General features: G+C 35.8%; 1 long non-coding RNA gene across 1 annotated transcript; it reads left to right on the top strand.

Annotated features, from left to right (window-relative positions):
• Window positions 1–32,477: 32,477 nt before the first annotated feature.
• On the top strand, window positions 32,478–58,188 carry LOC116594741. The gene is made up of 3 exons (XR_004287391.1): window positions 32,478–32,564; window positions 55,369–55,418; window positions 57,892–58,188. It is a non-coding gene; the product is annotated as an uncharacterized LOC116594741 (long non-coding RNA).
• The last annotated feature ends 13,901 nt before the right edge of the window (window positions 58,189–72,089 follow it).

Below are 72,089 nucleotides of genomic sequence, written 5' to 3'. Positions count from 1 at the left end.
CTCAGAAAATCACTCTGGAGCCGCTTAGAAAAGTGTTCACCTATTGGACTAACTATATATGGGCTTGAAGATGTTGTAATTATGATATGGTCTGAATGGGTCATAAAGGAACTCCACGACTAGATTACAGATCAATGTAGTAATTGGAAGCCATTACTGGAATCACATAGTTCAAAGGAACCATTTATCAAAGGATGGGGTTTATTTAAAAAAAAAAAATTGGAAGAGGTACTGAGAAGAAAAAAAGTTATGTGCTATTACAAGTGAAGGGACTATGGCCTTTTAATTCTGGGTTTCCGCTTTCCATAGGTCCTTAGCTTGTGTTTGTGGGCTACTAAAGGAGAGTAGAGGATGGATTACTTGGAAGAAAGAAATTAAAGGACTAAGAGTCAGTCAGGCACCAGCAAAATGGATTCAGAGTCAGTTTTCACATTGCAGTAAGGAGGTAAAAATGAGCCAGAAATCTGCTTATGTGTACTGATAAGACATGGGTATTCATATTGGAGTTTCAGGCTATGAGTTGTTAGAAGAATGGAGTTATAAACTCAGGATATTCTAGCTTTGTCCATGTTCTGTTCCATATTTAGGTGATTGACATTAGGATCCCACTACCTTGTGGATGGACCATGATAATAAACATTTTTTTCTGATTAGGATCAGTTCTCATAGATCCTTTTAGTAATTACATCTATAGGAGGCTGGGTAAACATAAAAGCCAACAGATGCCTTCTTATCCTTCTCCCTGAAATCTAGTTTAGCCATCTAAGTTTAAGAGAGATCTTATTAAAAAATAAAGAAATTTGTGGCTATTAAAATGATAGTGGTCCTTGGCTACTTGCATGTGGCAAAGATTTGGGAGAAGGACCTGCATTTAATATGGAACAAAGGATAGAAAAAAAGCAATGACTGGATGAAGGAAAAATAATAGGGACCACAGGATAATAGTCAGTAGGAGATATATTAAAAATACTTTTTTTTATGTGTGAATAAAGGTGTAGGTGAAAGAGAGTAGTAGATTAATTCTTTTAAGAGTGTCTTTATTCTAAAATCATCTCATATCTACAAATATTCAGGGACAGCTTACAATAATATTTAAACTCCTAAACTTTGTTTTCTTATCTAGACTGTAGACTTTGGTATTTATAGATTCCCAGATTGTTGGGGGGCTGTCCCAATAAAGAGTAGAAAAACTACTCAGGTAACTTTTGGGCCACATTTTTATAATCTTAATTTAAAAGAGCTATTTTTAGTACTTCCTAAAGAGCCAATAAAAAAGGATCTCAAAATTGAAAAAAATATTAGCTATTTTCCTGCTTTCACTTAAGGCTGATGTATTCCTCATGTATATTCTTACAGAGTTAACGAAATACATATTTGCAAGACACCCCATTAATAAGGAAGAGTGATTGGAAAAAGTGTCACCTGTATTTTGTTAATTTGCTGCAGGCTCACTCTTCCTGCAGCTGGCACATATTTTTAATCTTTTTATTTGGCAGGATAGAAGTATCTGTGATGGGGAAACCAATAGCAGTTCTTTCTCTTTGTAAAGGAAGGAATACTGAAAATCTGAGTAATTACAGCTCCATTTCAATTTTACTCACAGCAGTTAAATTATTTAAATGTCTCTTCTGCAGTCAAAATGAATATATTTTAGTTTACAAATATTTTATTACCATTAGAGCAATTTTGTTCCCATTATCTTAGCTTTCCAATTCTGTGTTATTAAAAATGAGAAATAACTCTCACAAAGTGATTCCAAATGAGAGTTCTGGGGCAGAATTATATACATTGATTTTCTTAGGTTCTTTGACTAGGGGGAGCTATACTATATATCAGTAGCTAAGCTACATTTATACACACACACACACGCGCGCGCGCGCGCACACACACACACACATATTTAATTTTAGTCAAGCAAGAAACATATTTCAGCCCAAAAATAAAATCTGTTCAGTGCATTATAGAGTTTCTGCAACAGGAGATTTAATACTACCCAGTATTATGTTAGAACTTGAGACATGACAATTTTATTGATTATATCAAGAGCTTGATGTCTTGGGGCTACTGATATTGGAAATAAACAATTAGATGTTTTTCTATTTTTATCCCATTATCTTTTGTGAGCTCATCTACATTTACTTTTTCTAATTTTTGAAAGTATAATTTTAATAACTTGAGAGCATTTACACAGAGGGTATGAAAGGAAACTTTTATGGGTTTGGGTTAGATTCTTAAGTTTTCAGTTCTTATTCTTTTGGTCATAAGATAGTTGATTTGTCTCTGTGGTTAAGAGGAGGCAGCGTTCTTATTATAATGCTTACTATCCATCAGAATGAGGTGTTGAAGTAGCTAGAAATTTTGCTTTATGTATACATTGTATAATTTAAATACTTTGTAAACATAAGCTGAAAAGGATCAACCATACAAAGACATTTTCAGAGTTTCACCATTTGGCATTTTATATTATTAATATTTCTTATCCAATAAGATATTTATGCTTCTAATTATGGTATAATTATGTTCTTATCAACATTTTGTGCTATTATCTCTAGGACTAAATCTTAAAGGCAGTTAAATATTTTATTGCTTACTGATTAAAAAATAGATATATGGTTACCTCTTTAGGATTAAGAATGCAACAGCCTTAGATTATTTATTCTCAGCCTTAAGTCTTCATCTGTAAAGCAGAAACACCAATAGATACCTCAAAACTCCATTGTGTTTACTAAATCTGAAAAATGTAAGTAAAACACTTAACACAAGTCTAGGAACCCAATACTCATTTCCTACTTCCCCTTATCTAAGCTAATAATAAGGAAAATGATCACTCAGCCAGTTTCTTATTCTCATTCTACTGAGTTTCAGTATTAGAGTCAACTTTGTGTAATAAGAATGAATTTCAATGTTTATAGCCTTATTGGGTTTAATTTGATTTGCTTTTGGATCTACATTCAATATCAGTTATTATCAATGTCCACTTTCTTAATTTTGCAATTGATGATGGAAAATTCATATGATGTCTGTGATTTAACTTATGCATTATAGGACCAACTGCAGTTCAGTCTAAGTTCATAGGGCCTCTTACAACCCAATGGCTTTCTACTTTCTGCTATTTATAGACCCGGAGCCGGTAGGTCTGACTCCTGGGCTCCAGACTCTGTTGGCACAATGTATGCGTAGTCCTTTCTGAGAATTGCCTACTTGCTGAGATTTGCCCTGTAGAGTTGCCCAGTACACTAGGGACTTCTCCGTCTCCATTCTAGGCAGCCTTGCCCTACATTGCCACTCTTTTTTTAAGAGAGAGACAGAGAGAACAGGTGGGGGGAGGGGCAAAAGGTGAGAGAGAGAGAGAATCTTCAGCAGGCTCCACACTTAGCACAGAGCCCTATGCTCCAGCTCATGACTCTGAGATCATGACCTGACCTGAAATCAAGAGTTGGACACTTAACTAACCAAGTCACCCAGGCACCCATATGTTGCTACTCTTAAAGACAATTTCCACTCTCTTCCTCTCTCTCTATAAAACCCAGCATCCACTCTTTAATAGGATAGGCTTTAACCAAATATATAAATCAATTCTATTAAATGTCTTCCGCTTTCAGCCCTTCCAAACATTATGAAGCAAGTAAATACAATACCATATGCTGGAATTTGAGGGAGTTTATGGAATGCAGGTAGAACATACACACACACTATTATATCAATAAACTGCCTTTCAAAAATTGAGAAGAAATATATACTATAAATAAATCTTCCGACTTCATAAGAATTTCAGTGAAAATTCTGGAATAAAACTGAGGAAGCCAATCCAGATAGACTCACTTTCTAGCAGCAATTACTTCTATATTCCCATTTTAGTTTCTTATTTATCTACAAAGTTATGTCTATTGGAATTTCACAGGAAATTCAGAATCTTTGGGAGTGACCATTAAATAGCTGCTGTAATCCAATGTTTTGTACTCAATATATGTTGAATATATTGTTTTGAGGTAATTCGATGATGAAATAAAAAGCCCATTTTTTCCTTTTTTTAAGCATTAACATATAATGTATTATTTGTTCCAGGGATACAGTTCTGTGATTCATCAGTCTTACACAATTCATAGCACTCACCATAGCACATACCCTCCCCAGTGTCCATCACCCAGCCACCCCATCTCTCTCATACACCTCCCCTTCAGCAACCCTTAGTTTGTTTCCTGAGATTAAGAGTTTCTTACAGTTTGTCTCCCTCTTGGTTTCATCTTGTTTCACTTTTCTCTCACTTCCCCTATGATCCTCTGTCTTGCTTCTGAAATTCCTCATATCAGTAAGAACATATGATAATTGTCTTTCTCTGATTGACTTATTTCACTTAGCATAATACCTTCTAGTTCCATCCACATTATTGCAAATGGCAAAATTTGGGGGTTTTGATGGCTGCATAGTATTCCATGGTATGTGTATGTGTGTGTGTGTGTGTGTGTGTGTGTGTGTGTGTATACCACATCTTATTCATCTGTTGATGGACATCTAGGCTCAGAAAGCCCATTTTTAAACTACTTACTTTTCAAATAGAGGACAAGATTAAAACAACAACAACAACAGGTTTACCTAATCAGATGTATAACTTCCAAGAGATCATTTGACATTTAATGTAATATAGTAAAAAAAGAGAGTTATAAACTAATGTTCATGATTCTTGGCTTCTAGGTAAGACTCTGTCACTAGATAGATGACCATAAGAAAATTATTACATTCTCTGTTTCTGTTTTCAAAATAATAATACAGTGACAATCCCCTATATTCCTACTTACTTTATATAATTGCTATGAAGATCAAATGAGTCAATGTGAATGTTGGGGTTTAAAGTACAAAGTTACAGAATAATGTTATGAAACATTCACCTATTCAAGTATGTAAAAAAAGAGACAATGCAAATATGTCTATTATATTAACACACTAGTACATTACAGATAACTTAGAAGGACAAAAAGGTTGATTTAGATTCATGATTTAAATGATTTAGATGGTTATTAGATTATTGGCAAACTAAAGAATAAACTTTTCTGTTGACTGATTTTGAAAATGTCCCTTGCTGGGGATATTATTTGTCCCGAGTGTTCTTTATTGATGGATTTTACTCAGTTCTGGAGTAAGGTGGTAATGTCAATCTGATATGAACTGATATTAAGGTGATAGAGTTGTTTGTGTACTATGGCATTGTCTATACTAACAGGTTGTTTCCTAGATTACCACAAGGAATGCCACTATTAGGAAATTATAGAGCACATCTGCAAATTGTCTTTATCATCTGAAATAACACTGAGAAAGACAATATCTGAGATATTGTATCTATCATAAGAAATAGTATTGCTGTGTAATGGGTAATTTTATGTGTCAAGTTGGAGAGTGTTTCTGGATGAAATAAACATTTAAATTGGTGAATGCTGTGTACACAAATTGCTCTCTATAATGTAGACTGCCCTCATCTAATCATTTCAAGGCTGAATAGAACAAAAAGACCATTCTATAGGAGCAAGAGGACATTCTCCTGCAGACTGCCTTCAAACTTCATTTACACCTCTGGCTCTTAAATCTCCAGTTTGCCAGCCCACACTGTAGATTTTGAACTCATCGGTCTATAATCATGTGAATCAATTTCTTATAACAAATCTCTTTACACACACACACACACACACACACACACACACACACACATACACATTCTCTTGGTTTTGTTTCTCTGGAGAACCCTGACTAATAAATACAGCATGTTGTCAACTTTTTGAGAAGTAATGAAGAGAAATATTCTGTTCATCAAAACTATGAAAGAAATATCCTACCTTACTCATTTTTAATGTTGATGCTGCTTGAGCAGAAGGACTTCAATATGCCAAAGTGAAATGAGAAAGATGCATATTACATTTAATATGTATATGAAAATTATAAATAATGTGGGAAGAATAGACCAAAAAAAATTCCAAGTGGATGTAAATGAAAAAATGCATTACTTAATAGCCAGTTTCTCCTTAGAATGTCAATACCGATATTGACACTATTCAGTTCATTATCTGAATTGATCTGATATTTTAGTGTGGAAAATTTTCAGAGATTATTGTACCACATTCTAAATAATTCAATAACAGAGATTTTAAACCTTCTAGTTATAATTTGAATTTTGTTTGGAGAGCTAGAGAGATAAGGTAATTTTATACTTGTTCAACATGGCATCATTGTCATCTTACCAAAGTAAGAAATGGAATGGATGACCTCTAAAACCTCTCACATCAGGATACTTTTATCACAATCAGGCAAGCTTTGTGCATAGAGCCTACAAAATATTAAAATTTAGAATATTAAATAATAAGATCACATACAACAGCATTTCAATACCATTAGCTTCCAATAAATCAAATTTGCAAGAATTAAAGTATAAAGCTATTATGTTTCAGTGAGAGATGAAATATTAAAATTCATGAGTATTTAAAGGACACCGTTACTAAAGCACAGAAGATTATGATTCTGCCCATAAAGGACTAGAAAGTTCCAATATGTTTTTACCATGAAATTATCAGAAATCAACAGGAAGATAAATATTGTCATTGATAAAAAACATGTAGGATTAACTTGAATGATGGTTATAGAAGATAAAAAAGTTAGAAAGGTAATTTAAAAAGAGCTGATATCCTTCATAGATACTAGGAAAGAGAAAGTACCAGCAGAGAGGTTAAAGAGTTTATGAAGGACATTTTTAAATAGGTTAAGGAGAACAAAATATGAAAACATTAAATAGACCCATTTAGAGAAAATTGATTATAGAAGCCACAGAAATTGATAAATAATAATTAAGCTTAGAAGCAGCATTAATTAATTGTAGAGAGAATATTGAAAAGTTATAAACTGTTGTCAAGTCTTCAGAAATTATAAAATTGAGAAGAATGTGAACTCAGAGAAAATAAATTTAAAGAAAAAAACTGTTAGAAGTGATACAGGATATTACTTAAATGCTCTGCACCCTCTGTTATGCTGAGCCAAATAAGTCAATCAGAGAAAGACACTTATCATATAATCTCCCTGATATGAAGAATTTGAGAGGCAATATGGGGGGTTTAGGGTGTAAGAAAAGAATAAATGAAAGAAGATGGGATTGGGAGGGAGACAAACCATCGGAGACTCTTAATCTCACAAAACAAACAGGGTTGCTGGGGGGAGGGGGGTAAGGAGAGGGTGGTTGGGTTATGGACATTGGGGAGGGTGTGAGCTATGATGAGTGTTGTGAAGTGTGTAACCCTGGTGATTCACAGACCTGTACCCCTGGGGATAAAAATATATGTTTATAAAAAATTAAAAATTAAAAATAGAAAAAAAAAATATATATATGTTTATAAAAAATAAAAAAATTTTAAAAATAAATAAATAAATAAATGCTCTCCACCCTTAAAAAAAAAATGTATCTCATTACAAATGTTTTCCTTTCTTTTTTTTTTTTTTTAAAGATTTTATTTATTTGACAGATAGAGATCAGAAGTACGCAGAGAGAGAGAGAGGAGGAAGCAGGCTCTCCACGGAGCGGACAGCCCGATGTGGGGCTCGATCCCAGGACCCTGAAATCATGACCCGAGCTGAAGGCAGAGGCTTTAACCCACTGAGCCACCCAGGCGCCCCCTGTTTTCCTTTCTTTACTGACAAAAATATGTGAATGTTAAAATAGAAATATTTATTATATTCAGGGACATCAGGAATATCTCTATCATAAACATTTTTGCTGTTAATACCATTAATACCATTATAATAAGTATTATGCCCAAGATGGGTCAAATTACCAAATAAATTACCAAATTAATTTATCTTTTAATCTTAAGCTTTCTTGACCACATACCTTACCCAGGAATTGTGGCTAGTGGTTGGATATAGGCTGGGAGATGCTCATAAAGGAATCATCTGGGATGGTTTAATTTATTGGGTTCTTTTTCTTTGGAATATAGGAATAGTGGCAGTTAACAAATACATTTAAACTTTTTCTCTTGCATTATAATTCTCTTTAATTGGCTCAATGTTTCATTAAAAGAGTAAACTTCCTTCTAGCATTTTGAGGCATGCTCTTCACTTATTCTTTGCAATTAACCATTAAGACTCTGTTTTCAGAAATTTAGAATGGTGACTAATTAGTACAGAGCAAGTGGTCTCAGTGCTGAGGTCAGTGGGGAGGATGCACAGTGTTTAAGAATCCTTCCAAGTTAACCAGCAGGGAGGCATACGAGACAATGCTTTTCCTTTGTAATGGATACTAGAGAAAGGCCGTCCTTGCAAAAGGAATATGTTGGTGTGTCTATTGCATGTATTTGTATTACTTGTTTTAATCATTCTCTCATTTTTAAACATGTAGGTTTCTTTAATTTCTCAATACTAAACAATGCAGGAACATGGATTTGGTTATCAGATTTTAGTTTGTTTGCTAGCTTTGTCACTTAATCTCTTTGAATTTTCTTCTATCCAAAAGAGAAAGTAATACCTATGTCAAATGGTTGATTTTTAAAAATTTATTATTTTTTTAAAATTCAAGTATAGTTGACACACAGTGTTACATTAGTTACAGGTGTACAACCTCATATACAGGTGTACTACATCATTAGTTATAGGTGTACAACATCATTATTTGACAATTCTGCATGTTATGTTATACTTACTCACCACAAGTGTAGTTATCATCTATAACCATATAACACTATTACAATACCTTACGCTGTATCCTTCATCCTGTGATGTATTCTTTCCCTAATTAGAAGCCTATACTTCCCACTCTCCTTTACCCATTTTTCCCTCCTTTCAGCAACCATCAATTGGTTTTCAGTATTTATGTGTCTGTGTTTGTTTCTTTTTTTTTTCTTTTTTTTAAGATTTTTTTTTTATAATTTTTTATTTTTAATAAACATATATTTTTATCCCCAGGGGTACAGGTCTGTGAATCACCAGGTTTACACACTTCACAGCACTCACCAAAGCACATACCCTCCCCAATGTCCATAATCCCACCCCCTTCTCCCAAACACCCTCCCCCCAGCAACCCTCCGTTTGTTTTGTGAGATTAAGAGTCACTTATGGTTTGTCTCCCTCCCAATCCCATCTTGTTTCATTTATTCTTCTCCTACCCACTTAAGCCCCCATGTTGCATCACCACTTCCTCATATCAGGGAGGTCATATGATAGTTGTCTTTCTCTGCTTGACTTATTTCGCCAAGCATGATACGCTCTAGTTCCATCCATGTTGTCGCAAATGGCAAGATTTCATTTCTTTTGATGGCTGCATAGTATTCCATTGTGTATATATACCACATCTTCTTGATCCATTCATCTGTTGATGGACATCTAGGTTCTTTCCATAGTTTGGCTATTGTGGACATTGCTGCTATAAACATTTGGGTGCACGTGCCCTTTTGGATCACTACGTTAGTATCTTTAGGGTAAATACCCAATAGTGCAATTGCTGGGTCATAGGGCAGTTCTATTTTCAACATTTTGAGGAACCTCCATGCTATTTTCCAGAGTGGCTGCACCAGCTTGCATTCCCCCCAACAGTGTAGGAGGGTTCCCCTTTCTCCGCATCCTCGCCAGCATCTGTCATTTCCTGACTTGTTGATTTTAGCCATTCTGACTGGTGTGAGGTGATATCTCATTGTGGTTTTGATTTGTATTTCCCTGATGCCGAGTGATATGGAGCACTTTTTCATGTGTCTGTTGGCCATCTGGATGTCTTCTTTGCAGAAATGTCTGTTCATGTCCTCTGCCCATTTCTTGATTGGATTATTTGTTCTTTGGGTGTTGAGTTTGCTAAGTTCTTTATAGATTCTGGACACTAGTCCTTTATCTGATATGTCGTTTGGATTTTCCACATATAGTATCATATCATCTGCGAAGAGTGATAATTTGACTTCTTCTTTGCCAATTTGGATGCCTTTAATTTCCTTTTGTTGTCTGATTGCTGAGGCTAGGACCTCTAGTACTATGTTGAATAGCAGTGGTGATAATGGACATCCCTGCCGTGTTCCTGACCTTAGCGGAAAAGCTTTCAGTTTTTCTCCATTGAGAATGATATTTGCGGTGGGTTTTTCATAGATGGCTTTGATGATATTGAGGTATGTGCCCTCTATCCCTACACTTTGAAGAGTTTTGATCAGGAAGGGATGCTGTACTTTGTCAAATGCTTTTTCAGCATCTATTGAGAGTATCATATGGTTCTTGTTCTTTCTTTTATTGATGTGTTGTATCACATTGACTGATTTGCGGATGTTGAACCAACCTTGCAGCCCTGGAATAAATCCCACTTGGTCGTGGTGAATAATCCTTTTAATGTACTGCTGAATCCTATTGGCTAGTATTTTGTTGAGTATTTTCGCACCTGTGTTCATCAAGGATATTGGTCTATAGCTCTCTTTTTTGATGGGATCCTTGTGTGGTTTTGGGATCAAGGTGATGCTGGCCTCATAAAATGAGTTTGAAAGTTTTCCTTCCATTTCTATTTTTTGGAACAGTTTCAGGAGAATAGGAATTAGTTCTTCTTTAAATGTTTGGTAGAATTCCCCGGGAAGCCGTCTGGCCCTGGGCTTTTGTTTGTTTGGAGATTTTTAATGACTGTTTCAATCTCCTTACTGGTTATGGGTCTGTTCAGGCTTTCTATTTCTTCCTGGTTCAGTTGTGGTAGTTTATATGTTTCTAGGAATGCATCCATTTCTTCCAGATTGTCAAATTTGTTGGCGTAGAGTTGCTCATAGTATGTTCCTATAATAGTTTGTATTTCTTTGGTGTTAGTTGTGATCTCTCCTCTTTCATTCATGATTTTATTTATTTGGGTCCTTTCTCTTTTCTTTTTGATAAGTTGGGCCAGGGGTTTATCAATTTTATTAATTCTTTCAAAGAACCAGCTCCTAGTTTCGTTGATTTGTTCTATTGTTTTTTTGGTTTCTATATCATTGATTTCTGCTCTGATCTTTATGATTTCTCTTCTCCTGCTGGGCTTAGGGCTTCTTTCTTGTTCTTTCTCCAGCTCCTTTAGGTGTAGGGTTAGGTTGTGTACCTGAGACCTTTCTTGTTTCTTGAGAAAGGCTTGTACCACTATATATTTTCGTCTCAGAACTGCCTTTGTTGTGTCCCACAGATTTTGAACCGTTGTATTTTCATTATCATTTGTTTCCATGATTTTTTTCAATTCTTCTTTAATTTCCCGGTTGACCCATTCATTCTTTAGAAGGATGCTGTTTAGTCTCTATGTATTTGGGTTCTTTCCAAACTTCCTTTTGTGGTTGAGTTCTAGCTTTAGAGCATTGTGGTCTGAAAATATGCAGGGAATGATCCCAATCTTTTGATACCGGTTGAGTCCTGATTTAGGACCGAGGATGTGATCTATTCTGGAGAATGTTCCATGTGCACTAGAGAAGAATGTGTATTCTGTTGCTTTGGGATGAAATGTTCTAAATATATATGTGATGTCCATCTGGTCCAGTGTGTCGTTTAAGGCCTTTATTTCCTTGCTGATCTTTTGCTTGGATGATCTGTCCATTTCAGTGAGGGGAGTGTTAAAGTCCCCTACTATTATTGTATTATTGTTGATGTGTTTCTTTGATTTTGTTATTAATTGGTTTATATACTTGGCTGCTCCCACGTTGGGGGCATAGATATTTAAAATTGTTAAATCTTCTTGTTGGACAGACCCTTTGAGTATGATATAGTGTCCTTCCTCCTCTCTTATTATAGTCTTTGGCTTAAAATCTAATTGATCTGATATAAAGATTGCCACTCCTGCTTTCTTCTGATGTCCATTAGCATGGTAAATTCTTTTCCACCCCCTCACTTTAAATCTGGAAGTGTCTTCGGGCTTAAAATGAGTTTCTTAGAGGCAACATATAGATGGGTTTTGTTTTTTTATCCATTCTGATACCCTGTGTCTTTTGACAGGGGCATTTAGCCCATTAACATTCAGGGTAACTATTGAGAGATATGAATTTAGTGCCATTGTATTGCCTGTAAGGTGACTGTTACTGTATATGGTCTCTGTTCCTTTCTGATCTACCACTTGTAGGCTCTCTCTTTGCTTAGAGGACCCCTCTCAATATTTCATGTAGAGCTGGTTTGGTGTTTGCAAATTCTTTCAGTTTTTGTTTGTCCTGGAAGCTTTTAATCTCTCCTTCTATTTTCAATGATAGCCTAGCTGGATATAGTATTCTTGGCTGCATGTTTTTCTCGTTTAGTGCTCTGAAAATATCATGCCAGCTCTTTCTGGCCTGCCAGGTCTCTGTGGATAAGTCAGCTGCCAATCTAATATTTTTACCATTGTATGTTACAGACTTCTTTTCCCGGGCTGCTTTCAGGATTTTCTCTTTATCACTGAGACTTGTAAATTTTACTATTAGGTGACGGGGTGTGGGCCTATTCTTATTGATTTTGAGGGGCATTCTCTGAACCTCCTGAATTTTGATGCTCGTTCCCTTTGCCATATTGGGGAAAGTCTCCCCAATAATTCTCTCCAGTATACCTTCTGCTCCCCTCTCTCTTTCTTCTTCTTCTGGAATCCCAATTATTCTAATGTTGTTTCATCTTATGGTGTCACTTATCTCTCAAATTCTCCCCTCGTGGTCCAATAGCTGTTTGTCCCTCTTTTGCTCAGCTTCTTTATTCTCTGTCATTTGGTCTTCTATATCACTAATTCTTTCTTCTGCCTCATTTATCCTAGCAGTGAGAGCCTCCATTTTTGATTGCACCTCATTAATAGCTTTTTTGATTTCAACTTGGTTAGATTTTAGTTCTTTTATTTCTCCAGAAAGGGCTTTTATATCTCTCGAGAGGGTTTCTCTAATATCTTCCATGCCTTTTTCGAGCCCGGCTAGAACCTTGAGAATTGTCATTCTGAACTCTAGATCGGACATATTACCAATGTCTGTATTGATTAGGTCCCTAGCCTTCGGTACTGCCTCTTATTCTTTTTTTTGTGTTGAATTTTTCCGTCTTGTCATTTTGTCCAGATAAGAGTATATGAAGGAGCAAGTAAAATACTAAAAGTGTGGCAACAACCCCAGGAAAATATGCTTTAACCAAATTAGAAGAGATCCCAAATCGTGAGGGGGGAGAAAGGGGATAAAAAGAGATTCCAAAAGGAAGAAAGAAAAAAAAAGAAAAAAGAAAAAAAGAGAAAAGAATTAAAAAAAGAAAACAAATAAGAAAAATATAAAAAAGAAAAAATATATATATTAGATAAACTAGTTAAAAAACGTTTAAAAAGAAAAAGGTAAAAGTTAAAAAAAAATTACCAGAAGGTGAGAAAAAAATACAAAAAATGAAAACGAAAAAAATTAAATTAACTGCAAGAGTAAAAAAAATCACAGGGAAAAAGCCATGAGTTCCGTGCTTGGCTTTCTCCTCCTCTGGAATTCTGCTGCTCTCCTTGGTATTGAAACCGCACTCCTTGGTAGGTGAACTTGGTCTCGGCTGGATTTCTTGTTGATCTTCTGGGGGAGGGGCCTGTTGTAGTGATTCTCAAGTGTCTTTGCCCCAGGCGGAATTGCACCGCCCTTACCAGGGGCCGGGGTGAGTAATCCGCTCGGGTTTGCTTTCAGGAGCTTTTGTTCCCTGAGCGCTTTCCGTAGAGTTCCGGAGTACGGGAATACAAATGGCGGCCTCCTGGTCTCCGGCCCGGAGGAGCCGAGAGCCCAGGGCCCCACTTCTCAGTGCGCCCTCAGAGAACAGTGCCCAGTTACTCCCGTCTGCCTGACCTCTGGCCGCACTCCGAGCTCACCAAGCCTGAGACTGGTTCAAGGTAACACCGAGCTGTGAGTTTACTGTCGGCTCTGTCTCTGTAGCCGGCTTTCCCGTTCCAATACCCGCAAGCTCTGCGACACTCAGACACCCCCGATCCTTCTGTGACCCTGCGGGACCTGAGGCCACACTGACCCCGCGTGGGCTTCGCCCCATTTTAGCCTCTGGAGCGATGTCCCTCAGCGGAACAGACTTTTAAAAGTCCTGATTTTGTGCGCCGTTGCTCCGCCGCTTGCCGGGAGCCGGCCCCTCCCCCCTGGGTCTATCTTCCCGTCGCTTTGGATTCACTTCTCAGCCGGTCCTACCTTTCAGAAAGTGGTTGTTTTTCTGTTTCCAGAATTGCTGTTCTTCTTCTCTTCAATCTGCCGATGGATTTTCAGGTGTTTGCAATCTTTAGATTAGCTATCTAGCTGATCTCCGGCTAGCTGAAGTAGTCTCAGCCTGCTACGTCTCCGCCAGCCTTGACTCCTCCCCCTCTGTGTTTGTTTCTTATTTGTTTGTTCATTTGTTTTGTTTTTTAGATTCCAGATAAAAGTGAAATCATGTGGCATTTGTCTTTCTTTGTCTAACGTATTCCATTTAGCATAATGCCCTTTAAGTACAACCATTTTGTCACAAATGACAAGATCTCATTCTTTTTAATGGCCAAGTAATAATCCAGTGTGTGTGTGTGTGTGTGTGTCTGTACACCACATCTTCTTTTTTTTTTTAAAGATTTTATTTATTTATTTGACAGAGAGAAATCACAAGTAGATGGAGAGGCAGGCAGAGAGAGAGAGAGGGAAGCAGGCTCCCTGCTGAGCAGACAGCCCAATGCGGGACTTGATCCCAGGGCCCTGAGATCATGACCTGAGCTGAAGGCAGCTGATTAACTGACTGAGCCACCCAGGCACCCTGTACACCACATCTTCTTTATCCATTCATCTATAAATGGACAGTTATATTGCTTCCATATCTCAGCTATTAAAAATATTGCAATAAATATAAGGGTGCAGGTATCTTCAAACTAGTGTTTTCATTTTATTTGAGAAAATACTTAGTAGTGGAATTGCTGGATCATATGGTATTCCTACTTTTAATTTTTTTGAGAAAGGCACATACTGTTTTCCACAGTTAATCAATTTACATTCCCACAGTGCGCAAAGGTTTTTTTCTCTTCGCATCATAATCAATACTTATCATTTCTTGTCTTTTTGATTCTAGCCATTCTGACAAGCATGAGGTAATATCTTATTGTGGTTTTGATTTACATTTACATAATGATTAGTGATGTTGAGCATCTTTTTTTTTGTGTCTGTTGGCCATCTGTACATCTTTGGAAAAATGTTCATTCAGTTTCTCTGCCCATTTTTAAATCTTCATTCACCCTTATGAAATGACTTAGCAACTTGAAACTGAACTTAGTTTGAGTAGGGTCTAATCATTACAAAAGCCATTAGGGTTTTTACCTTTCTTTATGATACAGTCCTTAAATTAGTATAAGCTAAGACTGAGCTAGATTTTTTCCCTCATGTTGTTTCCTCATATTGTTGACTTATATTGGACTTGTATGTCTCTAAAATCCCCTAGATCTAATTCTTGTGAATGACTCAAGCCAAGTCTTGCCAATAAATTGTTCAATAAATCCCTTTTAAGAGAGTATCTTTTCCCACTTCCCTTACTGATAACTTCTTTTTACAACCCTTTCCCTCCTACTCCCTTCCAGAAATCTGTGTACTACATGAAACTCTCCTGGGATCCCATCAGGCTATAGAAAAGAGAAAATCTCTGGTTATCTAATGGGGTGAAAAGTCAATCAATAAGCAACATGGATTTAGTAAGAAAAAATAAAGCCAAGCACCAAAGCTTCAATATTTGTTGCTAAGCTGCGGCATTCTGAAAGTTATTTCTTTGTACCAGCTATCGGTAGACTTCTTTAAAAAAATAATAAGATGTAGTATAAGACCAGATTGCGTTTAATGCTGGAAGTTTATGTCATACGACTAAATTAAATAAATAATTGAAGCAAGGGTTATTTATCACTGATTTAAAAGAGAATAATATGTTTAATTATGGGTAACACTTTTGGAGAAGTGGCTAGATGTCTGTGCACAAGAGAGACATAAGGATTATTGGAGGTTAAAAAAACATAACTATAAAGAGAGAGGAAATGAGCCAAGAACATTCATACTAAAGAAAGGAAGACAAAACAAAATTCACTATAAAAGATACTGAGGGGAAAATATCAGATACTCTTTTACAAGTCCAAAATAAAACATAAACATATAAACTATAAAATTTGCTTTAGAAAAAATTTTGAAATTAAGCATTAGGATTAATCTGAGCATTTAGTCAAGGAAGAATGCAAAGATATTCCTCTCAGGAGTTGTAGAAATTCCCCCTCTTTGCAAGTGAAATCATCAGTTAAAGATATTGCTTTATGAATGTCAGCATGCTAATAAGTTCTTTGGCCCTATAGTCACTTCCCTTAATTCTGTTGAGCTCTGAGGGCTTCCTAAAGATGAAGTCATTGAAATTAATTTTTATGAAAAAAATTTTAAAACCTCCAAATTCTAGTTATGCCAGTATATTTTATAAGGATGCTCTATTTATTTTCTAAAGTATTCAGATTTTTACCTTGGGAAACTCTGGTATAGGATAATTATGATTTTGGTTAGGAGTCTTCTCTTTGGGGTGTTATCCAGACTCAAAGATCCCTAGAAGGTTGAAGGGAAAGGAAGGCATTTCTGTTGCATTCTCTGAAAATATACCTAGGAAGGGGTAGCTGAATTGGAAAACCAAGAAAGCTGAAAGTAAACTCATGTAGTGAGTATGAAGGGCACCTTGAGGATGGATGCCCACATCTAGTAGCAGGGCAGGAAAAGTAGTGGCAGGGTTAGTTGAAATCTGCATTGTCCAAAAGGAAAGCTAAGGTGAGGTAGTTGTGCATTTATCAGCCAGGAGTAAAATCTGAGCATTCCTAGAAGTAGTAGCTCTTGTAGTGGAAATGGTGTGTCATCTTAAAGCAACTGTACATCTTTGGACAGCTCTACGTGTCTTCCATCGTTTAATCATGTGCTTCTGTTTTGGTAGCCTAGTACTATAAGTGAAATTATGTTCTACTTTTTTCCCAAATCATTAGAGAGTATTTTATCCATGATTTCCTCCTGGAAAGGTGACACACCTTTAAAGATATCTCTATTTCATTCCTGGAAGTTTCTTAGAGAAGTAACCTTACCATGCTCGGAAAAGGCCCTCCATTCGCTCTGATCTCTTATATCTTCTAATCTTATCACCACCTGGCTGTTTCAAAAGCAGCTGACCCATGTGAGGAAACTCTTAGCTAAGCAAAGATATGTCATTGACAACTATTCTGATGTACTGCTTTCAACAACTTATGACCTATAATTTACATCCATCCTTACCTGTTCCTTCCAGTTTTATATCTGGGTCATTTGACTTTCCCAATCCTGCCTCTTCATCTCAGACATGGAATGTTCTTGAGGAAGGAAGCTTTAATTCTGTTCTTTCCCCAAAGCACAGGTTCTCCAGGATAGGACTTTTAAGAAAACTGCTGAAACTTTGCAGTAGTGGACAGCACACAGAATAGCTTAAATTTTGTCCTACATAATTACCTATAATTACTAACTGCTTCAAACCTTTGCCAAGGATATATGTTCAGATCCTGCAAGGTTTCTCTATGCCATTGGTGGGTCAATTCAACTCCCGCAGTGGCATTCTCCTGAGACTTGTACATCTCAGTTTTCACACATGGTTTCCTTTTGTGCCTCTGGGAAATGCAGAAGTTCTTTCCTCTTCTAGTCTCTTTCCTATCCTGTCACAGGAGTCTGACATATACTTCTTGGCAAATTTCCCCAACTTTCTCATGCTCATCACTGCCTTTCATCACAAATGTGTGGTGTGAATTATATGCACCAGATGAGGCAGCCCTCTTATTCCATAGCATATTTATCAAAACTGAGCTTTTGAATCCCAAATTATGCCATTCATTGTGCCTTAGTCTACTTTGAAACTGTGCTAAGTCCATATACATTCTTTTACATGGTTTTTTGCTATACGAGGTGAAAGTAGGGTCAGAACTCTGTTGTTTTCCAGGCAAAGTCTGATCATGGGTGTGAATATTGTTCCTCAGAAAGAAAACATATGTAGCAAGTAGAGGTCATTTCCAAAATTCAGATGTTTTGAGAGGGAAACACAAAATAAATTGATGATTAAATAAAGGATTTCTCCAACTTTCTAAGCTACTGCTCTATTAAGGAAATATATTAATAGACCAAAAGACCAGAACCCTCTAACTTGTGTTTTCCTCAAGAACAATAAAGAAATTTATTTTGTATATATGTATAAATTGAAGGCTTCAATTTAGTGACACCCAAGTAGATCAAAGAGCAGTCTTTCCTAAAGTAAATGCTGTTTCTATCCTAGAATGTGAAGTGAGATTTGCAACTCTCAAAATGGTGAACTTCCAACCTCAAAATTGAGACATTCTCCATCTCCTGTGTTGTTATAAGGATATTAAAGGACTTGGCATTGAGTATTAATAAGCCTGAGTCTCACTCTTTCTTAAAAGGAAATATCAATTTGATAAGGTCCTTCTTTGGGTTTAGTTTTCTTACTGAACATAAAAATTGTGTAGCTACTCTATTTATTTATGGTCCTCACATGGGATGTGGTCTCAGTGGTAAAGTTTTAATTATTGTAGAAAATGTAGAACTTACATATTTATGATGTTTTCCTATTGGGACATGGAAAGAGAGTTACATAGAGAAATCTGTTATTTTTTCCTTCTGTAAGTAGCTATGCTATAAACATTTACATTTATATATAGTATATATATTATGCTATATACATTTACAAAATAGGGTTGTTATTTATTTTTATAGTTACATTTTTGGAGTCCATTAGATCTACTTTGGGAAGTAGATTTTCTTGGTGCTGGCTATAATCATGACATCATTAGAGGTTACTCTCTCCTTTGAGATGCATTTAAAATTGATTTGCATCCCCTATTTTATGTCCAATAAGAAATCCAATGTATTTCCCAACACTCCTGTGAATTCCGAGGAGTGTACATTCTCACGGTCACTCCTAATTCCAATTTCTGCTTTACTCTGAATTTAATCTACCTATTTTTCTCTTCCCCTTGTTGCTTTCTTCATTATTTACTTTAATAAGGAACATTACCCATGTCTTCAGGTTCTCCCATATTTCAGTCATAGAAAGCATTTGTAGATACAGTAAATTATACTGAAGATTTAGAGTCAAGGGGGTGGGGGGCATTGTGGCAATACACAGCAATTTATATAAAAAGGGAGTGTCAAATATCTTTGTTTCTTGAGGTTCTTTCCTTACTATTCCATCCTTTGCATTAACAGTCAGGAATTTCCAACTGGCAAATATTCCACTGAGTATGTAATATTTTAACCCCACTGTTCCTGAGGACCCTTCAGTAAAAATATATTATCAGAATTATTTCTGAACAAATGGATTTTCATGTAAAAAGTATTTTCTTCAATACAATAAAGATAATAGATAACCAAATATAATTGTAAGTGATCTTTTTTATAGCACAGTTGAATTATTTTAATTTTTTCTTATTTTCTTGAATTTAAAAAAAAAATTGGTATTTTTTTGCAGGCTTAATTTTGATATAAAGATATCTCAGAGGGGTCCCTGGTGGCTGAATCAGTAAAGTGTCTGTCTTTAGCTCAGGTCATGATCCCAGGACCCTAGGATAGAGCTCCTACAAGGGGCTCCCTGGTTAGCAGGGAGCCTGTTTCTCCCTCTGCCTGCTGGTCCCCGCTGCTTGTGCTTTCTTGTTCACTCTCTCTCTCTCTTAGACAAATAAGTAAATTTTTTTTTTTAAAGATATCTCAGAGATGAGTACTTACTTTAACTATGTAACTATATAAAATCCTATCAGGAAAACTCCTTGTTTTTCTTTTGTGGCTCTTTTGTTTTTAATAATAATTTGAATTTCCCCACACTGATTTTTTTCCAAATCTAAATTTTGTTCAAAAATTTATTTTTCCTGCAATTTTTAATGAAAAATATGTTTTGATATGCATCATTGGCCATTGTCCTTTTTTATGTTGTTTATTTCTACCAGGCATTCATTTTAATTTGAATAAAGACAGCTAAATTTAACATTTAATTGATAGCATTGTCAATTTTAATAATTGAGAAACATTATTATTTAATACACTTAAGTAACATAGCCTTTGGTTGAGAAGTTCTGCTTATCATGGTTTTAAATGCACAAGGAAAGAGAAGGGGTATACGCAAAGGATTCCACCAAAGGTGGGGGAGCAGAGAGGCAGACACAGAAATAGGACAACTGAGTAATTCAGAGTTGCTACTTCTCTCTGGCTAAATGGCTCTTATGTTATGCACACCAACATCAGAATTCCATGGGGGACAATTGTCAATGTCAAAATGGAGAGATTAAATTTTTTCTAGCCCTGTTTAGATCTCGCCTCCAAATACTTCTGTGTTTTGTTCACCTCTGCTCTCACCTGCCTTATAATCCCTACTAGACTTCGTGCAATACCCACTTCTCACTGCTTCCTATGGAGCACAGTTTAGAGAGTTCACGTCTCCAGTTAAAACTCTATAGTTTCCCACCTAAAGCAATGTGTTCTGCTAGATATAAGACCACCTACCCTGGAGAGAAATAGCCTTTTTCCTTAGGGGCAGTAATTACAAAAAGTTGTCCTCCTCCTTGATAAGTTAGATACCCTGGCATCTTTCCCCACAGACATAGTCTGTCTTTGTCACTCCAGAACATTTGTGTTTTATTTCCCATTGTTCAGCACTCTTTTGGAGTGGTTTTCTTTCTTCCTAGTTCCATCTGACTTTGTTTTCTGTAGGACAGAAGATTTTTTCCTCAGGAGCCTTCTTACTCTACCACAATCAATCCCAAAGGTGCTTATTGCTTGAGGGCATTTGCATGGCTGGCACTAGTTGGTAGAGGACATGATTTTATACAGGAATTCTTCCAGGTGATAGTGCTCATGTTATGGCATATGTACAAGATATTTCACTTAGGTTTACACCAGAGTATAAATAGACACAAATAGGCATAGAGATCTAAACTTCTGTGAGAGTAAGAAGAGCATACCATACTTAATTTTCTATTTGACATATGAATATATTAGAATGTGCTTTAACACTGTTTTCTCAAAGCTAAGTATTTACAATACCATCTTGTTTCATCAGTGAGCCTTATAGCCATTGCATTTTCTCAATATTCACACCAAATTGTACAAATGACAGATTTTACCTTATCTGAAACATCCTGTTAAATTTGTGGTTATATTTAAAGTAAAATATCTGTCTTTTTGTTTTCATTTTCATTTTTGTTTTTAAAGCACATGTACAGATTTGGGTGAGGAGATTTATTTATTTATTTATTTTAAAGTCATGATGTAAATTCACTCAACCATACTTTCTTGCTCTAGGCTCTAGCCTACACATAGTTTTTCGTTAAAATATTATTCAAACTGAGGACATTTGCAGTAGTCTGGAACATATTTTCTCTAGTACTTGACTCTAAGCTCTCTATACATCTTAGAATTCTCTGAAATAAATTCTCTGGCATGTTCGAGTATCACTGAGTAAATAGCAGCTATGCCTATATCAAGAACAGTATCAGTCTGAGTGAAAAATATGCCAGCTTTAGTAAGTGCATCTTTAATGGATTTAATTAAGCTTCTTATTCTGTCACTAATACCATTTTCTGAATAAAGAACTTCTCCATATATAACACATTATACACTATAAAATATTTTAAACATATAGAAAAATATAGTGGAAATCATAATGAAAACCTACCATCACCCAGCTTTGTCAAATCCTAATGTTTTGTTTATATGCTCTGATAGTTTAATTAAACATTACAGGGGTGCCTGGGTGGCTCAGTGGGTTAAGCCTCTGCCTTCCGCTCAGGTCATGATCTCAGGGTGCTGGGATCAAGTCCTGCATCAGGCTCTTTGCTCAGCGGGGATCCTGCTTCCTCCCTACCCCCACGCCTGCCTCTCTGCATACTTTGGATCTCTGTCTGTCAAATAAATAAATAAAGTCTCTAAAAAAAAAAAAGAAAAAAACATTACAGATTTATTTGAGTCCCACTATTCAATTATCCCCTCTTTCACTTCCCTCTCCTTCTTTTTTCTTTCTTTCTTTCTTTAGAACTAACTAATCTCTTTGTTGTTTATCAAATCAGCATATGTTTATACTTTAAATATGTATTTGTATATTCTGAAATAATATTTAATTTTTGTGTTATTAAAGCCTATAAATGTTATCAGAATATAATTATTTCTCTGAAACTTAGTTTTTCTTCACATTATGTTTAAGATTTTTTCTATTAATACTTATAGGTATAAATATTCATTTTTACTAGTAAGGATTCCATTGCATGAACATAGCTCAATTTATTTCCCCTTGTATTGTCCTTTGCTGTTTACTTTCCTAGCAGTTACACTCTCAAAGCAGTTACATTTTCACACTCCTTGATGCAAAGACATGTGAGCATTAATAATGATTATTGCTCTTTAAAGCCATTCATATTTGGAATGGTTCATTATGCAGCAGTAGTGCTAATTTCATTCCTTCCATTGAAAATAACAGAATATTTCTTTTCTTAATCCCTAAAGTACTTTCTATTTCTCATTGGATCCATGTCTGTAATGCCTTTTGTTGTTGTTGTTGTTATTGAAGGTGTAGGACATAGAATTTCAAAATTTATATGCATTGTTAAGTAATTATTAAGATAACTCTAGCTGCCATTTATCACCATTCAAAGTTGTTATAATATTGGGATGCCTGAGTGGCTCAGTTGGTTAAGTGTCTGCTTTCAGCTCAGGTCATTATCTCAGGGTCCTGGGATCAAGTCCCGCATTGGGCTCCTTGCTCACGGGGGAGCCTGCTTCTCCCTCTGCCTGCTTCTTCTTGTGCTCTCTCTCTCTGATAAATAAATAAAATATTTTTAAAAAATTAAAAAAACACAAAGTTGTTATAATACAATTAACTATATTCCCTATGATGTACAGTACATCTTCATGACTTACTTATTTTATAACTGGAAATTTGTACCTCTAATCCCCTTGACCTATTTCACTCATTCCCACAATCCCTCCCCCTTTGGCAATCAGTAGTTTTTTCTCTGTATCTGTGAGTCTGTTTCTGGGTGTTTTGTTTTTTAGATTCCACATTTGGTGAAATTATATACTATTTTTCTTTATCTGCCTTACTTTACTTAATGTAAAACCCTCTAAGTCCATCCATGTTGTTAGAAATGGCAAAATTTCATTCTTTTTTATAACTAATATTCCACTGCATGTGTGTGTATGTATATATCACATCTTCTTTATCTATTCTCTATCAAGGGACACCATTTAGGTTGCTTCCTTATCCTGGCTATTGCAAATAATGCTGCAATGAACATAGTAGTGCACATATCTGAATAAGTATTTTCATTTTATTCAGATAAATATGTAGAAGTGGAATTGCTGGATCATATGGTATTTCTATTTTTAATTTTTTGAAAAACTTCCATTCTGTTTTCTTTAGTGGCTGCACAATTTTGCATTCCTACTAAGAGTGCAGGAGGGTTCCCTTTTCTCCACATTCTTGCCCTCACTTGTTATTTTTTGTCATTCTGGCTGGTATAAGATGATATCTCATTATGGTTTTGATTTGCATTTCCCTGATGGTTAGTGATTTTGAGCATCTTTTAGTGTATCTGTTGGTCATGAGAGCCTGTTTCTTAGAGAAATGTCTATTTAGACCCTCTGTCCTTTTTTTTTAATTAGATTTTTTGTTTTCTTGATATTGAGTTGTGTGTGTTCTTTATGTATTATGGATATTAATCCCTTTTAGGTTATATCATTTGCAAATATCTTCTTCCTTTCAGTATGTTCCCTTTTCATTTTGTTAATGGTTTTCTTCATCGTACATAATTTTTCTTAGTAGGTCCATTTGTTTGTTTGGTTTTGGTTTTTGTTGCCCTCGCCTGAGGAGACAGTTCCAAAAAAATATTTCTAAGACCAATGTCAAAAAGTTTATCGCTTATTTAATATCTTTGATAGTAGTTTTTGAAGGTCTCTATCTTAGTTCATCAGTGAATTGTATGTTCTTCAAGACATAGGCCTGGAATCCTTATCTTAAGTGTTTATTTTCCTACACTTGGCTTGGTATTTCTAACCATTATTTCATTTCTAATACAAATAAAACAAGTTGATGTTAAAATACATTTCATTGATGTTTTTCTTTTCCACAAAAGCCTAGGCCTTATTAAAGTATTCAGCATAAACCTCCCCAAAATGTGCACTTTGGCATGTGGTTTACTTTGACCTGAAGTCAGTCAAGTTCCAAAATACTTAGAGAGAGTTCTTTATTTCCCCTTTAACTGTCTACAAGAATCTAGATAAAGAGCCTTTTCCAGGAAGAGTACAGACCACCAGAAATAATTATCAAGAATGTGGGCCAACTATGGTAAACTGTGAAGAAGCTCGATGAGGTCTGGTGATCAAATTCCTCTCTCTGTCTTATTTTCTTTGCAGGGGATGACAGGCATTTGTTTACCAAACATTTGTTCTTCCTATCTTACTGTGAATTGTCTTTCTTCCCTTTGAAGTCTCAAACCACTGCCCCCTTCTTAACTCAATTGCAAACAATTCACTATTTCATGTTTGAATAAAGTGAGGGTGATGAAAAATGCCAACCTCACCATTGTAATTTTTTGTTTGATATACTCAGAAGATAGGGCTCATGTTGAAAGTGAGCTTGCCTCACCCTTCTTCAGGAATATATTCACTGTATTTCCTAGCGATTAGTGATAAATAGTTATCTTATTTTATCATTTTAGATCTATCATAATTCTGTTGTCTGTAATCATAAGGTGTTCAATCTTTAGTTCATGTTTAAATTATGCTTAAAATTAAGCTTTAAATTATGCTTAATTTATACAGTTATATAATGATCTTACTTCTACTTCCTTCTTTTGCTATTCTCCTAGATCTACTGAAATTTTAGCCCAGTGATATTTTTCTTAAAGAGCAGATGATTTGTCAGGCCCATGGTACACTCTCTGTGAGCTAAGTATGCTATGCCACCTCTCTTCTGGGGTCCATCTTCCTATCCTGAGTATAAATAGGGGTCAATGAATATAAAACAGCTGAAAGAATGGATTCTGAAAAAGTTGCTTTTGTACTGATTAACCCTGCTCACCTGAAAGTACAAATCTTTATGCCTCTCAGAATTACTTCCGTTTCATTAGGAATGAACTCATAAAACCATAGAATATCATGGCTGGGAAGGAGATCTTAAATTCCATCTAATAAGACCTTATTCATCAAGGCAGAAATGAATGAAATAGTCACTATTTGAACAATTTTGGTTTCAAAATCTAATTTTCATATGGCTCACCTAATAGATGAAGGAAAAAAGCCCCAGTAACTTGCCAGTGAGACATCTCTAGGACAGGGCCACGGCACTACACGGATTCATCTCTATGATCTCAATAATACGATGTGATGTGGGAAACAAACCAGAAGAGAAATTATTAAATTTCCTTATTACCTACAGCCCTTTGACAAGTCTTTGAAACAGGCTGAGTGACATTCCTCTAGGGACTCAACTGCCTCGATGTTGACACTTTGTAAGGGCAAAAGACAATCCTAGCCCAACTACCTCCTCACCCCACTGGATCCTGTAAACTTACTTTAATGTAAAAAAAAAAAAAATTGGAAACTTCCTTTATCTCTTACCCACTCCCCCCCCGCCAAGATACATGTTGGCAATCATCCCCCAAACATATGGCCTGAAGGGTCTCGTGACTAAGGTTTTATTAGACAGTAATAAATGACATTTTTCAAATAATAGCTAGCCTCCTCAAGGTCCTGGAAATCTTGCTTCCAAAATTCCTTAGAGTCTTACGCTATCCCAAACCCCCTTCCAATTTCAAAGTATATAATGGGACCTCTTCATGAGCCTAGTACCAATCTTTCTGCCCATGGGTCCTGTCCCTGTGCTTTAATAAAGCCTCTTTTTTCTTGGCCATCAGCTTTGAACCCTAACATCTTTCCTACATCACCATTTATTCTGTCTCTCATGTTGCTTACCTATCAAAAAAAATTTTTTTTTAGACAGTTTATACATATTTGAATGAAAGGAGTGAGAAAAGAACCACACCAAAATTTCCCTCAAGGGAGATTAGGACTTTCCAAATGACTTTGAGCTAGCAAGATGTACCAGTGCAGTTCATTGCCAGCAGGGAAGCATCCTAGATCATTTTCTTTGTTCCAAGCCATTCTGTTATTATCTAAATAGATTCTTCCTAAGTGATGAGTGAGTAACATTCCAAAATCATTTGTCAGTGAGTCCCTCTAGATCTTGGAAGTGATTTTCCCATACAAATAACATAATGAATGACTATTATGTTCCTTGGCCAATATTGCAAAGTCATTTTAACACACAAGACACCTAAGTATATTGGAATTGTTTCAAATACATCTAACCATCATCTGTCTCATTGTTTCTATGGGACAATTGCTTTCTTAATTCTAAGTCTTTTTCTTTCAACAGTAGCAGCCATTTCTACATCAATATAGAGCACAATCTATATTGGTGGTTGGTTGAGTTATACCCAGGAGCCATTAAAGGAACTTTTTTTTACTCAATACATTTCTGTAACTGCATGACAGAAAAAATGATGCAGGATAAACACTCTCCAGTTCAGATCAAAAAAAGAAAGAAGCATTGCACCCAAGAGTAGCATGCAGTTTCATAGTTATGTAGAAATTCTTGATGATAAAATTGTATATAAATTGAAGACTGCCTAACTCTCAGCTTATATCTTCTGTTCTTTCCATTTTGTATCTTGATCCCATTTTAGAAATTATGCTCTATGGAAATTTGAGAACCACATTTAATTAGAATAGCCATATTATGTGAAACTACTTCCATTTTTTCATGGGTCTGAACTTTGCAAATTATTTTTTATTCAAGTGTTATATTTTCATTCAACTTCATGATTTTTTTGGTAATGTGCACTGTTGTAACAGAAACTTTTAAACTTAAAAATTAACTTTGACTTGCCAAAAAAAAAAAAGCTTTGTTTCTGAAAGTAATTATTTGCAATAATTGCCATGCTGTTTTCTGAAAAGGTAAGATTCCTGGCATCATATGGCAACCCCATTCCTGGGTCTCCTGCTGGCTTCTGTCAGATTAATGTGTGCTGCTCCCCTGCTGAAAAATCCACTTGGTTCTCCTTCAGACCACCTGTGGAGGAAGAGAGGGGCTTTATTTTTTTTTTTTTCCTTAAATTTCCAAGAGAATGAGAATAGATAGAATGTGGATCAGAGGATTAAGTATCACTTACCTTAGTGCTTTGAGAGAATTTAATCTCAAGAACAAAACAAGTTGAACTTCTGGTCTCACAAGCTACTAGCATACTCTCAAATTTTTCTTAAATAATTTGACAACACTCTGACTCTCTACATGCCCTCTCATTTTGCTCAAATCTTGCCATCTTTCATCTTCTTACTGTAAAACAACTTTTCTTTAAAAAGGAGCCAAGTATCTGGGTGTTAATCACCCAGTATCTACATTGACAGTATCTGTATTTTTTTCCCCTTTCCATCATTATTATAACTTTTCTCAGAGCAGAGTCATCATCAATGAACATCAAGTGCCAGCAACTTCTCTTCATTCTTTCTTTATTCAGGGAGGGGATAAGCTTGATAGCTGCATTCTTATCAGAAAATGTTAGACTGCACTCCCATTTAAAGATCACAAAACCAATATGGATCTGAAATACCAAAGGTGCCAAGTGTGAGAGGTGATAAGTCTATTGAATTTGTTATACCAGACATTTGAAATCAATTTGAACCCTGTTGGGATGTCTTTTAATTTTGAAAAACTTAACTTTGAAATATGTTTTTGTTTGTTTGTTTCCTGAATTTTAGGGGACTCTCTTCTTTGCAGTTAGGTGAATGGTATGAAGTTTTGTGTTGTTGGATTCCCATAGAGGCAGCACTTCATAAGTCATTTTCTATTTTCTTAAGAATGAAACCCTTTATCTTACTGGAGAAAGTTCCATGTGTTTTCCTCCTTCTGTGATAATATCTATGCTTTTAGTATTTGTTGACTGAAAAAGAAATAAAATTACTGACATTTACTATACACTTAGTAATGATTTTGAATGTATTTTATTAAGTGCCAGGTCATTTTTATATATATGAAAAAGAATACAGAATTATATGAAGTTTATAGACAGTGTTTAGACAGCAAATAGGTATGATCTTTAATCATACTTCCATGTTGGTCCCCAGAGATTGTCTTTTGTTTGTTGAGAACTATAGACTATTGTAGTATAAGTTGGTGTGTGGTTTTATTAGGGGTTTATGTATATGCTAATCATTTACTCATAAAAGGAGTGGTGAACCATAAAATATGATCTATGTGAAAGGCACTTCTTAATTCATTAGGGAAAAAAAAGAAAGATAAAGATGATTTAATGATAGTCAGATTTATACCAAATCTGATTATTGTTACAATGCATGAACCTTTACTCAATTCCTACTTTTAAGAGATAGTGTGTCTTGTGTGTATATGAACTGACCTCTCCTTAGCCCTACTTAGTTATCACTTCAGAAGTCTTAGCTCCATTTCTGATTGCTCATAGCATTTGGCAAGGAAATTATTTTTATTCTTCAAAGTTATTTCTGAAATTTTATTATAAGGTATCTACCCTTGGCGGGGGGGGGGGGGAGTTATTTACCTTACTAGAGACCTAAAAGGAAATTTCTACCAAATACCAACTTAAATACTTGTCTTCACTAATAACTGTTGCTTCCAGAGAATGTCCAAGGCCTCTAGCTCAGCCTAACCCATGGAAAATCTTGCTCATTATCTTCCCAGATCCCTGAGCATTTATGAATCTTTCTCAAAGAGTCTTGCTCCTGAGTTTTGTTTTGTTTTCTTTCTATACTTCTTCCTTCCTTTCTTTCTTTCTTTCTTTCTTCCTTTTTTTCCCCTTTCTTTCTTTATTTCTCTCTCTTTCTTACTGTCTTTCCATAGTTTTCTTTTAATTATCCATCCTCTTAATACCTAATTACAACTTAAGGCATAGATACTTCTAGGGATATTTCTAGTTAGGGTCCTAAGAAAACTAAGAATCGAAAGAAAGGGAATGAGTGTATTTTACCCTTTGGAATATCCTAGGTTCCTAAATTAGGAAACTGCTCTGAGAAAACCTCAATAAATATTATATGAATGAGTGAACAAACATCCAAATGATTCTTGAGTAGCAAAATTAAGTCATTGGAGTAAATACATTTTTTTCTCTGAGCCTTCAAATCATACCACTCAGTGTTGTCCAGTCTTCTTATTTGCATAGAGAACTATACAATTATAAGGTCTAGCTATAGAGGCTATTTTGCTGCTTTTCCAAACTTCCAAATATTTTCCAAATAGATAAACTATTATCTCACATAATTGCTACTTTTACTCACAAGCAGTCGCCGGACTTATTTTTTTCTGACTTTGCTTTGTTTATTTGTTTTAATAATTGGTTCTATATCCCAAGTGTTCATCAATAAAACAATAGATAAAGATAATGTGGTTATACACACACACAGACACAGACACAAACCCTGGAATATGACTCAGTCATAAAGAAGAATGGAATCTCAGTGGGTTGAGACCTCTGCCTTGGGCTCAGGTCATGATCCCAGGGTTCTGGGATCGAGCCCCACATCAGGCTCTGTGCTCAGCGGGGAGTCTGTTTCCTCCTCTCTCTCTGCCTGCTTCTCTGCCTACTTGTGATCTCCATCTCTCAAATAAGTAAATAAAAAATCTTAAAAAAAAGAAGAAGAAGAATGTAATCTCATCATTTATAACAACATGGAGGGATCTAGAAGATGTAATGCCAAATGAAATAAGTCAGTCATACAAAGACAAACACCACACAATTTCGCTCATATGTGGAACTTAGGAAACAAATGAACAAAGGAAAAAAGAGACAAACAAAAGACCTGACTCTTACATATAGAGAACTAAGTTGTGGTTACCAGAAGGGAAGTTGGGGAGGGTAATGAGTGAGGTAGCTGAAGGGGATCAAGAGTACACTTATTTGATGAGCACTGAGTAATGTATAGAATTGTTGAATCACTATATTATACATCTGAAACTAAAAGAACACTGAATGCTAATTATGCTGGAGTTATAAAAATAATAATTGGTTGTGGATTTTTTTGTAAGATTTTATTTATTTATTTGACAGAGAGAGATCACAAGTAGATGGAGAGGCAGGCAGAGAGAGAGAGAGAGAGAGAGAGAGAAGCAGGCTCCCTGCTGAGCAGAGAGCCCAATGCGGGACTCAATCCCAGGACCCTGAGATCATGACCTGAGCCAGAGGCAGCAGCTTAACCCACTGAGCCACCCAGGCGCCCCTTGGTTGTGGATTTTAAATCTTTTCTTATTAAATATTCTCTTTAAAGCTGCATGTGTTGATACAGAATAAGGACAAAGAATACATCTGAATTTCGATGGATCTCTTACCACTGGTGTGCAGCTTTAACAGTAATGGATTGCTCATTTTATGGTAGAATCTATGATGATACCTGCTGAGATCAGCAACATGGACCTAGTTAGTACATGACATTGCTATGTTCTTAAGTGATATATGGCCATTAACACACTGATGCTCTCTGTCTCCCTCCTCAAAGAATCATAGTAGAGTAAATCATTAAAGACACAAGATATTAAAAAAATCTCTCTCTCTCTGCCTCAGAGATAATGAGAAACAATATTCCTACAGTAAATAGGACTTTTTTGATAGTGCTTATCCCACTGACGTGACCCCTTCAAAATGTTCAAAAGGTGATAGGATGTTTTGCCAAACCACCACTGTGCTTGAGCTTCTGCTCAGTTCCCAATCAGATTTGGCAGTTATCCATGTTTGGAAACCTTGAGACTCCGAGAAAGGTCTGAGTTCTGTTGGCTTCTCAGACACCTTGCTGTGACTTGGAATAAAATAAATCTACTCAGCAGCCAAGGAGTGATAAAAAGGGAGATAGAAGGGTCAGAGAAGAAAAAGTTGATAAAATCTTCATCTACGATTGAGAATTTTTTGTTGTTGTTGTTTGGAACCTTGATTGTCAGAACTTGGAAAATTTCAAGAAAGAGAAACTTCCAATCTGCTCTGAGGTTGTATGTAAAAGGAACATGACATACTAAAAAGTCAGTTGAAGTTACATGTTATGCCTAAAGAAATGGGATTTTATTTATACCTCCTACAGAAGAAATTATTGATGACTTTCAACTGTCCCTTGCATAAAGTTGGGTTGAAATTTAACATAGGAAAATTAATAAAGGCCCTATTCCAAAAAGTTGGCTGTCAATCTCAATTACTGGGCAAAGTTGCCAAGACCATCGCATACATGAATATAGGATACTTGCTAATGATAGAACTGTATCAAAGAACAATATTAGGTTCTGTTGGTTAAAGCCTTGGGATTAAAAGAACTAAGCAATATCTGTCACAATATTAAGGTCTTCAGAGAAATGTGCAAAACAAGGTTATTTTTAATCCATTTATTTAGAAGCATGGTCATATTCAGAAATGAGCATTTTGTGTCTCTAAACTCAGAGAGCAAGGTTCTTCACAAGATTTGCATGATTAGGACAGAATTTGCAAATGTGTTTGTCTTATGAGAGCTTCTCAGTGAACAAAGCTGCTTTACCCAAAAAGGGTCGGGCATCGTCTGAATTCCATTGGCTATAGTTAAAACATTCATGATCTTAATATTCATAAGAATCAGGAGTACACTGGCTGTGTAAGTTAGGTTTCATATTAGTTGCTTACTAGTGCTGTCATATTAAATTTTGAAAACTTTTAAACATTTTATTTATATTTTTGATAGAGAGCAGCAGAGAGGGGCCTGAATGGGGGTTAGGGCAGAGAAAGAGGAAGAGGAAGAAGCATACTCTGTGCTAAGACTCATGGGTCTCAGGACCCTGGGTTCATGACCTGGATAGAAGGCAGATGCTTTAACCAACTGGGCCACCCAGGTGCCTCTAAATTTTGAACATTCTTAGCTCTAGAATATTTTTGAGCCTTGTAATACCTGTTTCTTTTGGCCACCCTCCCCACTATTGGTCTCCTTTTCCTTGTCAGGTAGCTCCCACACTTTAACATGAAAAAGAGTCACCTTGGAAACTTGTTATAAGGAGATTTTAATTTTGTATGCTGGGTTGACCTCAGGAATTTCATTGAAAAGTAACTCTTTGGATAACTCCAGTGAAGTGGTTGCCCACATTTCAAGAAATCTAATTTAGATCTTTCTTTATCTAGCATCATTCTTCTGATTAACATAGAGCTGGGTTTCTATCTTCCTGAATGTGGATTTTGCAGAATCTTTGTTGTCATTCTCTTTACCGCCTATACCTACATAGAGTTTGTTTCACAGGGTCACAGATAAGTCAGAGAATGGCGTGCTTGAAAGTTTGTGAATATGTTACCTTACAAGGCAAAAGGGACTTGTTAGAGGTGAAAGAGTTAAAGATTTTGAGATAGGCAGATAATGCTGGATAGCTAGGGGGGCTAGAATGTGTGTGTGTGTGTGTATGTGAGGGAGAGAGAGAGAGGAAAATGGAGGAAGTGACTATGAAAATTTCTTACTTAGAACTTCCAGAAGGAACACTAGCCTTCCAATACATTGATATGGGACCAAGAAAATCAATTTGAGACTTCTGACCTCCACAACTATAAGGTAATAAATTCATGTTCTAAGCTATAAAGTTTGTGGTTCTGTTTTAGTAGCAATAGGAGGCTAATATATCCCCTCGAAACTTGTCTGTTCAGTTCAATAAAAAAGTAAGAATAATAATAATTGCTATCCTTTAAGATTCTTCAGTAGATTAAATGATATGCATGTAAAATATATGGGTAAATATCAAATATATACTTCTAATAAGCATGATGGTGATGATAAAAAAAGCCAACGGCTCTGCTTCACCTCTTCTAGTTACTGAGAACCTTAGCCATTTCTAAAAATGGGGGTTATTATTAACTTATTTGATTTTAGATAATTTTCCACTTCCAAATGTCCTTCTAGATAATAAACTCTCTCTCTTTTGTGTTTTTCCAGGAAAAAAAACAGCCATATTCTTGTTCTCATATTAAATCAATCCAATTAACAAGACTTTCTGACCAGCAATCAACTACCCACAATTATATGTGCCAGGTATCACTTGGCTTAATCATATTTCCCTTGAGTTTCTGTAATTTATAGTTTTAAGGTTGGATAAGGTTATTTTTCCCTCCAGAGAAGAGTTTCTTTTGAAAATCTCATGGTTCCATGTCTTTCTAATACTTCCTTTATCAGCACCCAGCATGTGCCAAAAGGATGCAAAAGATTAAAAGAAGAAATGACTTGCCTTTTAAGGAGATGATGATGTATTATAACAAATATAACATGATCAAGATGCCAATTTAATGTAATGATAAGAACTCATAGGAAAGGAGCTGTATATTGATATGTTTGGAAAAGGCTTTAGGATAGAAGTAAGTCTTGAGCTATGATTTGAAGGATGAATTGAATTCAGTTAGTAAAAAGGGATGAGGCAAGATATTTTAAATTAAGGGAACAATGAAAAAAATCTATGGAGTCCACTTAAAGATACGGATGAGAGGAGATTCATCAGAAAGGATCAGATAATAGGGATATGGAATCAGGGTTGAATCATGATGTGCTCAGGCTTTAGAAGTACTGCAAATACTGATTATTCCATTGTATTCCTGAACCTCCTTAGAAACCATACCAGCACATTTTTAAGTTTAAACAAGATGACTTTTTTTTTCTTTTTCTTTTGTATTAATCAGAATAGTCTATAGTCTTTCCATCCAAGCTGATTCTCTGCTTTGGATTCCAGGGTTAATAGACATCCATCCTTTATCCTGCCAAATACCTTGTACCCTCTAATATTGAATTCCATTAACAGTGATAAAGTTCCTATTTCCTATATTTTTAAAAAAGAAAAAAAAATATCTGGTAGGTGTATGGAGTAGAGCAGGAATATTCTCAGTATCAAGGGAACTGTTTTGGGGAAGGAACAAAGCAATCAGCAGTTTATCATTATTACTGCTTCTCCCCAGTCACATTAATATAAAAAGGGCCAGCACATCAGTGAAGTAATAGTGCAGGAGGCATTAGCACCAGCATCCCTAGCAAAATCTCAGCTGCTTTCTAGATAGGAGTAAAAGAACAGAAGCAGATGAAATGATTCAAGAAAATAGCAGAGGTGGTGAATCAGAGAAGCCATGAGCTCCCTTAGAGATTATTTATATTCATGTTCAAAAGATGATAATTGCTTCCTAAAAAACATACAGTAAAATAAATAAAAAATAGAAAATAGTACATTTCATGATCCCAGAGTAAGTAATGAAATATAGGGATTTTAGGTAAGGGGAGCCCTTGAGTACATTTGTTCCATGTGTCAGAAAAGATACTTCCCTAACTAAGGAAATACCAGGGCTCTCAGCTTGTAGCAGTTGTTGCCCAGTGTTTCTTACATTTTCCTTTTCAATGCTCTCATGAACCTCCAACTATATGCATTAAGATAAAGTGAATCAGCACAACATCCTGAAGTTTTTTTTTTTTTTAATTGGATTTATAAAATATATAAAAACATTACATAAAACAACTTTATTTATTAGTGGATAAATATAAGATAAACACACATGTCAATCACAGTCTTAGTCATGACACAGTGTATTGTCAGTACCCAAAATGTAAACCTCTGCTCCCTATCTCCTGGTTCCTTCACATCACTATTCCCTTCTCTCCCCCAAAGGTAATCACTATCCTGTTTCATGACACTCAGTTCATTGGTCTTCTTTATACGTTTGGCACTTACGTATATATTACATAAACACCACAATTTAGTTTTAGTTTTCTCAATTTTATAGAAATACAATTATATGATAAGTATTCTTTTGTGTCTGGCTTTTCTTTTTTCCTTCTAATGTTATGTTTATGAGATTCATCTATAGTGTTGCTTGGTTCTTACAATTATGTTTCAAGTCACTCTAGTGGATATTATATTATATACACATACTTTTATAGAATGGATGTGTAAACAAGTGACTTTCTAAAAGAATAACAGTTAAGATGAACACTCTCAACAGTTCTTTAAAAAGTTTTATTAGTTTTCTGTTGTTGTGTAACAAATTACCACAAATTTAGTAGCTTCAGATATTTCCTATGTAGTATCTCACAGTTCTGAAATTCGGACATTTTGAATTTTGACTAGTTTCTCTACTTTCAGTTTCATTAGGTCAAAATCAAGGTATTAGCTTATCTGTTCTCTTATCTGGAGGTCTGGGGAAGAATTTTCTTCCAACTCATTCAAGCTGTTGGCATAATTCAGTGTCTTGCAAGTGTAGAACTGAAGTCTCATCAACTGAAAGTCACTCTCAGCAACTTGAAGTTGCTCTCAGGTTCTTCCATGTGGTTCCCTCCATCTTCAAAGCCAACCAATGCACATTTCCCTCATTTTCCTTTCTGTCAAGAGCTGGAGAAAACTCTGCTTTGAAATGATTAAATTCATGTGTTGAGAAAATTTCATCTAGAAAAGCTCTTTTGTCACCTAATGTACCATAGTGATGGGAATGATATATCATTGTATTTACAGATTTCATCCAAACTAAAATGAAAGAAGGTTTTACAAAGTAAAGATCATTAGGGTATTGTAGGATTCTGCCTACTGCAGGAGTAAAGAAAAGAACTATTTTATCAGTTTAGACTCTAGGTCTCCATTGCATCTCTGTTGCTGTAAACTTGGATCTTAAAAAGATGAGGGGTACTCATACTTCTTTTAAAATTGATGTTTACCTTCAGCAGAGAAAGCTGACATTTGGCATTCTCTTTTTCTCTATTTCTTAAGTGTATTTATTGAGCGTATGCTATTAATGAAGAACTGTAGATGATACAAGGATGATATGACAATTGTATAATAATCTATGGAACAAGATAAATTATAATAGCACAAATACTTAGAATTTTGCTTAAGATTTATTTATTTATTTATTTGAAAGAGAGAGAGAGAGAAGTGGGGGGAGAAGGAGCAAAGGAGAAAAGAAAATCTTGAACAGACTCCCCACTGAGTATGGTGGCCAAGGTGGGGCTTGAGGTGTGGCTTGATCCCACAATCCTGAGATCATGATCTGAACTGAAAACAAGAGTCAGACACATCCTGCCTGAGCCACCTCTCAGGAATCCCTCAATATTTAGAATTCTATGTGAGTTCAAGAGATGGCAAGACTACATTCTGCAGTGGACATTGAGGAAGCCTTGAAGTTTCAACCAGACTTAATACCTATCATCTATCTTTTGTTTGTTGTCTTTATTTCCATTCTCCTCACAAATCCTTTTATTCATTTAAGAAATATTTACACCACCACATACTATTCTAAACACTTTACATGTCTTGACTCATTTAACTTCACAACAATCTGTGAAGTCTGAATCTCATTTCATAGGTAAAAATACCCAGAGGAAAGTGAAGTAATTTACATAACTTTGCACAACAGGTCAGTAGCACATCCAGGGTTTGAACCCAGGCACAGTGGCTTTGAGAGTCCTTGTGTTTAAACCATTATTGTTTCTCAATGTAGGTGAAAAATTCCAACATAACCATGTTATTTCCAGGCTCATATTATGAACCATCCAGAGAGTGATTTCAATGAGTCTATTTTTGTCCTCCTTCTTTTGTCCCCCCATCCCTGAATTGGATATTTGGCAATATCTGGAGAACTTTTTAGTTGTCACAATGACACTATCATTTTGTGGGTAGAAGCCAGGGATGCTGCTAAGCATTCTAATTCTTTGCCTCCCATAACAAAGAATTATCCAGCCCCAAATGTCAATAGTGTTGAGGTTGAGAAACTCTTGAAGCCTTATGACCCCCAGAATTAAATTAAAGATCTCTAACATGACAAACAAGGTGTTTATCTTCATGCTCATCAATCCCTTCTGGTATTTTATGCGCACAAAGTACATGCACACTGCTGTTTCTTGACATAGTGGCTGTATTTATTCTCTGCACTGCCTGGAATCCTTTTCTATCTGTCCTCTCATCCATAACAATTCTCAGCCATTTATTCATCCTCTGTGTCTTTGCTCAGGCCATAGTCATTCATGAAGCTATTCCCTATACTCCAGTCAGGGTGAGGGTTCCCTGTACCATCATTTCAAAGTATCCTCTGCATTGTTGAAGTGTTGTACTTAAGGCACTGAACACTTATCAGCAATTTCTTTGCCCCTTTCCCCTTAGGAGTTTGGGAATCCCACGGGAGCAGGGATTCTGTCAGACTCTGTCAGTGTCAAAAGCACTTAATAGAGTGTGATTTCTGGCATAGATGAATCCACTGAATCTTAGTTTGGGGACTTAATAAATAAAAGCATTGTATCCCTCTGTTATGGCTGCCATAATAAAATGCCACAGACTGGATAGTTTAAACAACAGAAATTTATTTCTCCCAGTTCTGGAAGCTGTGAATTCTAAGATCAAGGTGTTAGCTGATTTCTCCTGAGGCATCTCTCTTTGGCTTGGAGATGGCTGTCTTCTAGCGGTGTCCTCCCATCGCATTTTTTCTGTATGTGTACACTCCTAATGTCTCTTCCTTTTCTTAGGGGACATCAGTTCTAGGGTCTTACCCTTATAACCTCATTTAACTTTAGGTACCTCCTTAAAGGCCCTATCTCCAAATATAGTCACTTTAGTGGTTAAGGCTTCAAGATCTGAATTTTGGGAAGATACATTCCAGTACATAATAAATATGAAGTGAGACAACAGAGCTCTTATTTCAGTTTAGTTAGGAAAATGCTTCTCAAATCTAATCATTTGATATAAGCTATTATTAAAATATTAATTTTTCTATTCTCTGTTCTTTTTTTTCTTTCAAATGTGTATTTATAGTGTAAGTATAAATGAAAAGCACACTTATATCCTTAAATAATAGGTATCCATACAAGTGCACACATTGAAAACAAAATACTATTATTAAATTGTAATCACAGAGTACTGAGCATGAAGATACCTGCACTCGCACTTTACACTCTCTTTATCGTTGAGATCAGCAAGTTCTAGAATCATGTAAGGAGTCACACCAAAGTAATACAGTTGAAACAAGTGAAAATTGAAAAGTGAAAGAAAAGTGAAAATAGAATGTCATTCTTACTATGCAAGTCAATACTGTATCTTCCACATCTTCCCCAAATTAGATGCATTTCAAACTTGGGCACAGACTGGGTTAGATTCCAGGATGTGTGATTGGGAGCATTGGGAGTGGAGATAACTACTGAAGCTAGTTAGGGCTAGGAGGCAGGAGACTGTGCTCTCACTGCTGGCTTGGGTTCTGCTTGTTTGCTTGTCTGAATTATTTGATATTATACAACTTGAAGTTACTCCTTAGATTTCAAGTATCCTGAAAGTTTTACTACAGGTAGTCTTTTAGTACTAAGAGAATTTGCATACACACTTTATAAACTTTTTTTAAATTTACAGTGCTAATTTGATTCTTATTCCATAATCAGGTTTTTTGTTTTGTTTTCATTTGGTTTATTTTTTTTCGGTGGCTTCATACTCCAAGCAGTGCTTTAGAGTGATTTTGTAGTGATTTATGGCAAAGGGTTTCACATTTGGCATGCATCAAAATCACCTGGAAGGCTTGTTAAAACAGATTTTGTTAGCTCCCTCACTACCAGAGCTTTTGATTCAGTAGACTTTGTTGGGGCATGAGAATGTATATTTCTAAAAAATTGTCAGTTGATGCTGATGGTGCTTTTTGGAGGTCCCATTTTGAGAACCTCTGCTCAATGGTTCTCATAAAATATTGCCTTACCTCTTTGAAAGACCTATGTATGAAAAACAACCACATATTGCTCTTCCAGAGTGGGAAATTAAAGGCATATGTAGATGTAATCCCCTCCTTTCTCCCTCAGAGCATTTTGGATGTCACTGGCATTTTGAGTGCAGTTCCTCAGTTCCTGTGTGGACCTTCATCCAGTTATTGGAGACTGATTTATTGAGTCTTTTTTTTTTTTTTTTTTTTTTGCCAAGTTCTATGCTAGGTAGTTGGTATGCAAGAGTGTACACCTGGATGTTTACAGGCTTTGTACAGTTTAGAGTGTTTACAGACAGCTATGTGGCTATTTGGGTCAATGTGGGAATCCAGTTCTGTTTCAGTTGGCCAAACTCCAGCTTTGTCCCCTTAAACAAATCATGTAACTTAGAGGGCACCTTGATGGCTCACTTGGATAAACATCCCTGCTTTCAGCTCAGGTCATGATCCCAGGTTCCTGGGATTGAGTCTCACATTGGGGTCCCTGCTCAGTGGGGAGTTTGCTTCTCTCTCTCTCTGCTCCTCTTCCATGCTCATGCTCTCTCTCGCTCCCTCTCAAATAAATAAATGAAACCTTTAAAAAAATCATGTCACTTGCCTGGATTCCAGGTCATCCTCTCAAAAATGAGATTAGCATCATATTTGGTGACTCAAATATTTCTGGAAAAGTATGATGGTAAAAAGATAAAGGAAAATATGATAACCTCATTTTTTGTCTCACCATCTAGGTATAATGGTATGAATGCAAATAGTTACTGTTAGTAAAACACAACAATAATTTGTGTAATTCATATACATTTAAGTAATTCATTGATTAGAATCTTGTTTAATTAGAATTACTTCTGCTTTGGACCTGAAATAGTGGAAGGTATCTGAAATAAGTGTCAAACATCACACAGATCAGAAACTTACACTGAAACCATCTGAATCATCTTGTAGTATGTCTACCATGAAGTCTTTCCTGTCTCTTTTATGAGGATTAACTCTATTTGTTGGCAGCTCTGCCATATCTGAGCACACATATGCTGAGATAAATCAACACCCTATCTCCAGGCAAAGGCAGAACAGCTATTTAAGAGGCATTTGACAGTTATAAAAAAATCTTTGGTGCCTAGATAAATCTAGTGGGTAGTATATGCCATTTCACTGATTTGGAATGATATTTTTTCTCCTAAGAAGTGGACAGAATATTGGCTTTGGATATGTATAGATTTGGGCTTGAATACTGACTAAGCTACTTATGACTTTAGTGACATCAGACAAGTTACTTCAACTCCTTGAAGCACAGTTTTGTCATCTATAAAATGAGACTAATATAACTTACAGGATGTTATGACAACTGAACATAATAATGCATGTAAAACATTGAGCAACATATGTGACATATGGTAGATGTTACATCTTATTTAAAAATAACTTGTAATCAGAAAACTGTTTCAACTAAATTATAGATAATCACTTTGGACCTAGAAAAGATAATAGTATAAGGACATGGATTGCTGTCAACTGCTTATCCTCTGCTACTACATGGATAACCTGAGGCAGAAGGCAGAGCAAAGACTTAGGAAAATATCTTAGTTTGTGTTCTCCTGAAAGCAAAGTGTGAGACAAGCCCTTGGCTGACCTAGAAAGTAGGAATTAAGGAGTGGGGAGAATGAGACACAGAGGGAAGATAGGCCGATGTTCTCAATATTCAGGTGTGTTTTTGAAGTTGCCACAGTGGATTTTGGGGACTGATTCCCCAGAATCTCCTGAGAATTATGAAGAGCCCTTCCCAAACACACCAATTGAGAGAAGAGGGACCAGGAACATGGGGTAAGGCTTGTCCTGAGAACTTTAACCCACACTTCTGGATGGAATCAACACATGGATTGAAGGAGTTCCCATAGCCTCAGAGATGATGTCTAATAGAAAGTGGGAAGATCCTCTAAGCACCCTTTACAGGTAAAACACTGCATCAGAAAGCTGCAGATTCACTTATTTGTGGAGCATAACAAATAGCATGGAGGACATGGAGAGTTAGAGAGGAGAAGGGAGTTGGGGGAAATTGGAAGGGGAGGTGAACCATGAGAGACTATGGACTCTGAAAAACAGTCTGAGGGGTTTGAAGTGGCAGGGGGTGGGAGGTTGGGGGAACCAGGTGGTGGGTATTAGAGAGGGCACGGATTGCATGGAGCACTGGGTGTGGTGCAAAAATAATGAATACTGTTATACTGAAAAAAAAGAAAAAAAGAAAGCTGCAGATGAATCTGAACTGCAGCTGAAGTTAGAGGTTGGCTAAAGGACAGATTTGGGGGAAGCAGAGGCTTCTACTACATGAAGCTAGGGTGGCTTTGTTCATAATTTTGTAGGGGCAGCACTTTTTAGAATGATATGGATACAATAGGTTCACCCTCTTCTCTTTCCAAAATTTCCCAAAGTCATATTCAAACCAATGAGTTTTGCCTTATTTTATGCATGACCTAAAAGAAAAGTATATACTTGACTTCATACATTTTAAAATACAGGCATAATGTCCTACACATAACTACCATGCTAATAGACATTTGTTTTGGATAATATGGTCCTTAGAGTACCTATACCAGAATTACCAGTAATGTTTACATTAAAATCTTTCAGAACAAGTTATCTTCCTTAATAAGCTCTGTATTAGAAATTTGGGAATCATTATGCTATATTCTTTTGAGCTTTGGGTTCTCTAATTTCTTTTACATCCATTGTCTTACAATTTTCTTCTTATTACCTTACAAGGAAGTAGAATAGATTTTGAGTTGTTTTTCTCCTGTCTTTTGGTGAAGGTATGGGGAAAACATTCATAGAATAGTTTTTTTTGTTTGTTTGTTTGTTACATTGTGTGCAGTGTGGATGAGAGATTCTTTCTTCTGCCACTTCTACATTATTTAACATACACACTTTAATATAGATATGCTTGCCTTTGAATCATCCAATCTTCCAGGTACAAGAAGGACAGCAAAGTTGACTACATCATTAGAGGAAACAGAGGCGAATAAAACTTGAGTGTCCTATTTCTCTGCAGACATCAAAGCATAACTTAGCTGAGATTACAACCTTTTCGAAGGTTCTAAGCAACAGTTGCCTGGAAAACTGGCGTGGGAAATAGCTCATAGGCTTCTTGTTTCATCCTTAAAGGGAGATAAAAACCAAACACATTTTTCAGAACACTCTTTTCTCCGGCCAACTGTAGTTTTCCTTTCAGACATTTTTAAAAAGTGCTAAATCTTATTGAGCACACAGTGATATCCGGGCACAATGAACTGATTAAGAATAAATAAAATAACTTAGGCATAGGATTTACTTTCTTGTCAGCTGGTGTCCCCAGCTAGTTTTATGTAGGGTTTCTTAAAAAAAAAAAAAAAAAAAAAACTCTTGCTGGAAATATGCCATTCAATGCAAGGTGGACTAATGCATGGGCTGTAACTTCTAAATTCTCTTTTATTAAGTGCCCTCAGAATGTCCTTCTATCACTCTAGGTACTCAGGACTCAAACAAGTTTGCTAATAAGATCAGAGTGGAAACTTTATTAAATACTGGTTCATTGCAGATTTTATGGTTTTATTATACAGTTTGATGGTACTATCTGAAGACTGCATTGTATAGCTCCCTAAATTCCATGCTTTTGATAGGTCCTCTTTCCAAAAGGGCATTGCTATAATGGCGATGTAATGGCAACAGGAGAACTTAATGATTTCAGAACATTATATTTTATAACTATTACCTGTAATAGATAAGACAGGGAATGTTTAGAATTTATTATGTCATAAATGGGTAATCAAATATTTGGGTGGTGGAATAAATTGGATAAGTGAGATGAAAGTTATTGGAGCTGAAATTCTTTGGTATTTTGGGGTATAACTATGGGTGAGCTGTGGGTGTAAATGACAGAAAACCATTACTTTTCAAATTCATATACATGATAACTATAGTCTTTCTACATTTCCTTCCATTGTCAGACTATGAACAGCTAGTTCTTTCTGCCATAGTTTTCTTATCTGTAAAGCAAAGATATTAATAATGGTCATCTCTTAATGGGATTAAGGTCTACACATACGCACATACATATATGCACATTATGTATATATATTCTGGTTGATATCACAGTGTTACAGAGTCCACAAAATTATTTACAGTCACTTTGGTAAAATATTTCACACAATAATAACAATATTGGCTATTTTACTATCCATGGAAAATTTGGTTAAAGGGGATGTCACTAAATAAACAATTGGAACTACATCAAATTAAAAATGGCCTTGCACAGCAAAGGAAACTGATAAAATAAGAAGGCAACCTACTGAATGGGAGAAGATATTTGCAAATGATATAACCTAAAAGTGGTTAATATCCAAAGTATATAAAGAACTCATATAATGACATTAAAAAAAAATCCCAAATAATCCAGTTAAAAATGGGTTGAGGGCTTGATGATGTTTTTTTCCAAAGAAGACCTACAGATGACCAACTAATCACCAGGCAAGTGCAATGAAAACCATAATGACTTATACTTCACATCAGTCAGAGTAGCTAGTATCAAAAAGACCAAAAAATAACAATTGTTGACAAGGATGTGGAGAAAAAGGAAGGAATTCTTGTGCCTTATTGGTGGGAAATTAAATTGGCATGGCCATTATGGAAAACAACATGGAGTGTCCTCAAAAAATTAAAATAGAAATACGAAGCAGAAATAGACTCATAAATACAGAGAACAAACTGATGCTTGCCAGAAGGCAGGGGGTGGGGGAATGAGCAAAATGGGTAAATGGGAGGCTTCTAGTTATGGAATGAATGAGTCATAGACTTGAAGGGTACAGAATAGGAAATATAGTCAGTTATGGTATTGTAATAACATTATATGGTGACAAGCTACACTTGTGGTGAGCATAGCATAATGTATAGACTTATCAGATCACTGTGTTGTACACCTAAAACTAATGTAACATTGTGTGTCAGCTATATTTCAATTTAAAAAAATAGAATGTCATATGATCCAGGACTTCCATTTCTGGGTATTTACCCAAAGAAAATGAAAGACACTAATTCAAGATGTTGTATGCACTTTTACATTTATTGCAACATTATTTACAATATCCAAGATATGGAAATAACCTAAGTGAATGAATAAGAAAGATATGCTGTATACACAATGGAATATTACTCAGCCATAAAAAAGAATGAAACTTTGTTATTCGTAACAACTTGGGGAGAGAGTATTATGCTAAGTGAAATAAATAAAACAGAGAAAGACAAATACCATATGATTTCACTTACATGTAAAATCTAAAAAGTAAAACAAAATAAAACAGAAACATAAAATAAATACAGAGAACAAATTGGTGGTTGCTAGAGGGTGGGGGGAAGAGGTAAAGGGGATTAAGAGGTGCAAGTTTCCATTTATAAAATAAATAAATCATGGAGATGAAAAGCACAGCACAGGGAATAATCAATTAAATTGTAATAACACTCTATGGTAACAGTAACTACAGTTAATCATGGTGAACATATCATAATATATATGTCAAATCACTGTGTTGCATACCTGAAACTAATATAATATTTCATTTCAACGAAACTTTAATTCAAATTTTCAAAAAGGAGATATTGCTATATAGAGGCTAAACACAACAAGAATTATAATATCATTAGTAATAAAAATATAGCTTATAGCTGATACTACATAATGCTTACTTAGGGCTAAACCTTACAATGTTTATATAAATGGATTTACTCATCACACACCCATTATGAAGTAGCTATTATTAGCATCTTTATTGTACAGATGAGGAAATAAAGGCAGAAAGAAATATTTGCTCGCAGTGACTGTAGGAAGAGAGGAGAAAAAAATATGATTATTTGGTATATTAATTTAACAAGCAGGGATTTGTAATTATTTATTATAGGTTCAAGTAATCCCTCAGTAACCTCTTCAGGCAACATATTGTGGCAGCCAAGGAAATTATGTGGTATTCCTAGGAACAACCCTGAATCACAGTAAAGAAAATGACTCGTTTGTTATGCTCATAAAGACAAAAAAAAAAAAGTCTATTTCAAAATTATTTTCACCTAAAAGAAGTTCTTCAAGTTTTGAAAACTAAAAAAAAAAAAGTTCTTTTTTCATTGGTCAGAATATAAAGAAAACATATCCTTAATTTTAACCAGAGTACAAAATGGTAATCATCATAACTTTCACGATTAAAAAAAAAAATAGTGAAAACAAAGAACAGCAACCACACACACACAACACACACACAGATTACCTTTAAAAAGGTAATCTGGAATTCCCTGTTTCAAAAACAGATTTTAAAGATTAGTAAAATTTTTTCTTTGTTTTTCAGCCTAGTACACTACATTTGAGCCCCATCACTCTGCATCAAACCTGCTTATGGCCATCCATACCTCTTTCGGTTCATATTGCTGTAAAATAATTCATTTGTTTTTCTAGATTAATATTCACTTTCTTCAAGCTGATGAATAGAAATTGCATATTTTGGAATTCATCTGGTCTTTTGATGCTGAACATAAGAGGAAATTCAAGGATGTGACACGGATCATTTTTAAAGCAAGGACCATTTATGCTTCTGGAATAAGGCTTAACACTGCGTTCTCTCAGACTTCTTGATTGTAATCTGATCCTACTAAAAAATGGAAAGTTTGCACTGAAATTTAAAAAAAATTCTGTTTTTTGTTAAGCAGATAGAAAAGTATATGTTTTTTGTTCAACAATATTAAAGTATATAAAAGGGTGATAGGAAGAAGGTATTTGCAATATCAACATAAGGTATGCAATATCAGGAATATTTTAATTAATTTTTTATTTTTTATAAACATATATATTTATCCCCAGGGGTACAGGTCAGTGAATCACCAGGTTTACACACTTCACAGCACTCACCAAAGCACATACCCTCCCCAATGTCCATAATCCCACCCCCTTCTCCCAAACCCCCTCCCCCCAGCAACCCTCAGTTTGTTTTGTGAGATTAAGAGTCACTTATGGTTTGTCTCCCTCCCAATCCCATCTTGTTTCATTTATTCTTCTCCTACCCACTTAAGCCCCCATGTTGCATCACCACTTCCTCATATCAGGGAGATCATATGATAGTTGTCTTTCTCTGCTTGACTTATTTCGCTAAGCATGATACGCTCTAGTTCCATCCATGTTGTCGCAAATGGCAAGATTTCATTTCTTTTGATGGCTGCATAGTATTCCATTGTGTATATATACCACATCTTCTTGATCCATTCATCTGTTGATGGACATCTAGGTTCTTTCCATAGTTTGGCTATTGTGGACATTGCTGCTATAAACATTCGGGTGCATGTGCCCCTTTGGATCACTACGTTTGTATCCTTAGGGTAAATACCCAATAGTGCAATTGCTGGGTCATAGGGCAGTTCTATTTTCAACATTTTGAGGAACCTCCATGCTATTTTCCAGAGTGGCTGCACCAGCTTGCATTCCCACCAACAGTGTAGGAGGGTTCCCCTTTCTCCGCATCCTCTTCAGCATCTGTCATTTCCTGACTTGTTGATTTTAGCCATTCTGACTGGTGTGAGGTGATATCTCATTGTGGTTTTGATTTGTATTTCCCTGATGCCGAGTGATATGGAGCACTTTTTCATGTGTCTGTTGGCCATCTGGATGTCTTCTTTGCAGAAATGTCTGTTCATGTCCTCTGCCCATTTCTTGATTGGATTATTTGTTCTTTGGGTGTTGAGTTTGCTAAGTTCTTTATAGATTCTGGACACTAGTCCTTTATCTGATATGTCGTTTGCAAATATCTTCTCCCATTCTGTCAGTTGTCTTTTGATTTTGTTAACTGTTTCCTTTGCTGTGCAAAAGCTTTTGATCTTGATGAAATCCCAATAGTTCGTTTTTGCCCTTGCTTCCCTTGCCTTTGGCGTTGTTCCTAGGAAGATGTTGCTGCGGCAGAGGTCAAAGAGGTTGCTGCCTGTGTTCTCCTCAAGGATTTTGATGGATTCCTTTCGCACATTGAGGTCCTTCATCCATTTTGAGTCTATTTTTGTGTGTGGTGTAAGGAAATGGTCCAATTTCATTTTTCTGCATGTGGCTGTCCAATTTTCCCAGCACCATTTATTGAAGAGGCTGTCTTTTTTCCATTGGACATTCTTTCCTGCTTTGTCGAAGATTAGTTGACCATAGAGTTGAGGGTCTATTTCTGGGCTCTCTATTCTGTTCCATTGGTCTATGTGTCTGTTTTTGTGCCAGTACCATGCTGTCTTGATGACGACAGCTTTGTAATAGAGCTTGAAGTCCGGAATTGTGATGCCACCAACGTTGGCTTTCTTTTTCAATATACCTTTGGCTATTCGAGGTCTTTTCTGGTTCCATAAATATTTTAGCATTATTTGTTCCATTTCTTTGAAAAAGATGGATGGTACTTTGATAGGAATTGCATTAAATGTGTAGATTGCTTTAGGTAGCATAGACATTTTCACAATATTTATTCTTCCAATCCAGGAGCATGGAACATTTTTCCATTTCTTTGTGTCTTCCTCAATTTCTTTCATGAGTACTTTATAGTTTTCTGAGTATAGATTCTGTGCCTCTTTGGTTAGGGTTATTCCTAGGTATCTTATGGTTTTGGGTGCAATTGTAAATGGGATGGACTCCTTAATTTCTCTTTCTTCTGTCTTGCTGTTGGTGTAGAGAAATGCAACTGATTTCTGTGCATTGATTTTATATCCTGACACTTTACTGAATTCCTGTATAAGTTCTAGCAGTTTTGGAGTGGAGTCTTTTGAGTTTTCCACATATAGTATCATATCATCTGCGAAGAGTGATAATTTGACTTCTTCTTTGCCGATTTGGATGCCTTTAATTTCCTTTTGTTGTCTGATTGCTGAGGCTAGGACCTCTAGTACCTTGTTGAATAGCAGTGGTGATAATGGACATCCCTGCTGTGTTCCTGACTTGAGCGGAAAAGCTTTCAGTTTTTCTCCATTGAGAATGATATTTGCGGTGGGTTTTTCATAGATGGCTTTGATGATATTGAGGTATGTGCCCTCTATCCCTACACTTTGAAGAGTTTTGATCAGGAAGGGATGCTGTACTTTGTCAAATGCTTTTTCAGCATCTATTGAGAGTATCATATGGTTCTTGTTCTTTCTTTTATTGATGTGTTGTATCACATTGACTGATTTGCGGATGTTGAACCAACCTTGCAGCCCTGGAATAAATCCCACTTGGTCGTGGTGAATAATCCTTTTAATGTACTGTTGAATCCTATTGGCTATATTTTGTTGAGTATTTTCGCATCTGTGTTCATCAAGGATATCGGTCTATAGCTCTCTTTTTTGGTGGGATCCTTGTCTGGTTTTAGGATCAAGGTGATGCTGGCCTCATAAAATGAGTTTGGAAGTTTTCCTTCCATTTCTATTTTTTGGAACAGTTTCAGGAGAATAGGAATTAGTTCTTCTTTAAATGTTTGGTAAAATTCCCCCGGAAAGCCATCTGGCCCTGGGCTTTTGTTTGTTTGGAGATTTTTAATGACTGTTTCAATCTCCTTACTGGTTATGGGTCTGTTCAGGCTTTCTATTTCTTCCTGGTTCAGTTGTGGTAGTTTATATGTTTCTAGGAATGCATCCATTTCTTCCAGATTGTCAAATTTATTGGCGTAGAGTTGCTTATAGTATGTTCTTATAATAGTTTGTATTTCTTTGGTGTTAGTTGTGATCTCTCCTCTTTCATTCATGATTTTATTTATTTGGGTCCTTTCTCTTTTCTTTCTGGTAAGTCGGGCCAGGGGTTTATCAATTTTATTAATTCTTTCAAAGAACCAGCTCCTAGTTTTGTTGATTTGTTCTATTGTTTTTTTGGTTTCTATTTCATTGATTTCTGCTCTGATCTTTATGATTTCTCTTCTCCTGCTGGGCTTAGGGTTTCTTTCTTGTTCTTTCTCCAGGTCCTTTAGGTGTAGGGTTAGGTTGTGTACCTGAGACCTTTCTTGTTTCTTGAGAAAGGCTTGTACCGCTATATATTTTCCTCTCAGGACTGCCTTTGTTGTGTCCCACAGATTTTGAACCGTTGTATTTTCATTATCATTTGTTTCCATGATTTTTTTCAATTCTTCTTTAATTTCCCGGTTGACCCATTCATTCTTTAGAAGGATGCTGTTTAGTCTCCATGTATTTGGGTTCTTTCCAAACTTCCTTTTGTGGTTGAGTTCTAGCTTTAGAGCATTGTGGTCTGAAAATATGCAGGGAATGATCCCAATCTTTTGATACCGGTTGAGTCCTGATTTAGGACCGAGGATGTGATCTATTCTGGAGAATGTTCCATGTGCACTAGAGAAGAATGTGTATTCTGTTGCTTTGGGATGAAATATTCTGAATATATCTGTGATGTCCATCTGGTCCAGTGTGTCGTTTAAGGCCTTTATTTCCTTGCCGATCTTTTGCTTGGATGATCTGTCCATTTCAGTGAGGGGAGTGTTAAAGTCCCCTACTATTATTGTATTATTGTTGATGTGTTTCTTTGATTTTGTTATTAATTGGTTTATATAGTTGGCTGCTCCCACGTTGGGGGCATAGATATTTAAAATTGTTAGATCTTCTTCTTGGACAGACCCTTTGAGTATGATATAGTGTCCTTCCTCATCTCTTATTATAGTCTTTGGCTTAAAATCTAATTCATCTGATATAAGGATTGCCACTCCTGCTTTCTTCTGATGTCCATTAGCATGGTAAATTCTTTTCCACCCCCTCACTTTAAATTTGGAGGTGTCTTCGGGCTTAAAATGAGTTTCTTGGAGGCAACATATAGATGGGTTTTGTTTTTTTATCCATTCTGATACCCTGTGTCTTTTGACAGGGGCATTTAGCCCATTAACATTCAGGGTAACTATTGAGAGATATGAATTTAGTGCCATTGTATTGCCTGAAGGTGACTATTACTGTATATGGTCTCTGTTCCTTTCTGATCTACCACTTGTAGGCTCTCTCTTTGCTTAGAGGACCCCTTTCAATATTTCCTGTAGAGCTGGTTTGGTATTTGCAAATTCTTTCAGTTTTTGTTTGTCCTGGAAGCTTTTAATCTCTCCTTCTATTTTCAATGATAGCCTAGCTGGATATAGTATTCTTGGCTGCATGTTTTTCTCATTTAGTGCTCTGAAAATATCATGCCAGCTCTTTCTGGCCTGCCAGGTCTCTGTGGATAAGTCAGCTGCCAATCTAATATTTTTACCATTGTATGTTACAGACTTCTTTTCCTGGGCTGCTTTCAGGATTTTCTCTTTGTCACTGAGACTTGTAAATCTTACTATTAGGTGACGGGGTGTGGGCCTATTCTTATTGATTTTGAGGGGCGTTCTCTGAACCTCCTGAATTTTGATGCTCGTTCCCTTTGCCATATTGGGGAAATTCTCCCCAATAATTCTCTCCAGTATACCTTCTGCTCCCCTCTCTCTTTCTTCTTCTTCTGGAATCCCAATTATTCTAATGTTGTTTCGTCTTATGGTGTCACTTATCTCTCGAATTCTCCCCTCGTGGTCCAGTAGCTGTTTGTCCCTCTTTTGCTCAGCTTCTTTATTCTCTGTCATTTGGTCTTCTATATCACTAATTCTTTCTTCTGCCTCATTTATCCTAGCAGTGAGAGCCTCCATTTTTGATTGCACTTCATTAATAGCTTTTTTGATTTCAACTTGGTTAGATTTTAGTTCTTTTATTTCTCCAGAAAGGGCTTTTATATCTCTCGAGAGGGTTTCTCTAATATCTTCCATGCCTTTTTTGAGCCCGGCTAGAACCTTGAGAATTGTCATTCTGAACTCTAGATTGGACATATTACCAATGTCTGTATTGATTAGGTCCCTAGCCTTCGGTACTGCCTCTTGTTCTTTTTTTTGTGTTGAATTTTTCCGTCTTGTCATTTTGTCCAGATAAGAGTATATGAAGGGGCAAGTAAAATACTAAAAGGGTGGCAACAACCCCAGGAAAAAATGCTTTAACCAAATTAGAAGAGATCCAAAATCGTGAGGGGGTAGAAAGGGGATAAAAAGAGGTTCAAAAAGGAAGAAAGAAAAAAAAAGAAAAAAGAAAAAAAAAAAAGAAAAGAAAAGAATTTAAAAAAAAAAGGAAAACACCTAAGAAAAATGTAAAAAAGAAAAAATATATATATTATATAAACTAGTAAAAAATCATTAAAAAAGAAAAAGGTAACAGTTAAAAAAAAAAAAATTTACCCGAAGGCGAGGAAAAAAAAAAAAAAAAAACAAAAAATGAAAAAGAAAAAAATTAAATTAACTGCAAGACTAAAAAAAATCACAGGGAAAAAGCCATGAGTTCCGTGCTTGGCTTTCTCCTCCTCTGGAATTCTGCTGCTCTCCTTGGTATTGAAACCGCACTCCTTGGTAGGTGAACTTGGTATCGGCTGGATTTCTTGTTGATCTTCTGGGGGAGGGGCCTGTTGTAGTGATTCTCAAGTGTCTTTGCCCCAGGCGGAATTGCACCGCCCTTATCCGGGGCCAGGGTGAGTAATCCGCTCGGGTTTGCTTTCAGGAGCTTTTGTTCCCTGAGCGCTTTCCGTAGAGTTCCGGAGTACGGGAATACAAATGGCGGCCTCCTGGTCTCCGGCCCGGAGGAGCCGAGAGCCCAGGGCCGCACTCCTCAGTGCGCCCTCAGAGAACAGCGCCCAGTTACTCCTGTCTGCCTGACCTCCGGCCGCGCTCCGAGCTCACCGAGCCTGTGACCAGTTCAAGGTAACACCGAGCTGTGAGCTTACTGTCGGCTCTGTCTCTGTAGCCGGCTTTCCCATTCCAATACCCGCAAGGTCTGCGACACTCAGACACCCCTGATCCTTCTGTGACCCTGCGGGACCTGAGGCCACGCTGAACCCACGTGGGCTTCGCCGCGGTTTAGCCTCTGGAGCGATGTCCCTCAGCGGAACAGACTTTTAAAAGTCCTGATTTTGTGCGCTGTTGCTCTGTCGCTTGCTGGGAGCCGGCCCCTCCCCCCAGGGTCTATCTTCCCGTCGCTTTGGATTCACTTCTCTGCCGGTCCTACCTTTCAGAAAGTGGTTGTTTTTCTGTTTCCAGAATTGCTGTTCTTCTTCTCTTGGATCTGCCGATGGATTTTCAGGTGTTTGCAATCTTTAGATAAGCTATCTAGCTGATATCCGGCTAGCTTTAGCAGTCTCAGCCTGCTACTTCTCCGCCATCTTGACTCCTCCTCCGCAATATCAGGAATATTTAAGGAACTCTTTTAGCAATACATTATGAGAGAGAAGAGAACACTTAGAAAGTGAATAGTAATTCAGAGAGGTGGAAATCAGAAAAATCTGTAAACATCTGAAGAGATTGTTTATGCTCATTATTCATCAGAAAAATACAAGGTAAAGAACATTTTGTATTCTCCACAATGGCACAAATTAGAAAGTCACATAATATCTAAGCCTAGTGAGGCTATGGCAAAATGGGAGCCTAAGTGTGTGGCTGTTGGAAGTACAAATACTAGAAGATGATTTGGCAGTATCTCATGAAATTAAATCGCCCGTGATCCAGCATTCTCATTTCTGGGTATATATTTTCAAAACTCTGTACCTCCTAAAAGAACATATAGTGGGATGTTTATATTCACAGTGGAGTGATAACAAGAATTAGAGTGTGTGCAATGACTATGACCCATAAAAATAGGGAAAAAGTTGAATGGTATTAGGAGCACAGCACAATTTTAAATACTCACCTGCAATACTACAATAGGGTTATAAAGCTATAACACTAACCACCCCCCCAAATACTTGAAAAATAGATGGAAGAGACCTATATTACACACACTAAAAAGTTCTTTTGTGGGAGTAAGGGCTTGGAAAGGGATAAAAATTTATTTTGTAAGAGAAAAGCAGATGATCATTATCCAAATCGATTTTAGAATGGGGATTATTAACTAAATTCTGTGCATGAATTGCCAAAATGGAAACAAGCAAAAGCTGCCTACACTATACTCTTCTCTCTTCATGCAATTTATGTGGATAGGGAGGGTATGCCAAAATTGAGGAGGGTTTTGGAAATAGAAAGAGGGATTCCTGTGATCTATAAAAGCCTTGTCCAAAGATTTTTGGTGCTTATTCATGAGTGGTTTACAGGCCTCTGATGAGTGTTACTAGCTCTGCAAAAATATTAAAATATTCCAAAATACTAAACTAAGATAGATCTATTTAAACTGTCTATCACTGTAGTGACTCCAGGTGTCATGATTTCTGATGAGAATCCACCATTACATGTTATAATGCCGAGTTCCTTCAGGATGGTATACATAACCTGAGAAAGAGGGTGGACACAGAATTGACCACCAAATGTATTAGAGGTTGACTGTAGCCACAGACTACTAGATTGTAATTAAAAACAGGAGTTTGTTTATTTGTTTGTTTTTAAGATTTTATTTACTTATTTGACACAGAGAGAGAGCACAAGCAGGGAGAGTGGCAGGCAGAGAGAGAAGCAAGCTCTCCACTGAGCAGGGAGCCCAGTGTGGGGCATGATCCCAGGACCATGGATCATGATCTGGGCCTAAGGCAGACCCAAGCGCCCCCAAAACAGGAGGTTTTTCTGTTTTTAAAAAAGTAAAATATTGCCATCTAGTTTATTTTCTACTGGGTTTGCTTTTGATCATGGTATTTGCAATTCTAATTAGGAAATGGGTACAGTTAGCAAGCAAACTAAATTAATAAGCATAGTAAAGAGATCAAGAGATAAAGAGATCAAAGATAAAGAGATCAAGATATATTTCTAATGCACTCCAAGAGCTAATACAAATAATAATTATACTATACATTTTATATACTTATATTAATTCATACATTAAGGCATATTTTATATGTGTATAATATAAATGTATTTCATATATTATATTAATATAATAGAAATATAGCATAAAATAATAATTTTAATATCTTAAAATATTATTAGGTTAAAATTGATTTTTTAAAACAAAGGTTGTTTTTAATTTTATGAAGGTACATCTTTTTTATTTATGACTGAAACCAATGGAAGAGAAATGTATGCATTGTGTTGAAATCGTATGTGTTTGGTAAATGTGAAAAGATTCTACACAGGAATGGTATATAGAAGAAGAAGAGTTTTTTTAATGCTATTAAAAAAAAGCTAAGATTGAATCACCTAAAAAGGCAATATTTATGACTATAATATTTAAGACAAGGTATGAACTGATGTATAGGATCTTCATCAGTGAATCCACACTGGTGGAGCTTGACAAGGAATACAATCAATGACTGAAATGGGCTACATGAAGCTGTCTCTTTAGAACAAGTGAATATTATCCACCAACATAAATGGAGAATTGGCTATACTCCAAGATGAAATAATTACACTTTTAGAACTAATATTAACCTAGGTTCAAAGATGACTGATGATCATAATAATGCTTACCATGCAATAGTGCCAACACCTGATTATTGGACTGTCAATCTCCGTTACTAGGCTATCAAGAATCTTTGAAGATTTTTCAAGTTATGTATTTTATTTTATTGAAAAAAAAATGAATGTATGAATAAATGCATGGGTATGTGGATAGATGGGTGAAAAGATGAAAACAATAAAAGAAAAAAATTTAGAATCAACTTACGTGGGAGAAGACATGACTTACTTAGCTATCATTACAAACTGAAGAATTTAGGCTGTGTAGGTATTTGGACATAATATCAATTTAAAATTTTAGCTACCCCCACATATAAGTTCAGGATCTTACTGAAAATATGAAACTTAGAACCAACATATTTCCTTAGAAGTAACAGAATAAGGAAAACTATAATAAAAGCTGAGAGCCTTATAATACTGTTCTTATAATTTGTAGTCACTGCCAGAAATAAGCTGCATGAGTAAGGTGAGGGTGAGTGTCAGAGGGACTGCAGCTAATTTTTTAAAAATAATGGTACTGGAAGCATTTATGACACCCATAAAGGTGTTTTATTTTTGACCGGTGGCAGAGGTCAAGGTACAGGACAGATTTGGATATGCTATACTATTTTGGCCAAACATCAAATAGGAAACCTAGTCTCTTATCATTTATATAATGCAGCAAAGAATATCAATTTGATTTAATTTACTCCTTTAGATTGAATATTATGAAAAAATACTGTTGATAAAATGCTTATGACCCTTAATTCGTACATCAAATAAATATGCAATGACAAACACTCATTTATAATCTTGCACTCTGGAATGTACATCTAAAAATATACCAGGGTAAAGATTTTTTAAAGCATTTTTCTGTGACTCAAAACACAATAAAAAATTATTAGATTTATTTCTAAGTTTTATCCCTTACCTTTTTTTACCAAGTGTTTATCTTTAATTGCACAGCTTTGCTTGATACCAAAATCTGATAGGAAATTCCCTCATGACCTCCAAAATGGAACACTGTAGTTAATGAAATCTCCAGACTTACACTAAAATCACTATGTGTGTGTGTATGTGTATCCTAAGCCCACCCATATATTACATATATTGATACATATGTAAAATAATACATACATAAAATATGGTAATGGAAATTCTATTGGAGAGGGCTTATAAAATTAATGAGTACAAATAGATACTTTGACTTCTGATACCCTGACTTCTTACACCAAGGAAATAATTTAGACTGTTTTCACAGAATTTCTTACCCCTGTATTATCATAGGGATTCCAGTTATGGGCTACAGGGATTTTATGAACTACTCAAAATTATAGGTAAATACCACAAGTACCTTTTTTACATTTACCCTACTACCATATCATATTGCATTGTCAAAATGAATTGTACCCCTCAAAATTTAGAGAATAATTGCATGCCATATGCTTATTGAATTTTTAATTTTGAAGAAGTGTGTATAGTTATGCCCTGTGACGATTTGTTGTTTAATGTTAGTATTTAAGTGATTCACTATTGATATCAACAATGTCAGAAACAAGGGCTACTTTATTTTGTGATATTCATGATATTTTATTTAAAATGACTGTTTAAGATAATGTATAGGATTTTCCCTTAAAGAGGGAATATATATATATATATATATTTGGAAAGTCTTAACTATCAAGGAGATAGGTTTGATATAATAAAAGCCACAGATGAATTGTTTATGAGCCAGTATTTGGAGAAGGGCTTTACTTTTTTTTATATTCAAACTGTCTCAATTAATGAAACCCATTGAATCTATTACTTCATATAAAACCCAGATCTCTGCCTGTGTAAATAAGCAATATCATATAATTCTTAGGACATTAACTATGTTTTCCCAGCTCAGAGTTTATACTTGCTACTTTGCACATGCTGGAATCTTAATCCATGTATAATCCTGGAGAGAATGTGGGATGACAGGAGTGGGGGATGACAATTGCTATCTACTTTTGAGGTAACTGCTTCAGGTAGGGTTATTGCAAATCAACAGGCAAGGCAGAACTTTTGTCATTTGATAGGAGAAGAGGCACTTTTCCTGATCTTACAGAGACCTTTTGTGATTTGTGGGTTAAAGTTCTTATATTCATCATAATTCATCTAAATGCCCCATTCCACCTTTGAGAGTCCCAGTCAATCCCTTAAATTTTGTGAGATCTGTCAGGGCTGATAAACCCATTTATGTTATAATTTAAGAAACTTGTAGAAGTTTCTGCTCTTCTTTTCATTTTTAGCAACCCAACCCTGCATCTGCAAGAGATAGAAGTTTCTTTTAGGATAAACATGGGAGCTTTCTTTCTTTATTATCACTTAAGCTAAGAATTTAAAACCTTGAATTTACCTCTCTCTTTTTTTTAATATATGAAATCTCCAGTGCTATCAGAATAGCCAGCCTACTCCACATTTTTTATTACTCAGTCTCATCATAACAATATGTCCCAGTAGCCAGCTGGTCTGCCAGAGGTTGCCTTCAATGAGCATTTTGTTCCTGGGAATTACAGGATAATAATTTATGTAACTATTTTGGCACATGTCTGTGGACTAATAGCATGCCATTTTCCAACTTTCAAAACAACCAAGTCAGATTAACTGATTCTGAGCCATTTTCCTGCTACCTTTCCAGTTACCTAATACCCTCTCAGGCAAAGTTCTAAGCATTTTAAACAGAGAGGGGTTTAATTCAGGTAATTTGGTGGTTACATATCATCAGAAGTGTTTAGTTAAGGAAAGTTAAGAAAAAAAAAATCACAAAACCCTTGATTTAAAGACCAAATTATTTTAGTTGCAGTCTAGATGTTAAGAAGCTGCTCCCTTATGGATAGTGCTACCTGCATAATTACTTTTTTTTTTTTCCTTTTAATGCTATTGTTTTGTTTTTTTTTGTTGTTGTTGTTTGTTTGTTTGTTTGTTTGTTTTTTAATTTTTTATTTTTTATAAACATATATTTTTATCCCCAGGGGTACAGGTCTGTGAATCACCAGGTTTACACACTTCACAGCATTCACCAAAGCACATACCCTCCCCAATGTCCATAATCCCACCCCCTTCTCCCAACCCCCTCCCCGCAGCAACCCTCAGTTTGTTTTGTGAGATTAAGAGTCAAGATGGGATTGGGAGGGAGACAAACCATAAGTGATTCTTAATCTCGCATAATTACTTTTTGTTCACGATACTGGTAACAAGGTATCAGAACATGAAGCTAACAAAGGCACATGTTTTTAAGAACCTGTTTAGGAACTGTAAAAGATTATTCTTACTTCTGTGCCTGCCTTTCAGAACTTGCATAGATCTCAGTGGCAAACACTAGATTGTATCCAATAACTTAGCCACAAAGGAAGGTGAGAAAAGGACTTTTATCCTGTGCAGTGCAGGAGGGAAGATGAGAGAGTTGTGTTTTCCTCTATCTTTTCACATACTTTACAGAGGCTTTTTTTTTTTTTTTTCCTTTCTCAAAGAACTTTTCTTCCTCTTTGTTTCCATGTAATGGTATTTTTTTTTCCTCCTCATGCCTTTCCTGTTATTTTTAAGGATCCTTTTCTGGATGAAATGAGTAAAGAAAATGGAGACAGATGGATACGTCCAATACCTTTGATAAAATAGCCAGGAAGACTTTTCTAAATAGGTGCCATTTAAACAGAGACTAGAAATCTGTGTGTGTACATGTGTGTGCGGAAGTATAGAAATATGGAGTATTTTTAGGCATAACACCAACTTTTTTTTTCTTTTCTTTCCTTTCTCCCTTCTTTCTCTTTTGTGACAACTGTGGAGTCCATCTGTTGAAGGCGGCAACATCACAGGATGGAATTCTTTGGCATCCTTGCGTAACTTTCTCATAGGAAGCCATGCAAAAGAGAGGTACCCTATTATGAAGAACTGTACTGATTGTCATATGAAAAATAAACAATTTTCACGTTGATTTAAACCACAAAACAAAAGAGAGCATTTAACCTGTTGGTTTCATGAAGATTTGGGGTTTATCAGAAAGTAGTACTAGAAAAAGACAAGAAAAATATGGGCATATACAATAAAGTAATTATCAGGATTGATATTGAAATTTAGGTCAGATAAGAACAAATCATATTGATGGACAGTTAGAAAGTGACTGTTTCAATATATTTACAACATTGGTAAGTGCAAGGATTGTGAAACTATTTGAGTAAGTGAGAAAGTATGGAATGCTATTTTAAAGTATATGATACCAAGAATTGATGGGAGGCTCATTTTCTTGTGATTTCAAGATTGAGGATGTGCTCATAGAAGTGAAAGATGGGGGAGATAGAAGGTCAACAGACTGAGAGGGCAAAGGCTTATGAAGCACCGTTTGAAAGATATTTAATTTGCTCTTTATAATATTTTAAATATTCAGCTTTATTAGTAGATGAACCCCGAACTGCAAAAAACTGGAATGGCAATACTGGATCCCTATGGGCCATTTTCTCCTTACATTTTACAGAATTGTCTTTGGTGAGGCAAAGACAACGTTCCATATAAAAACATGGGTTATTGGTGTCAGACTGCTCATCTTCTGATTCTGGTTTAATCACTTGCAAGTAGCACTTGGCAATTGGCTCACTCTTAAAGACTTTTTTTTTCTGATCTAAAAGGAATTTTTTAGATGAAATAAAGACAATGATTTTGAATGTCTTGGCTATCAAATTACTGTCATTATTGTGAAATACCATGGCTTCCAATTTTGTTTAATGACCTGGCATTGAAATTCACTACTAAATTCACTGTAGAGACTCTGACAAGGATAATATCCATAATATAATTTCTTGTTACCTACATAACTCCTTACTTTACACACAAAAACAAAAACAGAAACAGAAAGAACCTTCCAGACTGAAATGTCAGGAGAAATTTGCTTCCACTGAGAGGTTGTATATTTTCATATTCTCTACAAATCATGTTAATGGATGTTTAATCGCTTTTAGCTTTGGTGACTAGGTAATTAGAGTCAAAATTGTGGCTTATCCTTAGTATAAGAAAGGATTCTGTGAATACCATATGCATATTCTCTTCCCTCCTTTAATTATAACATTTTCATTTATATTTAGCATTTATTCATTTTTTATTTTGCGAGTCACCTCAGTTCCTGTACGTGTGTGTGCATGTGTGAATAACCTCAATATCCTTAATTCTGAAACCAAGAACTGTTAACTAAAAATGGAAGTCTAGAAGAAAATTTGTAAAGCTAGAGAGTTTTTGTCTGTTTTGGTTTTGATTTGTTTTTGTTTTTTAATAGTGAAGGGTTTTCCATTTTCGGACTAGGATGAAACAGTTCTTTTGTGAGGTGCAACCTGAGTATATGTTCTAATACACCTTTTTCTATAAGGCTTATTTTTATTTATTTATTTTTGTGGAGCGAGAAGAGCACATGTGCATATGTGATTTGGAGGGTGGGATGGGGAGGAAGCAGAGGGAGAAAGACAGAATCTTAAGCAGGCTCCATGCGCAGTGTGGAGCCTAGTACAGGACTTGATCTCAGACCCCGAGATCATGACCTGAGCCAAAATTGAAAATCAGAGGCTTAACTGACTAAACCCCCCTCTCCCTGGGTGCTTCACAAAGCCTATTTTGATTTCAGAGATTAATTATGTATTATCTATTGACTTTATTTCTTAATTTTAGTCCAGTCTATTTTATTATTATTATTTCTTTACATTGTGATTGCTAGCATCTGATGAGGGCTCTAGATTTCTTTTCTCAATTGCATTTATATGGATATGGTAGTGGTAAGGTGAAATGTAAAAAGATGAGGTACTATTTCCTATTCCACCATTGAATGAAGCAGATATCATTTTAATAATGTCCTATTTCCATCCCTGCCAAGTAGAGCTTGCCGCACTGTGACTATGATACCATGTTAAGTAGGAAAACTGTGTGCATCTTTGAGAAATTGCTCAGAGTTTAAATGTTTCTTAATTTTCATACCAGCAAATGATTTCATCTTTGACCTGTAATTTGACATCCTAAGCATAGTATGCTCTATGTTTTAGTACCAAGTGTGATTAAGCCTGTTGGATTTCATCCAATTTTCTACTTATGTTGACACAGGGAAGGCTGAGGATACATCATTGAATTTCAACCCAACGTAAGTTTCAATAAAGGCAAATATATAAGAAAGAAATCAAAAAAGTGTAGTTGCTATTAGTGCTGACAATAGCTCTGTGAAATCTGGAACATGATAAACTAAATAACATACTCATAAAATGTTCTTTTATGGACAGATTTATATTTAATTTTAAGAGATATTTGTTATGCACTTACTGTGTGGGACTGCTAAGCTCTTAAAAGACAGAAGAAATGAAAACAAAATTGTTCAAGCTTCAAGGAATAGTTCTTGATTGTAGAACATGGATAAAGTTCAGAGAAAAAAATACGTGTTCTTTATAACCTGTACGTGATAAAGTAGCTTTTTTTTTGGAAATTAACAAGTAATATAAAACAATCAGTATATAACACTTGGCACTAAGTTAACTTTAAGAAATAAAAAGTCAAGGACTTTTGAGTCAACTCATTTGAATTTTTCCAAAACTTGCCCCCCCCTTTTTTTTTAAAGATTTTATTTATTTGAGAGAGAGAGATCACAAGTAGGCAGAGAGGCAGGCAGAGAGAGAGAGAGAAGAGGAAGCAGGCTCCCTGCCGAGCAGAGAGCCTGATGCGGGACTTGATCCCAGGACCCTGAGATCATGACCTCAGCCAAAGGCAGCGGCTTAACCCACTGAGCCACCCAGGCGCCCCATCCCCTTTTTTATATTATTCAGTATGATATTCTATTCCTTTATTTAGAAAATATCTAAAAATATCTAAAACATCTTCTGCTTTATTTAGGCTGATGTCATTTGACTTATTTTTAAAAAATGTGTTGAAATCAGAGAACTAAATTAATGAAGATGTATTCCATGTTCATGGATAGAAAGATTCAATATTAAGATGCCAGTTTTTCCTAACTCAATCTGTAATTTATTGCAATTTCAATGAAAATCCTAGCAAGTTACTTTTTGGATATTGACAAACTGATTCTGAAGTTTAGATGGAGAGGTAAAGAACCCCAAATAGCCAACTCAGTATTGAAAGAGAAGAACAAAGTTGAAGGACTACAATTTAACTTGAAGACATACTATAAAGGTACAGTAATCAAGGCAGTCTAGTATTAGCAAAAGAATACATGAATAAGTTAATGAAACAGAGTAGCAAATCCTCTATTCAGACCTCCATAAATATAGTCACCTGATCTTTGAAAAAGGAACAAAAGCAATACAATAGAGAAAAGAAAATCTTTTCAACAAAAGATTCCAGAATAATTGAACATCCACATGAAAAAAAAATAGACATAGCTCTTGCACCTTTCATAAAAATTAATTCAAAATTAATTATAGACATAAATGAAAAGGAAAAACTAGAAGATGACATAGGAGAAAGCCTATGTGACTTTAGATTTGGTGATGACTTTTGAAATACAACACCAAAGACAAGATTTAGGAAGGAAGAATTGATAAGCTGGACTTTGTTATAATGAAAAATTCCTGCTCTGTGAAAAATGTTCTTGAGAAAATGAAAAGACTCATCACTGACTGGGAGAAGATATTTACAAAAGACATATCTCATAAAAGATTATTATTCGAGGGGCACCTGGGTAGCTCGGTGGGTTGGGTGTCTGCCTTCGGCTCAGGTCATGATCTCAGGGTCCTGGGATCAAGCCCCACATCGGGCTCTCTGCTCAGCGGGGAGCCTGCTTTCCCCTCTCTCTCTGCCTGTCTCTCTGCCTACTTGTGATCTCTCTCTCTCAAATAAATAAAACTCTAAAAAAAAAAAAAAAAGATTATTATTCGAAATCTACAAGGAACTCTTAAAACAACAATAAGAATATGATCAACTCAAAATTAGGCAAAGGACTTTAACAGACATCTCACTGAAAAAGATTACAGGTACTAAATAAATGTATGAAAAAATGATACACATCATATGTCATGATGGAAATGCAAATTAAAACAACACTGTGATACCACCACACATTTATTAGAATGGCCAAAAAATAGAACACTGAACACCCCCAATTCTGGTAAAGATGTGGATAAGGAACTCTCTTCAATAACTTGTGGAAATGCAAATGTCATAGCCAAATTTGAAAGCTAATTTAGCAGTTTCTTACAAGCTAAATATACTCTTATGGTATGACCCAGCATTAGTGCCCTCTGGTATTTACCCAAAGGAGTTGAAAACTTATGTCCACAAAAATACTTGTACAAGGATGTTTACAGCAACTTTATTCATCATGGCCAAAACTTGGAAGCAACCATGATAACCTTCAGTAGGTGAATGGGTAAATAAACTGTGGTACATCCAGTCAATACCTATAATCCAAGAGTATGATTCAAAACTAAAAAGAAATGAGCTATCAAATCATACAAAACATGGAGGAATTTAAAATACATATTTCTAAATGAAAGAATCAAGCTAAAAATCCACATACTGTATGATTCTATCTGACATTCTGGAAAAGGCCAACCTATGTTGACAGTAAAAAATTAGTGGTTTCCAGGGATTAGGGTAGAAGAAGGGATAAGCAGGCAAAGCACAGAGGATTTTTAGAGAAGTAAAATTATTCTATTTGACACTGTCATGGTAGATACATGTCATTAGACATTTGTTAAAAGCTATAGAGTGTGCAACACCAAGAGTAAACAAAAATGTAAACTATGGAATTTGGGTAAGCATGTGTTAACTAGGTTGTTTAAGTGTAGTACATGTACCATCTGGTACAGGATGTTGATAGTGCTGGAGGCCATGGGTGTGGGGGGCACTCTGTATTTTATGTTAAATTTTGCTGTAGACTTAAAATTGCTCCAAAAAATAATGTCTATTTAAAAATAAAAAGAAACAATAGCAAATTAAACTTAAAGTGATAAAAGAAAATATAAATACCTGAGAAGAAATTAATTAATTATAAAACAAAGATTCAATAGAGAAAACTAAAAAAGCCAAAAATTTTTTCTCTATGAAACCTAATTAACTCACAGCAAGACTTATTAAAATATAGCAGAAATACAAATATCAGTGTAGGGAATGTCAAAGAAGACATTTAGACTGACCAACAGTCATTGCAAATATAATACGAGAATATTATAAGCAAGTTTACATGAATAAGTTTAAAAAACAGATGAAAGGGACAACTTCTATAGAAGTATAACTTAGCAGAATTAATATCATAATAAAGAGAAATTTTTAAAAAATCCTATTCTTTGAAGGAAATTTAATCCATAATGAAAAGCTTTTCCTCAAGGACATATCTACCCCACATAGTTTTCAATTTTGGTGGTGTCTATTAATATACTCTCAAACTCGGGAAATCTTTCCTAAGCTGTATCCACTCTACCAATAATCCCATCAAAGGCATTCTTCATTTCTCTTGCAATATTTTTATTTGGTTTGGTTTGTTTATCTCTAGCATTTCTCTTTGGTTCTTTGTGAGAATTTCCATCTCTCTGCCTAACTTGCTCTTTTGTTCTTCTTTATTACACTTTATCCATTTGCCTTGTTTTATTTTATTATTATTTTCTTATTCACTTTGTTTTAAATTGCTGGTCTGATAATTCCCACAATGCTGCCATATCTTAGTCTTATTCTGATGCTTGCTATTTCTCCTCAAACTTTGGCGTTTGACTTTTGGTATGTCTTGTAACTTTTTCTTAATAGCTGAACATGATGCACTGAGTAAAAAGAACTTGTGTAATTAGCCATTTTGTGCCAAGGTGTGGGTGGAGGAAAGTGTTTCATAGTCTTAAAAGAAAGGTCTCGGTCTTTTAGTGAGCCTGAATTGTAAAATTCCCGCATGCTTCTCAGTTTTCTGTCTCCCTTCATTGGGACAGGATGGGTAAGGGGTTGGATGTATCCCTTCTTCTACATGGAAACCTAGAGGGGGCAGGAGTTGGGTTTTCTCTTCCCCCAGGTCAATAAAGTTCTGATTAACCCCAGCAGGTTAGGCTCTAGTGAAATAGTTTCACCTGCTGGCAGACATTTTAAAGAACACAGCGCTCTGATATGTTTCAAAGGATTCCTGTTTCTCTTTTCCATTTGAGAAGCACAGAGGATTTTTCTCCATTCTTCACTATGAGAACATGTGCAGCTCCTAGAGGTAAGACAAAAAAATGTGTGAATTCCCTTGTGTTAATAGCCAAAAGTGGCCTTTTTATTTCAGTATTGTCTTTTTCCTTCTTATAAAAGACCTGAGATGCAGGTAATTTTTGTGTCATACTTCTATTACTTTCAGGATTTTCTTTAAATGTGTTGTAGTAAAGGGTATTGAATTCTGTTTTTCCTGCAAAAGTTGTTATTTAACTTCGCTTTTTGAAAAATATTTTCACTTATTACAGATTTCTTGGGTTGAAGTTTTTATTTCAGAAATTGAAATATGCCATTCAGTTGTCTTTTGGCTTGCATAAAAATTGAGCCCTGAGTTTCATTGTAGCTGTAGTTATCCTTAGTGTTTTCTCTAACTGAATTCCTTTAGTGTTACCCTGTACGTCAGGTACAAGTTAGACTGACAGAAGGTTTTTTCCTCAGTGTTTCTATTCTGTGATTAGATTCAGACATCCCATAAATGTTTCTATATCAGAATAGGTCTCTCCTCAATGTTCTTACCCAAGGAAAAGATAGCAGTGGCTTACCAGGGGTGCAGAGTTATCTGTTGTTGGGAATGGGGCTTTCTCTATGATCTTGTCAGGTGTAGGATACTTCTAAGAGCCAGGGTCTGGAGAGCCTCCAACCCACCTTCCCAGGGCAGAAAGAAGTTTTTTGTTTGTTTTTTCCCTTTTATTTTTGCCTGAGCTGCAACTGTGTTGGCATCACCCTCTCCCTGATGCCCTCCACACTCATGGCTCAAGATTTTTTCTTTTTCTTTTTCTTTTTTTTTTCCTGTAGAAGAGAAGTTTCCAGGTGGTAATTTGTGCTTTCCTGCCATGTCAGCTGTTTTTCTTGTTCAGGCTTACACCATAAAGAGGGGATTTGCAGCATTTCACTCTGCCCCAAGTTGTTTTTACCTTGTGGTGACATCCATGGAAAAGTCCAACGTTGAATATAAAATCCCTGGTGTCTGCAGCTTTTGGGAGTTGTAGACTCAAGCTATCCCATACTTGGTTTTTAGAAATTTGTTTATAAGTTTTATCTGAAATTTTCTTACTGGCTTATAGGACAACCCAGTTTTCCTCTTCTGTCTTGCCCTAGCAAGCAACTGCTCACATTTCCTTGAAAGTGCCTACCTTTCCTTAGGTTTTAGCTGATTTGTTTCTACTGTGACCTCAGCTATCTTATCAGCTCAAAACAAAGTAGACCTTTATAAATTGTTTGTCTTGTTGTCTGAGTGGGAGGAATGCTTTTTCTCCCTTTCTGGTATACTAATTGGAACTCAAATCTTTCTGGGGAATAGTTTTTGATCAGATGGTAACTACTAATCTGGTGCTTGCCTCATATAACAAAAAAGTTGCTCACACTTGTGCTGGGTTATTGAGATTGTGCTGGATTATTGAGATTATTACTTTCATTACTAGCTGTGTTGGCATTCCCCTTTGAAAACTTGGTTATTCTTTAAGAAGGCCAGAGCAGAATTTTTCTGTGACCAAGTTATATATGTAATATGTTGTGAATGTGATGTCTCTGCCATGTCATTAAGCTGGAGGCTTTGCAATGCTCTTTAGTTTACCTTTACTAGTTTACTAGTAAAATAACAGATTAAATGGATGTTCATATATGTATGGAAATATAATTTTATATTTAAATATATAAATATTTAAATGCTAAATTTAGATGTTTAAATATTTATTTATTTAAATATCATTTTAATCTAGTCTCGCAGTAGGAAAGCTTATTTTATTATCTATTTATTTAAAATTTTGGGAATTTAATTTATCTTTGGAACACTGCAAAATTGGAGTACAGTGTTTCCTTAGACAATCAGGTAATTAATTTTGGTACCCCAGAATTCTTAATTCTAATGTATTACATCATTTCTATTAAATTCCATCCCTCTTGCCATTATCACATTTTACTTAATCAGTGTGAAAACTACTTCAAAGTACAGTGTATATAAAAGATATTAGTGTACTCTTGACTTCCAATGAATAGGGTAATAGTATAATGCACTCAGAAAATATTATTTCAAAGCTGTTATGACTAATAGATAAGAAGTGTTCTGTATTTATTCAGTTGGGTCAAAAAAGCTGGAAGCAGAGTGACACTGCAACATATAAATATAAAAGCTTTTTGTCATGAAAGAGCTAGGACCTGACATTATCTTCTTATATTGTCATTGTCACTAATAGGGTGAAGAAATAGGAATAGTGTAAAATCAGTTTAACCTTGCAACCTTTATTTTTGAACTAAATGTTCATTATTCAATAAAAGTTAATTGAGTGGCTATTAAATGGCAAATGTTGGATTGGACTAAAGGAACTGTGGATTTAGCAGGGACTGAAAGAGAAAACAAGCCCTGCTTTCTACATAGCTCTCCATTTTTTTCAACCAAAATTTAAAGTACTTACTGTGCTTTTTGACTTTGCTGATGAGATCTCAAGTGGGTAGCTTAAGTTTGGATGCCACTAATAAATTTTAGCAGTTGACTACAAATTCAACTGCTATATCATTTCTCTACCATGTGTAATGCTTGTTTTTACTTGAACAATTAGAATACTATATAAGTATAATCTTTAAGGTTGTCAATGAAACTGAAGAACTACAATAGAATGTGAGATATTTGGTACAAATTTAAGTGAAGGGTTCTATAAAGTGTCACTCACTCATTTTCCTTTTTTTGGATATTAGATAGCTCTGTGGCTCTTTCAGCTCTCTTTCAGCTGAGACAATATTAGGTTTTTAGCAGTCTGAGCAATATATGAGGAATAGGAATGTCTTTACCAGGTCTAGACTTAAGGTTGCATTTACACTCTGTTGGATTTTGGTCATCCTGTGGTACACTGGAGCCAGATCTTGCTAGCTTTGTGAGTTAGTTGTGAACTTTTTAGGAGCTTTCAGACATGGTTGTTTAAGAATTGGTGGGTTAAAATCTGGCACAGTGGAGTATTTTGTGACCATGGGGATATTTTATTATTGTCCCCAATACCATCCCCATATTAAGAGATTTCCTAGAATGTCTCCTAAGACTAAAATCTTAGGATTAAAGCTATATTTTCTTTTCTAAAGGTAGTAAGGTTATACAGCTGAATCATAATGGAAAAAGAGGGAAGTCGACTGTGGAAGAAACCTTCTGCAGGGTTCCTTAATATCTCTCCCTCTCATAAAGTATCACATGGAACACGCTGCTCCCCAGAAAGGAAAAGGCTGTAGCATGCATGCAGTGTTTTCTGGGTTTGTTTGCTTTTTTTCTTTTGTTTGAAGAAGCTTCTAGGAGACAAATGGCCAGGGTTTTGTCTGGGAACTTGTCACATAGGCACCCTTTGCCTCGCACATACCAAAATTCCCAGAAGGAAAGCAGATATAGTATAAAGCGCATTCTCTACACAAACAGTCTAGACCCAACACACCACTCTCTCATTTAGAGAATCATAAGAACACTCTTAGCATCTAGGTTCCCAGACACCAGCCAAAGGCCAATCTTGAAAGTAGGGCTTCTAAGAACGGTAGTCTCAGCCAACTAACTTCACACTTTTCCACACAATCAACTTTTTCATAACCTAATTGCAAAAATCTTAAGTGCTAGTTAGAATCAAGTTTCTAACTGTTTACATTAATTATAATAAGTAGGTTAGAGTAATTAATCTGATCCCATTAGGCAGGTTGTTTTACTTGCTGCTTTCTGATAAGTAGATCTCCCTGCTGCCTCCTTTGTGATCATTATTCATTTTACGTATTTATTCCTTTGATAAGCATTCATTGCCCTATGTACCATCAAAATAGTTCAAAATATAGAGTTCAGAGTAGTACAAGGTTTATTCTATAAAGGAACTTCTGCTTGTATATGGAAAGTACATGTATATTAGTGTATAGGGATTGTCAACTTTTGCTAAATAATATGAAGTCAAACTAAGAGGAATAGAGAGTAACAGAGTGGGATTTGAACTAGTTTATATATTGTTTTCAAGGAACGACTCTCTGGTTGGGGACATTTGAACAGAGAAGTGAAAGAAATAAGGACATAAATTACTCAGCTATCTGGAGGTAATTCCTTCCAAACAGACTTCCATCTTCCAGAGACAGGAAGTGATGGAAGAAGGGCAAGGAGAAGGGCAAGGACAACATGGCTGATACAGAACGAATAAGGATGAGAGCTGGCTAACAGAGGACACCAGAGAGGTAGAGCAAGAACAGAAAACTGATATTTTTTAGAGATTTGTAGTTTTTATTAACACCTTTTACATTTTCCTCTGAGTGAGAAGGAATCTGGAGGGTTTTTGGAAAGAGGAATGATGTGATCTTGTAAAAGTTTAAAAAGCCAGAGCAAAGAATAGGGGAAAAAAAAAAAAAAGGCAAGGGTGGAAGCAGAGTGAATAGTGGGAGTAAATCAAAATACTCCAGGAAAAAATATTGATAGTGAAGATCAGAATAGTAGCAATGAGTGGAAGTGGTGAGATTTGGGCAGGGTATATTTTGACATCAGGATCAGTGCGAACAAATAGTATCTTGTTTTTGGATGACACTTTAAGATTTCTGCTCCAACTAACTGGAAAAGAGGTGTTGATATTAATCAAAATGGGAAGGCAGAGAAAGAAGCACACACAGGGAGACTCAAGAATTTATGTTGGGATGCATTATGTTTGGGATACATATTTGATGAGTAAGTGGAGATGTCAAATCAACAGTTGGATATACAAGTCTGAAGATAAACTTGGGAGTCAACAAGTTAAAGATGATACTTAAGGCTATGGGAGTAGAAGATATCCAAGTGTATAATTAGAAAAAAGCATTACAAGGACAAAGTCATAGCTAATTTTTATAAGCCTGGAAGAGGAGGATGAAAGCAGTTAATGAAGTCAAAGAACCAAGAGAAAGTGGTCTCCATAATGAGTATGAAGAGCATCTTAAAAGGAGAAAGTGGCCAACAGTGTCAAATGTTGATAACTGTTACATTAGGGGAAGTTTGAGAATTGATTGATAAATTTGCTAGCGTGGATGCTCCTGGTGATACAGCCAATAGTAAATAATATAAATTACATTATCCTAGTTTTATGTTAGTGTGGGTTCAAGAGAGAATAGGAGCAATGGAGAGATGGAGTGTGAGTACAGCTGGTGGCTTGAGAAGAACTAGAGGGGTCAAGAGGATCTTTTAATAGATATTAATACAGTGTATTTGATTATGATAAAATCTGTACAGGAGAGAAACAACTGCTAATGCAGAAAGTCAAGAGAATGGTATCATGAATAAGTGAAGCAGGATGAACTCCAATGCATAATTGAAGGGATGAGCCTTGGGTAGGAATACTGATAACAAAGCAACAGCAGGAGAGAAAGCAGAGTACATGAGAATAAAAAAATGTGGGCTGGTGAACGGAAGATTAGATACTATTGAATGCTTCTATTTTGTCAGTGAGATATTTAAAAGATAAACACCTGAAAGAAGGAATGTCCTAAAGGTAGACAGGTGGGGTGGTGATGGAAGAGTTTTTGTTAATTTGAGGAGAGAGGAAAATAGATCTACTATTTTTCTGGAAGGGGTAGGTGACTGAATTGACAAAGGAAACACAATAGGATTGAAAGGAAGAACGTATTTTGCCTGAGATTTATGGTCAGGGCTTAAGAGTTAATTATCTCAGGTCCTTCAAGAAGAGGATGCCAGGTTAGCATTAGACCTACAAGAGTTTTGGGGAGGGGGGTCATACCTGTGAAAGGTAGAGAGGGAAGTTAGGCATGGCAGAGAAGAGTTTTCAGACCATGATGCAGGTCTGATAGCTGTGAAATGAGAGCCAGCAAAACTGGGTAAGCACTTCAGACTTTGCAGTGCTGGTCTGAGAATGTCTTGGCCAGCCCAACATGAGGTTTCCCTGACAAGGTTGACGGTTAGGAGAATCCCATATTGAGCAGAGATAGTTCTGTTATAGTAGTCTTGTCAAATACACTTACTGACTGGGAGCAGCCTAGGAGGAGCTCAGCTTTAGCAGGAGCACTGTAGAGAATCTGTAGGTGCTGCTGGTTGAGGCTTTCAATCAGCTGGGCTCACTGCAACGAGTTCTGAAAGGAGACCTACGCGGTTCATATCCAAGGCTGGCGTGTTCAATGGGGCCATGTGTTTTACTCTAGCAGTGGTTAGCTACTCTGATGAGTCTGAGGAAGAAGCGGAATGTTATTTTTAGATTTGAAAATTCCTGGGGTCATAATATGAAGGGAAATGGGAATAAACCAAATGAAGCATAATCAAGCAGTTAAAATGAAGACACATAGACTCAAAGCTGGCTATGGAAATGAGTACCTGAAGGTACTAGAGTTTTACCTATGCTAGCAAGAAGCTAAAGTCCTCTTATTAAGGTAATTAATTCCTTAATTTTCATTGCAAGTTTGACTATAAAAGTAGAAGGCTTATAATGTTGTATATGCACATTTACATGTAGAGAAAGAAAACCTTTCAAACATTATCAATTTATACCTACATGTATGACATAAATGTGAGAGAGAAACTAGGAATTTGTTACTTCCTAGTTAGGTTTAAATTTCCGTGTGTTCCTTATACTCTTAACCACATGGAGATGGATTTTAATTTTATATATCCATTGCAACATTGGTCTCAAATTCCACTGAACTCCTTCATCATGTGCAAATAAGAGGAGAGATTAAATACATCAAACTTGCTATATTGAGAGATGATATTGCAGATCTACAAGCAGTATCCTGTTTTAAGAATTTGCAGGATACTGGGGCGCCTGGGTGGCTCAGTGGGTTAGGCCTCTGCCTTCAGCTCAGGTCTCAGGGTCCTGGGATCGAGGCCCGCATGGCCCTCTCTGCTCAGCAGGGAGCCTACTTCCCCCCTCCCTCTGCCTACTTGTGATTTCTCTCTCTGTGTCAAATAAATACATAAAATCTTAAAAAAAAAAAAGAATTTGCAGGATACTTTGGACTCTAAGGATTTTGAGGTTTATTGACTGGCTTTAAGATTAAACCTTAGTCAAAACTATGGCCAATACCTGCATTCCCTCTTATCTTGCTTCTACTCCCTTATTTAGAAACTCCACTGCCTGAATGACTCTTGTGGAATTAGAAAATCCCTATTCATCTGTGCCTCACCAGATGCTAAATTCTAACTGTAAGACTGGAATTTACTTCCATTTGTCTTTGAGTTCATCCCTTCCATTCTTTTCATACTTTAGGCAGGTCTAGTTTCAGATATGAATCTTCAGTAAATCTTGTTCTACTCCAACTAACAAAGCCTGGCTGAGTCAGGTATTTCAATAAATAAAACAATAATTTCAATCCTTGCCACTGTCACTAGTAAGTGCCTGAAAGCAAGTCTGTTCTGAGAGACTTAAGAAATATTCATATTCAATCCTTATAATAAGAGTGTTTTTTATTATTAACATTATTCTTATTTGGAGATAAGAAAAATGAAGTCCAAGTAATATAACTTGCTGAAATTTATATAACAAAGGCACACAGAAACCTAACTGACTTCTAATTCTCTTTTAATCTGTATCATATACCTTTTGTGCCAGACATTAAATATATCAATTTATAAATGTCTAATTATTCCCAATTTCAATGCATCCATAGGTTTATTTCCTTCTGAAGTTCTATATATTAATAGATACAGAAACAGTTCTGTCTACTTACAGGAAGAATAATAATCCTGTGTCTATACAAGGCCATCATTAGGTACTTGTTGATTTCTTCCAGACCCTGAATACATGGCTTAGTACTTACATTTATTGATGCTTCAGGGTAAAGATTTTTGGTTATAGCTATAATCATAAACCTCAAATAGAAGTGTATGTAATTTTTTTCCTTATAGTTTCGAGTTCTATTTTCAT

This window comes from Mustela erminea, chromosome 1 (genome assembly GCF_009829155.1).
Source record: "Mustela erminea isolate mMusErm1 chromosome 1, mMusErm1.Pri, whole genome shotgun sequence".
Lineage (NCBI taxonomy): Eukaryota > Metazoa > Chordata > Mammalia > Carnivora > Mustelidae > Mustela > Mustela erminea.
The sequence above is the reverse complement of the archived record's forward strand: the minus strand, read 5'-3'. Positions and strand labels throughout refer to the sequence as shown.